The sequence below is a fragment of the Mauremys reevesii genome, linkage group 25, assembly GCF_016161935.1.
Source record: "Mauremys reevesii isolate NIE-2019 linkage group 25, ASM1616193v1, whole genome shotgun sequence".
Lineage (NCBI taxonomy): Eukaryota > Metazoa > Chordata > Testudines > Geoemydidae > Mauremys > Mauremys reevesii.
Window position 1 is genome coordinate 11,154,665 of NC_052647.1, and position 60,948 is coordinate 11,215,612.

The 60,948-nt window shown below is 50.6% G+C and overlaps 2 protein-coding genes across 3 annotated transcripts; both read left to right on the forward strand.

Annotated features, from left to right (window-relative positions):
* The first annotated feature begins 36,027 nt into the window (after positions 1 to 36,027).
* On the forward strand, positions 36,028 to 46,771 carry LOC120390842 (surfeit locus protein 4-like). The gene is made up of 6 exons (XM_039513761.1): positions 36,028 to 36,178; positions 40,460 to 40,646; positions 43,129 to 43,205; positions 44,700 to 44,743; positions 45,269 to 45,455; positions 46,265 to 46,771. Exons 1-6 carry the CDS (start codon positions 36,128 to 36,130, stop codon positions 46,529 to 46,531), a joined length of 813 nt encoding a protein of 270 aa, XP_039369695.1. The 5' UTR covers positions 36,028 to 36,127; the 3' UTR covers positions 46,532 to 46,771.
* Positions 46,772 to 52,636: 5,865 nt separating this feature from the next.
* Positions 52,637 to 60,355, forward strand: CCDC130 (coiled-coil domain containing 130). 2 transcript variants are annotated; one of them, XM_039513670.1, is made up of 10 exons: positions 52,637 to 52,740; positions 53,731 to 53,773; positions 54,122 to 54,175; positions 54,781 to 54,863; positions 55,361 to 55,416; positions 56,595 to 56,655; positions 57,555 to 57,697; positions 57,790 to 57,962; positions 58,515 to 58,653; positions 59,177 to 60,355. In XM_039513670.1, exons 2-10 carry the CDS (start codon positions 53,771 to 53,773, stop codon positions 59,605 to 59,607), a joined length of 1,143 nt encoding a protein of 380 aa, XP_039369604.1. In that variant the 5' UTR covers positions 52,637 to 52,740; positions 53,731 to 53,770; the 3' UTR covers positions 59,608 to 60,355. The 2 variants fall into 2 exon arrangements, with proteins under 2 accessions (XP_039369604.1, XP_039369605.1); XM_039513671.1 differs by lacking the exon at positions 52,637 to 52,740 and adding an exon at positions 52,881 to 52,993.
* Positions 60,356 to 60,948: the final 593 nt, after the last annotated feature.

Genomic DNA, 60,948 nt, shown 5'->3' on the forward strand with positions numbered 1-60,948 from the left:
TTCAGCGGCGGGGGGCCCTTCAGTCGCTCCGTGTCTTTGGCAGCACTGAAGGGCCCCCCCACTGCCGAAATGCCGCCGAAGACCTGGACCGCCACCGGGCCAGGGCTCGCGGGGCCCCTGCGGGGCCCGGGGCCTGGGGCAAATTTCCTCACTCCTTCCCTGACCTCTCGTGCCTCAGATTACCCCTCCCTAAAATTCGGTCTGAGATTTTCAAAGGAGTCTGATCTGAGGGAGTCAAATTTCAGTGGGATTTGGGCACCTTTGAAAATCACAGCTTTAGTCTGTAAGCTCTTCCTAGCAGGGACGGTCTCCCACAGTATTCTTGCCAGCAAGTTAAAAAGTCTGGATTGGATGAATGGACTATATGGTGGATAGAAAGCTGGCTAGATTTTCGAGTTCAACGGGTAGTGATCAACGGCTCAATGTCTACTTGGCAGCTTGTATCAAGCAGAGTAACCCAGGGGTCGGTCCAAAAAATGCTGGTTTTGTTCAACATTTTTATTAATGATCTGGATGATGGGATGGATTGCACCCTCAGCAAGTTCACAGAAGACACTAAGCTGGTGGGGAGAGGTAGATACGCTGGAGGGCAGGGATAGGGTCCAGAGTGACCTAGACAAATTGCAGGATTGGGCCAAAAGAAATCTGATGAGGTTCAACAAGGACAAGTGCAGAGTCCTGCACTTAGGACAGAAGAATCCCATGCACTGCTCCAGGCTGGGGACCGAGTGGCCAAGCAGCAGTTCTGCAGAAAAGGACCTGGGGGTTACAGTGGATAAGAAGCTGGATAGGAGTCAGCAGTGGGCCCTTGTTGCCAAGAAGGCTAACGACATATTGGGCTGCATTAGTAGGAGCATTGCCAGCAGATCGAGGGATGTGATCATTCCCCTCTATTCAGCACTGGTGAGGCCACATCTGGAGTATTGTGCTCAGTTTTGGGCCCCCCACTACAGAAAGGATGTTGACAAATTGGAGCGAGTCCAGCGGAGGACAACAAAAATGATTAGGGGGCTGGGGCACATGACTTATGAGGAGAGGCTGAGGGAACTGGGCTTGTTTAGTTTGCAGAAGGGAAGAATGAGGGGGGATTTGATAGCAGCCTTCAACTACCTGACAGGAAGTTCCAAAGAGGATGGAGTTCGGCTGGTCTCAGTGGTGGCAGATGACAGAACAAGGAGCAATGGTCTCAAGTTGCTGTGCGGGAGGTCTAGGTTGGATATTAGAAACACTATTTCACTAGGAGGGTGGTGAAGCACTGGAATGGGTTACCTGGGGAGGTGGTGGAATCTCCATCCTTAGAAGATTTTAAGGCCCAGCTTGACAAAGCCCTGGCTAGGATGATTTAGTTCAGGGGTGGGCAAACTTTTTGGCCCGAGGGCCACATCTGGGTATGGAAATTGTATGGTGGGCCATGAATGCTCATGAAATCAAGGGTTGGGGTGTGGGAGGGGGTGAGGGCTCCAGCTGGGGGTGCGGGCTCTGGGGTAGGGCCAAAAATGAGGAGTTCAGGGTATAGGAGGGGGTTATGAGCAGGGGCAGGGGGTTGGGGTGCAGGGAGGGGGTTCTGACTGGGGGTGCGGGCTCTGGGGTGGGGCTGGGGATGAGGGGTTGGGGGTTCAGGAGGGTGCTCTGGGCTGGGACCGAGGGGTTCGGAGGGCGGGAGGGGGATCAGGGCTGGGGCAGGGGGTAGGGGCACATGAGAGGGTCAGGGGTGCAGGCTCCAGGTGCTTCCCTCAAGCAGCTCCCAGAAGCAGCGGCATATTCCCCTCCAGTTCCTATGCAGAGGGGCAGCCAGGCAGCTCTGTGTGCAGCCCTGTCTGCAGGCGCCACCCCTGCAGCTCCCATTGGATGCAGTTCCAGGCCTAAGGGAGCTGCAGGGGTGGAACTTGGGGTTGGGGCAGCGTGCAGAGCCCTCTGGCTGCCCCTAAGCATAGGAGCCGGGGGATGCACATGCCGCTGCTTCCAGGAGCCGTGCGGCATCACGGCATGTGCAGTGCGGGGCAAGCCCCCGACCCTGTTCACCGGCAGGAGCTCGAGGGCCGGATTAAAATGTTTGAAGGGCTGGATGTGGCCCCTAGGCCGTAGCTTGCCCATCCCTGATTTAGCTGATGTGGTCCTGCTTTGAGCAGGGGGTTGGACTAGATCCCTCCTGAGGTCTCTTCCAACCCTGATATTCTATGATTCCTCGATGTCTGTACAGCGCCATGCACAGCAGTGGAGCTGCAAATATAAAGGGCTGGGCAAACAGCTGATTTTTTGGGTTGGTGGCAGTTCCAAAAAATTAGCTCAGGTTGAAGTGAAATTTTTTAAATTTTTTAATTTTCAGTGAATCAAGCAAGTCCATGTTGGGCCTTTTTCTAGAGTGGGGATTCCAGCCTGAGTTGCTTATGTCCCAGGTGACGGCCTGAGCCACTGAGAAAAGGGCTGGGGGGGGGAAGAAGGGGGGTTACAGCAGCACTACCTCCCCACTTTCCCTTCCTCCCCTCCTCTGCCCGTTTTGTGAATGGCCAAAACTCCTTGTGTCAAATTCTCCAACCATTTCAGGGTGACCGATATGGCATTTTTCATCGACTAAACTATTCATCTGAAAATGTTCACTCAGCTCTAATCCTAATACAATGGGGCTCATACCTATCTCCCGGGGGGGAGGTTGTTAGGTTTAGTTGCTTGGGCAGAAAGGGTTAAGTAGAACGACCTACGGGTTCCGCAGCCTTAGCCTATAGGATAGCAGCAGCAAAGCATTAGCCACCCCGCCCCTGCTCCTCTCACCCTGCTGCTGTTTCCAAGGCTTTGCGATCACTGCCCAGGACCCCTGGCGAGAATGGAATAGCCGTGGGCACAGCTGGGTGAGCAATTCCCATCGCTCATTAACAATTTTCTGCTGCAATGGGCCAGTGACTTCCTACTGAAGCCATTAGGTTAATGTCTCCATGATTAAAACACGCGCAGGCGCACAGCGAATGCCTGCGGAGACTCAGCAAAGGGGATGGGTGGGCTGCTGTGCGTGGTACCGTAACCACCACATACGGTGCTCTCATGCTGACATTTCATTCTCTGATGACCCGAATCTTGGTAGCCAACCTGAGTCTCCTCGTATGCAGTGAACAAGGTGAAGGGAAATAAAGACTGCATTCTTAACCCATTCAAATTTGCCCAGCTCTGCTGGGTACATAAGGGCATAAATATCCCCTTCAGATGCCTGGTCCCATGTACCTAGCCAGCATGTGGGGGCCCAAATCCCACCCCACATTGGCTGTGTCATCACTGAGGATTTGAGGGAGCTGCTAGCACTGGAGGAGCTCCGTTATCATAGAGCAGCCACTGGCACATGTCACGTGGACCACGCTAGGCGAAGGGTTCCCTAAAGTTCACAGTGCAAACAAGCCAGCCCCTTTGCCCTGGCTGCTTCTGCTGGCACGTCAAACCACTACCACTGAACATGCCGAATGACGAACCAGCAGGAAAAGAGTTAAAGTGCGTCACCCTCTCCTGGCTTAAAGCTGTCTAGCGCCTTTCATCCCAAAGTGCTTTACGGAGTACAGGATCTGTGCAGAGGTCATTTCACCCACCAGGGGTCACACCAGCTGTTTAACAGTGAACAGCAATGCTGCACAACAGTTTGAGACAGGAAGTGAAAGATAATGCCATTTCCAATTGAAACCACTGGGCGATTTAGGGATGAAGAATAAAATTAACTCAACTGGGATTTGCTCAAGACGTCAGCGCTAATCTCCCAATTCTTGGGCAAACTACCAGGGGACCTTTAAGGAGCACAAATGGCCAGGCCCCAGGTCTGTGTGTGACTTTTCTTGCATTTCAGTGCCTGCTAGCACCAACCTGGTTTAGTACTGTCTTAAGTGGAAGGATGCCCCCTAATAATGAATCATCAACCCCACTTCCCACTCCACCTGGATCTTCCTTAGCTGACCAGCCAGGGGCTGATCCAGCCTGACCCAGTTTAGCATCAGAAACGGAACTAGGAGTGTTGCAGGGATTCAGCCAAAAGCAGCCACATGCCAACAGCAGTGATTGTTACTGTTTCTCCTGACACAGGCTCCCATCTTGAAAGAGTTACTACTTGCAGGGTAACTGCCAGGAGTCCTGATTCCCTTAATAGATGGATTTTCTATAGTGCCAAGCAATATAGTACATCCCAGTTCTAACCGCTAGACCTAGGCAGTCTCAAATCCTAATTCTGCTGCTTTAATCACACTCACTCTCCCAGAAACAGAACCCAGGAGTCATGAGCCCCCATCACCTGCTCTGACCACTTCACAATAATTCCTGCCAAAGCTAGGAAGAGAACCCAGGCCTCTCAGATACTGTCTCACACCCACAGCTCATACTCAGGGCTGAGTCTGAGAGGCTGCTTTTAACCATTAAGCTACATTGTCTGCCCTGATTCAGGCTGGATAACAAGAAGTGGCAGAGATTTCACACCTGGAGGATTTTATTCTCACTGCCCACCCGTCTATCACCCAGATCCATCTCTCTGCCGGAAACAGAATGTTTTTGCATCTCTACAGATGGATCTGCCATGCGAGCATCTCACAGCAGCTACAGCACAAGCTGCTTCCCTATGCAGCACACTTCCTGGTGGGGTTTTCCCCAAGTCATGTGCTCCCTAAATACCTATCAATAATCTTAATAATAATGACCAAATGATAGTTGTAATTATTAGCAGCAGTGCTTTACGCAGCTGGAGCACTTGTCACAAGAGGATCTCAAAGCACCTGGTGGACTCTACACTGCGCAGCACCACTGAGGTAAGTATTAGTAGTAGTCAGATAAAGGGACTGTTGTACGAAATACATTATTATTATTTATTAGGTGTATTACGGTAGTGCCTAGGAGCCCCAATCATGGCCTAGGACCTCATTGTGCTAGGTGCTGTACGTTTATTAGGTGTCTTACAGTAGCGCCTAGGAACCGCAGCCATGGCCCAGGACCTCATTGTGCTGTGTACAGACACAGAACAAAACATCATCTCTGCCCCCAAAGGGCTTGTCATCTCAGTAGTATTAAACTTCACAGATGGAGAAATGGAGGCACAGGACAGTGAAATCGACCTTCCCATGCATAGCACAGACAGCAGGCTGTGATGGGAGTGAGGTGTGGAGGGGAGAGAAGGTCATTCTACGATCATTAGAAACTCGCACTGAATGGTTCCCAGTTAATCTCCAGACCAATGGAATCTGAAGACTCTTATCAAGTGCTGGCTTGACAGACCCAGAAACTGAATCCTCCATAAAGGTACAGTCAGGGCAGCACGCTCCACCCCTTCCCACACACCCTAGTATGCCTCACCTTGCCATGGAGGGGCCTCTTGTAGGGATGAGAGAAGGGTCTCCTGGCCCGCTCTGTCCTTGGCCTGTCTGCGGAGACAGCCAACAAGGGGCTCATTGTCACAGCGACTTTGCAAAGCTGAACCCTTGACTGCACTGAGAATCCACCGGCTTCTTTCACACAGGGGCCTCCAAACAGCTGTCACGTGTCTAAAAGGAGACCAGGCGTGGTGGTGCCTTTGTGATGGGGCCTGGTCCTCCCAGAAGCTGGGCTGAGCCCCGTCTGACTCATTCCATGCTTAAGCCATTACACAGCTGTCAGATGGGGACAACTTTTGGCCACAGCTGACCCAAGCTGATTGTGGCCTGCAAGAAAACTGCTCCAGTGCTCATTGAACTGAATCACCCAGCCCGTCCCTACAAAGTCCCTCTGCATCTCCAGCAATGTCTGATCTTAGTCCAGCTCAAGACACTTCCAGCTGCAGCCTCCCAAAGGCTGGACAGCAGACATCAACTCATCTCCAAGCCACACAGGCTGAGCAATGGCTGAGAAGTGCTAAGCTGGAGGCTCTGAGCTGACCCTTTTGACCCTTCTGAGCTGACAGCTCCCTCACCCTGAGCTCTGCTCTGGAGATCTCAATAGCTCCGCTCTTGCTAGCCAGGGTAGTGCTTGAAAAACAGAAAGGGACTGAAAGAGGCAGTTTGAGACTGTACACTTCATGCCTGCCGGAAGCATCTGTTCTGTGGAGCAGACGAGGAGGAGGAGACAAAAATAATACTGTTGTCTCCAGAATCACTCTCTCCCTCTCTCTCGTTCAGTCTTTTTAGGGTTTATACAGAGAAGGACAAAAGCAGTTAGGGAACAATCCTGGTAGATTTTGGGCAGAGAAGATGGGAAAACTCCGAATTACTTTTTAACTATGGGGAGAAAGGCCAAGGGAAGGAAATGTGGGGGGGAGGGGAAAGAGGTGAAAATATGAAATATAATGGAGAGGGAAGGGTTTGCAGAGTTCTTATCACCTCAGCAACTCCAGCTCCCATCTGCCTCTCTTTCAGTAACAGCATACTCTCACTCCCCCCTCCCCACCTCCAGGTAGAGCAAAGGCACAGGGGATCAAAACCAGTGCTCCTGAAAACCAGAGATGAGAGGGATGTCCCATGGACCCAGAGCTTGGGTGCTACAGCTCAGGCCCCTAGAAATATCCTGGGCAGATAGAGTCTAGCTCTGGATCAGACTCTCCGAACTCTGAATTGGGAGCTCTTACAAAGCTCATGGGAAGGAGTTGAAAGGAGGGTGAGAGGAAATATAATCAAATAGACACTGACTTCAATGTGGAAGGAGGGCACGGGGGTCTGGTTAAGACCACCAAACAGAGGAGTTGAAATTGACTAGATCACATCTTGCTGCTCCTTCCTTTCAATCACTTATACTCTAGGATGAGCGTGAACCAGCACCCTGAGAACTTTGGGGGTGGTGCTTGAAATTTGAGCCCCGGTGCTGAATTTTCACAAGTGGCCCCTGCCTTTATAAAGGGCTGAATTAAACCCCCAATGCCAAACAGCTGTGAATGCCACCAGCCTTGAGGGAGTCTGGTGTCTGGATCCAAATTTTGTGGCTTCATTGCCCCGTCTCATATTTGTATCTGTGACAGTGGGTTTGGCAGCATGCAAAGGGGACACAAATCCAAGAGAGAGATGGCTCTTGTCATCCCCAGAGACTCCTCTCCTCCCACCCTGATATCTGGCATGTGCTACTCACCTGTATCTCATCGGATTCTCAGGAAAGAACAAGAGCTGCCCACTTCCAGGAAAGGGTTAATGCAGCCAGCTGTGCCCGGCCTCCCATCTCTTCATCTGAAGAAAAATAATTCATCTCCCAGAACGCTTGCAGCCAGAGGATGTGGGATGAGGTGGGGGAAAAGAGGGAGGGTAGATGGGTGAAGTACGGATCCCAGCCAAGCTCAGGGCATGGTGCTTTCCCCCCGGAAAAGCTTGGAAGAGAACCAGTGCCAGCTGACAGTCCCAGCCGCTGGGAGAAGGGGGGGGGTAGATTTCCCTGATGATGAGGGGAGAGTAAGAGGGAGGGGAATCAGAGATAGGGAGGAGAAATCAATCAGCTTGCTTTGCTTTGTCATCAGTTCTGTACTAACAAGAAGGGGTGGGTGGAAAGCACTGCTTTAAATTGGTGGGGAAGGAGCCTGTACCCAGCTCCTGCCCAGTCACTTTGCATGTGGCCAGAGAGCCCTCTCTGTCTTGGACTTGACTCCACACAAGGATGTAGTTCTCTGGGCGATCAGTCTGCTAAACCATCTCTCTGTTCTGCCTCTCTCAGGTAAGTCCCATCTTTATTACACCTCTCAATAAAAAGATTGACACCATCTATTCTTTTTTCTCCGGGGAAGAAGGGCAGAGGAGGGAATATGATATTTTTCTTTTCCAGCGTGTTGTCTGCACAGTATGTGATTTCCTCCCTGGTTCCACTCTATTGAGTTGTTGTTTGGCTTCCCCTCCTTGCTTGGCCGTGTGGTTATTAAGTACATAAAACAATTCATGACAGGAACCCAATTTAAATTATTTATGCTAACCGAAAAAAATGGTAATTAAACTACAGCTGCTTAAACCCCTCAGGCTGCTTCTGGTTACACAGAATGAGTTTACTCTGGCAGCCTTTTCCTGCCTTTTTTTAAGTCATCAGTGAGAGGGATTGTGCTGAACAAAACAAACCACCACACAGAAGGGTTTTGCTCCTGGGTAGTGAACAAGCAGTGTTGCACCTGGGGAAACCCCCCTGCTTTAGGATTCAGAGCATCAGGAGCTGTTTCTTTTCAGCTCCAGCAGAGTCTGGCTGATACCAAGATCAGAGGCCCAAGAGGTGGCATGGGGGAAGCCTCTGTCTGTGATTACAATTGCTAACGGGGTCACAGAACACACTCAAAGAGAGACTAGAGCTCCAGTCTGCCTCCTTGCATGACCTTGGCTAGGTCACTGCCCCATCTGTAAAAGGGAGATGATGACACTGACCGACCTCTCGGGAGGATTGATGTGGGTTTGTATAATGCTTTGCAAAAGAAAGTCCCTGCTAAACTATGAATATCATTCATATTGCAGTAGTGCCTAGTGGCCATAACCAGGGAGCTGTGCTGGGTGCTGCACACACATTTAACAACAGAACCATCCCTGGCCCAAAGAGATTACATGCTGCATGTTAAGGGGCATGCTAGTCTTGCCATAAGGCTGTGATCTGCTCCTGCTATATGTTCATTGTAATTGCCTCACCATTAGCTTGGCCTCTGGGTTTCTGTTTGTTTTACCCACCTGTTCTCTCCTATCTTATACTTGGATTGGAAGCTCTTTGGGGCAAGGACCATCGTTTCATTATATGTATGTACAGCGCCGAGCACAACGAGGCCTTCAGCTAGCACCCTAAAAATAGAGAGTAGCTGTGGCAGCACAAGCGCTGGGTGGGGCCAGCCTCCCTGAGCACATACACATCAGGGGCCAGAGGCCCATACCTGGGAGAGCTACTCCCTCCATCTGCAAGCACCGCCGCAGCACTGCTCTATTTTAACTGGAGCAGAGTGAGTGCAAGTTAGTCTCCTGGAGCAAGGAATCACACACCCCACTCAAAGTGTAGACATACCCTTAGATTTTAAGACCAGGAGAGACATTAGACATTAGTCTGATCTGTATTTCACAGGGAACAGAATTTCACCCACTTACTCTTGCATTGAGCCCAATAACATATGTCACTTGTGGGGCTTTTGAAACCCTCATCCCTATAGGGGCCTGCTCTTCAGAGCTGCTGACCACTCACCATTCCTGCTGCAGCTGCTCTGAACACAAAAAAATCAGGCCCAAGGCATCCAAAAAATGGGAGCGTCCCAAATCAGTGGCCACTTTTCAATAATCTGGTCATGGTGCTTTGTTGTATGTGTCTCACGACATCTATTTGGAATGGCCTGGGCTCAAAGCCGGTAGGGGGAGTCCTAATTTTGACGAGATCTCTTACAGAGCGCTAGTTGCTTTGGGGGTGATTTGGGCTGTGCCGTTTTAAAACATGTTAACCTTTCATTTAACACACTTTAGATACTACGGAGATCAGGGCCCCTTTGTGCAAGGTGCTGCACACTACGTAGTGAGAGACAGTAGCTCTACTGAAGAGTTTACAGACTAAATTGGCAAGACAGACCAAGGAGGGAAGTGACTTGCACAGGATCATGCAGCAGGTGAGTGGGAGAGTCAGTTGAGGCCACATCCAGTACTTTACCCACTAGCCCATGCACAAGTGTTTGACTGAAATGGAAATTAACAAAAATAGAATAATAATAAAAATCACTTCTCTCTCAACATGTTTCACGTCCTTAGGACCTTTGAGCTCATTACCCTAGTAGCTCTCCAGTTAACCATAGGACTCGGGGTAGAAAAGACCCAAGGTTTTGAGATATAAAACAGGCAGGAAGAAGAAATGAGAAAAAAAATCAGGCCTTTTAAACACACTATAAAGAAACAAAAAAGAGCATTTAAAAAAATCTTTTGCAGGTCACCTTTTATCCCATATTTAAATTTCCAATAATTAGAAGATCAGATTTATTTAAAGAGAAATACTCACTAAGGCATATGAGTACTGCTGTTGATTTCAATGGCTGCATAAAGTTACTCAGATGCTTAAATGTTTGCAGGAACAGGACCTGAAATTCTCACTCAGTCCAGACTCCCTACTACTTTTGCACAGTCTTCTCCCCCTCTCATCTTAGAAATAACAGATTCGTGAATTCATAGCCAGGTTTACAGATTATATAAGTGTCTGCACCCTAGAACATCCCACAGAAATAATCACTGCAAAAGTAGGTAAGAAATTACATCCGGATGTATGCTGCATCATTATACTGCCAGCAATCTGCCTCCCAGACTTGTGGGGAAGGAGCCAGAGACAGCTGCAAAAAATAGGAAAGCGACTATAACCATGAGAGACAAGGTGGGTGAGGGAATATCGTTTATTGGACTGATTTCTGTTGGTGAGAGAGACAAGAAGAGCTCTGTGTAGCTCGAAAGCGTCTCTCTCTCACCAACAGAAGTTGATCCAATAAATGATATTAACTCACCCACCTTGTCTCTCTAATGTCCTGGGACCAACACAACTACAACAATACTGCATATAATAACCCCAAGTCGGAATTTGTCTGGGAGACCCTCAAGGTACACTTGAGTGCTGCAAAAAGCAGTGTGACCCTGGTGTTATTCTGTTCTAGATAGGTTCTTATGCTACACTTCTCACCATAATATCTGAGCGCCAATGCTCCAGTGTGGTATCACAGCACAGGTGCTGCAGGGAGAGGTGTGAGTGACTCTCCCAGCTGAGTCAGTGCTGACCCAATACTCCAGTGTGGTACTAGGAGGCGCTGTGCTGCCATGAGTGATGTGAGGGGCTCTGCCGTTTCCTCCAACACCCTCCCAGGCTTTTCAGATCATGGAAATCCAGGTAACTTTGTAGTTTATAATTCCAGTAGCTGACATCTCTTCATCCATTCTCTTGTTGTTTCCCCCTTCATCTGTCTCTCTTCCCCTCTTTGCATCCACTTCTACCTTCTCTACTGTCTGCATTTAAAATCCTCCTGCTGCCTCCATTTTGAGTCCAATTTGACCTAATTCTATTAGAAGCAGTAAACATCCAATCTGGAGCCTTTCTGAGGGAGAGAAAGGGATTCTATCTTCCAGTGGGTCTGTTTACCATGTGGATTTGACTCTTCTTTGTAGGGGGAAAGTGTCTGGATCTCACTACTGCAGATGAATTGGCTCAGGTGAGTGGGAATGGCATGGCCTTTCACTGCTTTGCATTTATTTGTAGCACCGTGGTCCCCAGAGTGCAGATCGGGGCCACGGCGCCATACAAACACATCCTGAGCATGGTCGTTGTTCCCATTGATGGTATGTAATGAATTTGGTGGGTCTCAGCCAGGCCCTAGAGGGTCATGTGTCTTCATCATATAAGCCATTGCCACAACTGGCCCCCTTGTTTGGCCAGCTCCAGACCAGGCCCTTGAGCCCTTAAACTGGGGGCGCTGGAGTGGTGGAAAGAAACTAATCCGAGAGAGAGAGAGGAGAGACTATGAAATGCACTAGGAGGCATTTTCCACCCTGATCTGCCTGTTCCAAATGCATTCAGCTGGGAGGGAGATCCTGTCCCTCGGGACAGTAGCCTGCGGAAAGGCATCACTGGGGTGGGGTGGGGTGGAAAGATGACCTACAGCTCCATCTGTTGTTCAGAAATGGATCCCAGCTGCTCGGATCTGGGTCCAGCGGGTATTGGCTGCCACCGGGTAAGGGTTCGAAGCCAAAAGAATCCTGGATTGACCCCAAATCGCTCTGTCCTTAATATGAATCAATGGTGGCTCACTGCAGGGCTGGGCCTTAGAGTCCAATTTCTTTTCATTGTCTTTACAATTAATGCATAAATCTGGTTCAGCATCTCCAGTGCTCAGTCTAGATAAGCACGAATATCTCCATAAGGACCAGGTGCAGAAGTCGCCGTGTTTAGGAGTGTAAAAGGACTCCGGAACTGATTTACATATAAAACATTTGGGTGATACTTTATTACATTTAAAAAAAAAACCCTACAAGAAAAGAACATGAAGTTTGCAAATTCAAGCACACTCAAGAGTTAGGGAATTCCAGAATTAAAGTTGATTCGCCCTGGAAATGGGGGCTCTGCCCCCTAAAGGGTTGGGGGTCCTGGAGCCACCCAGCTCTGTTTGAGGGAAAAGCTCCCCTAATGGAGATCTGCTGGTGCCTATGGCAGGCTGTAGTGCAAGGGGGAGAAAGATGCAAGGGAAAAGCCCCTGCAGGAGACACTGGGTCAGGGCTGGGAAAGGCCAGGTGGAATTTATGCTGAACTTCTTTATCGTGTTTGAAGAACAAACTCTGCCCTGAAGAAAGGACTTGAAAAGACTTTGGGCATGGTGTTAGTCCTTTCTGGGCTGGGTGGACAGGTCAGAAACCCAATGAGACCCCTTGTGCATGTGCATTATGATAGTCTTTACATGATCATGAACAATAACCTTTAATTCTGGCATTTACTAGCTTCTGAGTTGGCTTTTAATGTAGGTTGTTTTGGGTTTTTTTTGATGCAATAAAGTATAACCCAGATGTTTACTCTAGGAGTCCATTCTCCAGTCAAATCATAAATACAGGGGAATGATCATGTGGGCAAGGCTCTGGAGTGGGCCTCAGGAGATCAGGCTTCAATTCCTAGCCATGTGTGATCTTCGGCAAATCACTTAGGACCAGATCCTCAAAGAAATTTAGGCTCCTAATTTCCACTGATTTCAATGGAAGTTAGGAACCTAAATACCTTTGAGGAGCTGGGCCTTAATTTCTGTGTTTCAGTTTCCCCATCAGTAAAATAGGGGTAATACTTTCCTACCTCACTGGGTTGTTGCAAGGATAAACTCATGAGTGTCGCGTCGGTAAGGTGCCTGGACAGCATAGTGATGAACGACAGCTAAGTACTTAGTCAGACTTTAGATGCACTGTGATGATGCTCTTTGAGTCACTTCCACTCATTCATAGAATGGGAAGGTTAACTGCATCTCTGAATGACTTATTATTCTCACCCCTGGTGATTCATACTGGATAAAAGCAGGCAGGAGGAGCACCGGGAGAAGGGTGGATAGGAAATCTAGGGGGATAGAAGAGGGGCTGGAGAGGGCTAGAGAAAAGGAGGGGAGATGGGGCTGGATCCACATCTTACACAAAAAGTGATCTATACACAAGCAGTGTAAAAAAGCCAGCCTGTTACATCTGTACACATGCTGTGTCCCCCTCTAACGGCTGCTCCACCTAGACACGAACAATCTAGTACTGCTATCACTGAATGGAGTTACTCAAGTGGCGGCAATCCTGGGTTCAAATCCCAGTGTTCTACAAATAACAAGAGTGAGCGGTAAGGTACAAAGTGCCTCTGGAATGACCAGAATCTGTCTGCAAATAGACTGATAACTGCTCTTAAAAAAAAAAAAAAAAAGTTAAATTAAATGTTAGGGTTGGGATGTGTCAGGCTTGTCACTAGTTAGCCAGCTAGTGGAGCTAGCCAGCCAGAGCAGGAATGCCAGCACCTGCATGTATCATAGCTCAGATTAGTTTAGGGGAGTTCTTTAGTCAATATGTTTAGACTGGGAAGGAGCAGATCTATTTAACGTTGTTGAGGTCTGAAGAAAACAAACTGGCTGCTCCCGTGTAGCCTGGGCCAGGAAGATGCACTGGGGCTGATGGATATGCCTGAGATGGAGACTTTCGGGAACACTGATTGCACAGCTACAGCTAGGATGAAGGTGGCAGCTTCAGGATAAGGGTGGGGAACTGGCAGTTGCTGGATAACGTGGTGTAAGAACCAAGAGGAGAGGATTCACTTCTAGTTCAACTGAACCCCAAAACTCTGCTGAAACCACCATAAATTGACCCAGGATTGTGCAAGAGTTTGCACACTAGTGTGTGAACCCCACAAACAGGATACAAAGCTCCTCAGCATTCAGTGGGTGTTTAGGCCTGGGGAGTGGGGATATACCTGTGATAGCAGCTGCAGAGGGAAAGCTTAGAATTGGATCTTGAGGCCTCCCTCCCTCCCCGTCAGCTGTCTGGGGCTGATTGAATTTCGGGCTTTCCTTTGCTCCCATCTCTGCTGTGACTCTTCCCTCCACTCCCCGTAAGTATCAGGGAGTTCATTGGGCAGAGAAGGAGCTGCACAAAACAATGGAATTAATCACAACCGACCTGTTGCCCTTTTGTCAGTGCTGGCCAATAGGCCCCTATCAGGCGCTGTGTCAATGGGGCAGGGAGCACGGTGGTGCCTCAGCACTGTGGAGGGGATGGGGAGGCAGTGAGCCGCTGCTGTGGTGCCCCAAACCAGCCAGTTTCTAGAGGTTGCCTTCTGGAGCAGGCCTAGCTCCTTGCCACATGAGACATGAATAATAATTACCCAGAGCCTTCCATCCAAGGAGTTCAAAGCACTTTACAGACATTAGTTATGTTTCACAAGTTCCCTGGGAGGTGGGTCAGAACCATTATCTCCATTTTACAGATTGGGAAACTGAGGCACACAGAGGGGACATGATTTACCCCGGGCCAAAGAATGAATTGGTGAAGAGCCTGTATTGGAACCCAGGAGTCCTGACCCCCAATACCCTGCTGTGGCCAGTGGACCTCATTCTGTCCCACAGAACCTAACTTTCTGTCCCTGCACAAACCACTTGCCCATGCGCCATCCGATTTGATAGGATAAGAAGAGGAAGGAATGGATGGCACAGAGGTTAGTGCACTAGCCAGGAGTTGGGTAACCTCCCGCTGAGTCACTACTTCCAGCAGCGTGCCTGGGCTTGCTTAGAGATTTCACCACCCAAGTACCGGCCTGGCTTAGCTTGAGAGGACCCACAGGGTGCAAAGCCCTCACAGCAGGGCTGATAACATGCCCAGCTCTGGGTGAGCTGGATTTCTCAATGTTCCCAGCATGCCAGAGTCACAGCTGCTTACACTCTGCATCCTGAATGTGACATGTCTGAGACTAATAAAGGGAGAAAATTAAACAGACTAGAAAATAATTAATTACTTTAATTAAATCACCCAGTGAGCATCCCCTAAACAAAGTTACGCTGAAAGATAAGGAGGAGGAGATCCCTGTGCTGGTGGCTTTGGTCCAGCTGCATCTACATGAACCATAAAGGCAGAGTTAAAGCATGCTCCCAGTCAGGGGCCCGTGTCTCCTGCCATAGCTCTGTCTAGACCCCTTGGTGCAGCGGCAGGCACTGTGTGAGCTTTCCTGCGCTGCTCAGCCAAGGCACCTCCATCCCATTCATCAGCACCCAGAGCAACTTCTATTCCTAGGGCCCTGCACCTCAAAAGCAACTACAGCTAGCCCTGCTCTCACACACTGCAGCAATCCCACCTCCTGGCCTCCAGCAGCTCCTTCCCTCTGTCATTCCAGCACTGGGCTCCCCACACGCAGAGCTCAGCTGATGCCTCTCCCATTCCTCATCCACAGCCCCTTGCTATGCCAGCCACGGGCTTCGCACTCAGACAGCTCCACCCCTTAATCCTGCCCTATTCCACTCCGGAGTCTAGTTTCAAGCTGATCTCAGTGTATCATATTCAAAACTTGCATTTTCTCACAGCTCCTCTGTGAAGGCCAAAACTGTGGATTTGATTCAATTGCTTTGAGTTTGGGGTCTGTTTACACATGGCACTGAAGGATTCAGATTACTGAGTTTCATACCTGTCTGCTCATCACTTATACCAGGAAGTTAACCATGCTCTCAGCAGAGACTGATAAGCATGTTAGGAAGGAAAACGCCACCAGACAATGAATGGTACTGCTGAGGATTCAGCCAAGTTATTTAAACTCATTTTTGTACTGGCTGGGTCAAAACTGAGCAAGGGAACTGGCAATTTCCACCTCAAAACCAGCTCGGGGAAGGGAAGTGACAACTCCTTCCAGTGACTCCAACACGGTTGCATTTTGATGGGGTCTCCATTGCCAGTTCTGCTCTGCCTGTTTCTTTATGAATAGCTGTGGCACTTTCTGCTCATGCATCTCCTCCAATCTGTAACCCCACAAAGGCAAAAGGCCTGGACTGGGAACTGTCTCAGCTCCCCAAATAACCGAGTGGAACAAAAGTTCTGGCTGCAGAAGTCAGGAGCCAATGATTACGCCAGAAAGAGTTAGAAGACTTTCCCATCCATACATTTCCCTGTGATTGTAGCTATGTGACATGTTTATATGTGCTACACCTTAAAGTTTCTGCCATGTTGTGAGGGGGAGCTGACGGAGGATGCTCCAGAGAGGAGACCCACACACTGGACTCTCTCCCTCACAGAGACTTTATTTCGGTTCCATTGTTTTACCATTTTCCTTAATCTACAATAAAAGATGCCTGGACTGGAATTCTATGGCTGCATGAACAGCACAGACATATATGTAAAGGGCTTAGCAATCCTTGGACAGGAGCTTCCAGAGAGGAGTGTTATTACCTCCAGAGGATTTCATTTGTGATATTTATGAGGCAAAAGGCTGTGAGTGATGTGGGAGAATTTCTGGGAGGATGGACAGTGCCTCTGCTCTAAGGCAGAACTGCAGCCACTGGTGGAAAAAGGATTAGAGAGGGGATTACCTGATGCGGAGCTGATACAGCTGACAGTCAGCTAAGGACTCCTGGCCACAGAGTGAACATTTGAGGTGCTGCGTGATTTCTCCGGGATTAGCAACCACCTGAGAGGTGGGAGGCGGTGATGGTAGTACCCAAATCACAGGCTGTTATCCACTAGTGGGGCCAAGACAGCATGGGGTGGGATCGCCTTCAGGAGTCAAAACGGGGCCACTCTGCACAGCTGCCACTAACGGCCTCCTCATTGGCCTCCTCCAGCCCTGGGCATGTCTCTGGCTGGCTGTGTTCCCTGAAGAGCACAGAATGGTCTGGGAGGGGCCCTCACAAGGTCCAGTCAACACGTTTCTTGCATCCAGCCCAGGAATGGGGAGGTGGATTGGTTGAGGCTGGCTAGAAAGGGGTCCCTCCAGGACTGGTCACAGGCACTTTGGGAAGGTGATGGACAGACAGCACGGATGCATTTTGGATTGTCTGGAAGCTTGCCCTGCCTGGGTGAGACCTGCTGTGGGATACATGCTCCAGCTGTCTATATCCAGCACCTGGAACCCGCACTAAAGAAAAGAGCAGCATGCTCCGCTAGCTGGTGGAAGGCATCTTACTGAAGCGTTTGTCCCTTTAATTTTGTTTTCTGTCTCCCGCTTGCTGTGATTCACTCTCTCCTTTCTTCCGTTTTATTTCAAAGCCTTGTCTCAGGAGACCTCTGCTTTTAGCACCCGGCATCCAAGAGCGCTTTGAAGGCTGCACTCCCCCACTATCTTCTTCACGCAGCACAGGCACCAGCAGAAACAGCAAGTGGAGCCCTAGCATGCACCCGGCCTTCTCCTTCCGTTTTCCATCCCTCACCCCCACCTCCTCCGAGTTTTGTGTCTCACCGTTCATTCCATTTGCCCTTCTGTCCAAGGACTTTGGGTGGGCTCCCAAAGTCTGAGCCGAACAGCTTAGTGGGACAGACATTCAGTTCACACCCTGGTAGCCTGGAGGGTTAAATTGATCCACTTTTTAAACCTGCAGCGAATTGGCATGAGAATCACTGGATAACAAGTCCTGATTACAGGTGCAGCATGAGCCAATGCAGGGCTAGCTTCCCATCATCACTGATACTTAGGTCAAGTGCTCCAGGTATGCCGCTCCAGGTACGCCGCTATAGAACTGTTGTTTGGACACTTGCTCTAGCATGGAAGGGGTTTTTCCATCACTGTCGTAAATCAACATCCTCGAGAAGTGGCAGCTAACTCCGAATTTTTCTGTTGACCTCGCAGTGTCTGTACAGGGCTTCGGTTGGCTTTACTATGTCTCGCAGGGGTGTCAGTTTTTCACACCACTGGAGGATGCAGCTAGGTCAACCTACATTTTAGCTGAAGCTCAAGCCTGTGTCTACACTACAGGTGCTAGCACGGCAGAGCTACTGTGCTGAAGTGTCGTAGTGTAGACGCTTCCTACAGTGACGGAAGAGTTTTTTCCATCTCCGTAGTTCATCCACCTCTCCAAGAGGCAGTAGCTAGATTGCCGGAAGAATTCCTTTGACCAACTCATATCGACATCGGGGATGGCTCAGTTACATCACTCAGGGGGTGAATTTTTCACACTCTGGGCGAGACACCTAGGTTGATCTAAATTTTACGTGTAGATGAGGCCCTATCAGCAGAGGCACATTGATCAGGGGTGTGATTTTTCGCACCCCTGACCAACATAGCTGTGCAAACAAACCCCCCAGCTTAGACGCAGCTATGTCAACGGAGGTAGTTAACTTTGGCCTGATCTAAACTAGGAAATTAGGTCAGTACAACTATGTTGCGCAGGGGTGTGAAAAATCCACATCCCTAAGCAATGCAGTTAAACCACCCCATGTAGACAGCACTCGATCAATGGAAGAATTCTCCCATCAACCTAGCTACTGCCTCTCAGGGAGGTGAGTACCTACGCCGATGGGAGAAGCCTGCCCGTCAGCATCAGTAGTGTCTTCACTGAAGCACTGCAGCATTGCCTCTCGACAAGCCCTTTGTTTGGGAGGGATGGGATAGCTCAGTGGTTTGAGCATTTACCTGCTAAATCCATAGTTGTGGGCTCAATCCTTGAAGGGACCACTGAGGGAACTGAGGTTTTTAAAAACAAAAAAAAAAAACCCCACCTGTCTGGGGATTGGTCCTGCTTTGAGCAGCAGGTTGGACTAGGTGACCTCCTGAGGTCCCTTCCAACCCTGATATTCTATCCGTACAACGGAGCTCTGCTGGCCTGGCACAGTGTCTGCAGTGTAGACCTACCCTCAGTTCTGTGCTCAAGGGAGGTGGAGTTCAGTCCTCAGGCTGCAACATTCTTGACCTCTTCACCATGACTCGCAGCAAGACAGGGCAATCAGTGACTATTGCAATGGTCCCTCTAGGAACTGGACTGAGAAACACCAAATATGTTTCCTGTTGGGGGAATGAATGGGTGAACTGATCCATTTCTAAATGCCTGCAAGAGGTGCACTCCCTGATCTGGTTACTCCAGCATGAGTTTGGGCTGGCAGGTTGTTTAGTATCTGGTAGAGCATATAAGACAGAGTTTTCAAAAGCACCTAAGCGAATCCTATCAAAAGTCAATGGGACTTGTGCTCCTGATTCACAAATGTGCTTTGGTAAATCCCACGCTAACGTGGGACTGTCATGGAGAAGGACAGCAATGCTGAAATTAATTGGCCAGTTGTGTGCAATGCTGGGATGAATTGAGTTGGGCAGCGTGTACACACACATGCACATAGGGCAATGCTAGTTTGAACTGATCCATGTGTGGTGCCTTCCCCTGGATGGAATCAGAACTGCTTCACCATATGTCATAAGCCCTATATTACTCACAGAGATTCCTGCTTAGCTCAAGTGACATAGTCTGTGCTTTTTTGCAGCAGGAGTATCTGAGTTCTATTGCTGCCGTTGCTGCGAACAGCTGTGCTGTGAGTGAGTGACAACTGTGGAGTGCCACTGTTTTGTCACCATGCATTCTGGATTTGAGATTCAAATTAAAAATTGAGCCACTTTCTCTAAAGGGGAAATCAAACCAAAAGGAATATGGTTAAAATTTTGTATTGTTCTCCTTTTCTTGCATGGCTCTTGGACATAGGGACAGAGGAGAGTTAAAGAAAGAGACACCTACGCCCCCCAGGAGATCTGTTTGTCTCATGCATGATATACAAGCAGGTCTCCCAGATCTATTGACTTTATAACACATTAAGAGTAATAAATACCCCAGAGACAGACTGCAAGGAGAACACACACACACCAGCATCTGTCTTCTAAGGCAGATGGGCGGCATGTTTTTTCAGCCACAGAGTGTTCCCAGGAACTGTCGCAATGTTGGATACGGAAGGATCGCAGAGGGTGGGTGGGTGGCAAGGCAGACATATGGCTTATAAATATCTCCCCCTTGGGAGCGTCTTGAGGAGGGTCAACTACCCACAGTGAACGAGAGCAGTGGCAACTGCACCATGCAATTATAAGGCCATGCAGAGGATCTTGATGTGTTTTACCTGCATCCTCAGAGCCTACCACCCCTCATTAATTAAGCTTCAATTCCTCTATGAGATAGATAATATAGTATCTCTGTTTTACAGATGGGGAAAACAAGCACCCAGATGGGAAGAGCCTTGACTAATGTCACACAGCATGCCACTGGCAGAGCCAGGAATAGACACCAGGAGTCCTGACTCCCAGTTCTCTGTTCTAACCATTAGGCAACAGTCCCTCCCAGAGACAGGAATAGAACCTAGGCGCCCTGACACCCAGTTCTCACCACTAGGCAACATTTCCCTCCTGGAGCCAGGACTAGAACCTGGAAGCCCAAGCTCCGAGTGAGAGGGGCAATGGAAAGAAGCAATGGAGACTGGTAAGATCAGAACATAGGTAGGTGAAATTGACTCACAGAAGTGCCATTGAGAGCCATTCAGGAACATATGATAGGACTGAAGGGATTTCTGGGTCACCAGATCCAGTCCCCTCCTTTCTCAGGCCACCCTGCCATATCATCCCATTCAGAAACTTATCAGGCTCCATCATCACACTAGTTAGGTTATTTGGTCTGACTGGGAAGCTGTTCCAGAACATCCTCTGATGCTTAGAAACCACCTTCTAATTTCCAGCCTATACCTATTAATGACTAGTTTAACCTAATTTGTTCTTTTGCCAACATTGTTCTTTAGCTTCAATAGCTCTTCTCCGTCCCTGGTGTGTTCCCCCCACCCGTGGTGTATTTATAGAGAACAGCAGTAGGTTAAGCTCTTCATGTATCTGATTCCAAATAGGGCAGACACTGGTCCTCCTTCTCCCCAAGGTGCTGCCACTGCAGAGAGAGGGAGAACGTGGCTTTGTGCTTGTTCCTTATTGTGGTAGTCGCATTAGAAGGACAGCGCCTACGGACACTGCAGAGATTCCCACCTTGGGAGCACTGGACTGGAGTCGCCTGCACTGTGACTAACAGGCTTGTGCATTATTGCTCCATGGGACAGGAACCCCCAAGGAGGGGGAACATACACAGCGTGTGGGCTGCTGCTCACACAGCTTCTCTCTGGATGTAGGGGGGGCATTACAGATAGGGTGACCAGACAGTAAATGTGAAAAATCGGGATGGGGGTGGGGGGTAATAGGAGCCTATATAAGAAAAAGACCCAAAAATCGGGACTGTCCCTATAAAATCGGGACATCTGGTCACCCTAGTTACAGAGGCAATTGAGACATACTCTACAGATCTAGGAAGATGTTGTACAAGGAAAGAGACTCACCCAGTCGGCAGCGCCTCCTTGAGGAGAGGCATGATCCTCTCAGCTGTGCCAGATGGTCTCCTCCATCCGACAACTCCTCAGCAACCTGTATGGAGCGAGTCGGGGAGCAACAAGCCAATTTCCAGGTGCGTGCCTATCATAAAACAAGGCCCTGTGAGTTTTGCAGGGTAATCTCTCCCTGATGGAGCCAGCTGCCCCTGGATCTTAGACAGAGGGAGCCCTCCTTCTCATCCAACACAACCCTGTAGCAGTGAATGCCGCTCGCCTGAGTGTTACTGAACCAAGCAGCCCCAGTTGATACAAGCTCAGACTTTGCTAACAAGCACAGTTTACCTGGTACAGGCTCAGGGAAATCATGAATGGGCATTCCCCATGGTAGGAGTTACCAGGCAGATGCACATAGCGAGGAGAGCTGGCTATCCACCTGCATACACTCAAAGCTGTGCTCCAACAACGCCATCTCATGAAACTTGTGTCATCTTCACCGTCTCTCGGCAACTAACAGCCAAGTGTCTATTGTGATCAGGTAATTAAACAGGCTCCGGGGATGTCACTTTGGCCAGGTGTGCCATGGATTCATATTCCAGCCCTGTAACAAAAGGAACTGCCTGCCAGTAGGGAGAAGGCCAAGGGCTGGGTAAACAATCCCAGGGATTTTAATGACAAGGAAGTGACAGTGGCTTGTCAGTTTCCTCTTCAATGAGCAGTTTCACAGGTGCTAGAAATGGGTTCTGTAGCAAGGGCATAGAGCAGTTCTTCCTCAAGCTGTGTGTTTAGTCGCACTCCTAAGCTAAGCAGGGTCAGGGCAGTTCTGTAGGGAGACAGCCCAGAAAAGCCCAGCTGTAATGAGAAGTGTCCCTGACCAGTGTTAACCACAGTGCTCTAGAGTGGTGCTGTGCAGCAGAAAGTGATTCAGTGGGGGACACTTGTTTTTCTGAATCAACACTGATCCTGCAGCACTAGGGGATGATGAGATGTAGAAAACAAGGTCCCAGTCACTCAAGCTCTCAGATTATTCCTCCCAGCACCAGTCCACTAAGATTCTGGGTCCTGGCCAAATTCCTGCTTTGGCAAAAACATTCTGCCCCCTCCAAATCCTCACTGCAGCTGGGAAGTTTCAGAATCATTTCTGAATTTTTCCCAGCCTGCCAGATATTGCTTAGGACACGAACAAGGCTCCACCATCCTCTATCTATCTTGGGCTGCTCTTTGCATGTCCTCCATGTTCTGTCCCATACATTTCCCTTGCTAAATCCAGTTCAAGGAAGGAAACCATTTAAGATTGCAGGATTTTGAGGGAGTCTCAGCCCCACCTGCTAGGACCGCAGTGACAACAGGCCTGATTTTCAGAGGTGCTGGAACATGCAGCTGCAGGTTGAAATCAGTGGGAGTTGTGGATGCTCAACGCATCTGAAAATCAGGCCCAATGCATCTATCAGAACTGCAGCCTCACCTACAGGCAGGAAATTCAGTGCTTTAGTGGACCTTATCTCATAGAATTAGGAGTGTGGGTTGATATTTTTTTTGACACTCAAAAAGTGCCAGGGGGTCTTTAACAGCCATAAGAGATCAGAGCTTCTATTTTGTGTCTCATCTAAAAGACAGCACCTCCAGCACCGCTCTGGCACTGAATTCGGAGCTGACTAGGAGGGGGAGATTCTCCCACACCGCTCCCTGCAGCACAGTGGCCCCTATTAGTGCACTGGGGTAAGTACAGACTCAGAGGAAGTCCCATCTCCCACAGTGAGTCACTAACAATAATTCCCTCAGGACCAAGTGTTCCATAAAGGTCTCTCATCCGGGTAATGACCAAGATTGACCTTTCTTATCTTGCAAAATCTGATGAGACCCATTGGCCAAAATGTAACATCCACAGCAGGCATCAGTGGTGAGCTGCAAGGCTCTCCCTACAACATGGGTGAACTGAAGAGACCAAGTACGTCACTGCTTTGAATTCCTTGCGGCAAGGTCCGTCTTTTCGTTCTGTGTTTGTGCAACACCTAACACACTGGGGTCCTGGTCCCTGTGTTGCTACCGCAATTCACCTAATAAATAACGTACTGCACCCAGCACAATGAGGAGCTGATCCATGACTGGGCTTCCTACGCACGACCATAATACAATAAATAATAATAACACCATAGCCACAACCTGCGCAGGGCCTGGTTACTTCTGAGCCCGAGAGAGAAATCTAACCCAAAACAATCCCATAACGTTCCACGCTTGCTGCTTCCTACAGGTTCCTGGAACAGGAGGCTCTGACTGGAATACAGAACAGGGCTGCGCAGAAGGAACTGTGTGGTAAATGGATTGCGTAGGCAGCGCCAGCCCTTCAGCAGCGTACCTGAAAACAGAACATGTGGGCGGGAAGGCTGCCTCCCTGCCCTGCTGGATGGTAAATCTGATGTCTGGAAAACGCCAGCTCTGGGGTGATTCAGCTTCATTTTGATCCACATGGATTCTAAGTGGTGGTGGTGGCATGATGTGAGGGAGCTGAGTGTCTGCACTGTGGCCTCTGAACCCCCTGTTTACACACTCATGGCGTAATAGCTTCCCTTGTTGTCGCTTATTAGGGGAAACTGATATTGTGAGCCACGGCTCACATTCCTCACTACTGACAATCAGACCACTACTTAGCATTACACAGAGCTGTTCATTTTCAAAGTGTTTTATTAACTAACTAATCAGTTCTTAGCAAGTAGGTCACTTAGAGAAACTGAGGCACAGAAAGAGGAAGAGACGTATGTAAGGCCACAGAGTTATTGTTTAAGCTGGACTCAGTTCCTGGTTTCCAATCCTGTGCTCAAACCACACCTTTCACCCCTGTTTATGAATCTTATTGCTGCCATAATCTGAGGAGATTATGCTAAAGCACAGGACTAGGAATTGGGGCTCCTGGATTTGATTCCCAGATCTACTACCACCTTGTTGTGGGACCTGTCTCACTGCCTGTCCGTGCTTCCGTGTCCCCATCTGCAAAATAATAACAGCAACACCCAGCTCTTGTGCAGGAAGGTAGTGGGGCGAGAATGTGCAGGAATGATGTTCCCACACTTCTGACCTTCCATGCAGGGAAGGGATTAATTAACCTCTCTCTGGCCATCATGGCAACACTCACAATACTCTTTAGCCCCCGTCTCCGGTGAGGTGAGAACTGGGGGAACCTGTGGGAAACGAGTCATTCTCCAGCATTTTAACCTGCAAGCAGAAGCAGTGCGTGATCTGAGGAGAAGGTTGAGGAGAGGCAGGGAGAGAAGGTGAAGGGGGAGTGGGACTGGAAGATCCTAAAGGCATCTCCCATTTAATCGTTTAGCAGCCGCCTTATTTACTAGCAAAACCATTTATCGTCTCTGCTGGTGACTTGCCTCCCCAGAGGCTCCTTCTGAAAACTTCCAGTCTGCTCACACATCCCAGGTCTTGGCGTGCCATGGTTTCCAACACACTGCACTGTTTACACTGTTCTCCCTCTCCTTGGCAAGTGGCTGATCTGTCATGTCGCTGTCAAAACACATCCAGATCTGAAGAGTGGAGGGCACCCAGGTGAAACTCTCCTTTCTCTCTGTCTCAGTCAGTGCTGAGCCCAGTGGCCTTGCAGGTTACTAGGATGAGGGGAGGGAGGGGGATTGCTACAGGAGTGGTGCTGGTGATTCTGCAGAGGGGCTCTGAGTCAGTAATGAATCACTGCCTCAGCATAGTGCCAGCGGAGGTTATGAATGGGACTTAAATATCTTCTTCACGTGTTTCTGCCACATTGATTCAGTTTCCAGCCTTTTCCCAGAAAAAAGCAGGAGCCCGATGCTCAGTGGTGGCTCTAATTCAGAGCCCTTAAAGGAGCTGGGGCTTTGTCCCCTTTTCCTGCCCTGTAAGTGTCACTGCTCCTCCTTACTCAGTGAGCCTAAGGGACAATTTCCCTGACCACCCCGTGGTTTTCCCTCCCCAGCTTGGTCCCCACAAAGCCTGGCTCCTTCTGAAGCAGTGGCTCTCTCCTTTCCCTAGTCACTTCGGATGTGGCTAAATTAGAGTTCCGGCTGCAGCACTAAAGTAGCCGAAAGGGTCTAATGGAGAGGATCTGCTGGAGTAACACCCTGAACCTAGAGCCTAGGAAGGCAGGAGACTCTGTGAAAAGTCTGCCTTGCTCCTGGGAGCTGAAACCCTGGATTCTGGCTGCTATGTATGAAAGTGGCATTGCTGCCTCATCTGTTGGGTGGAATCAGAACTGCTTAGCTGTGTGTCACAAGCCCTATAGTGCTCACAGAGATTCTCCTTTCACCTTGAGGGCTGTAATCAAATACCCATTGCTGTCCTTCCCCAGCTGCTGCCATGTGGATCCTGACTCCTTAAGCCTCCCCACCACCCTCTTTTCAAGGCATTTCAGCTTCACAGCTTTGCTTTCCAAAGGCTCCTTATGTCATATATTACTGATACCCACTGCCCCCCCACAGCAGAGACAAGAGGAGCTGAGAGCTACTCTCCTGGGGGAGTGGTGCTGGTTCACTTGAAGTGGGCACAGCAGTCCTACATTGAATGGGAAGGCTGGCTGGCCAGGTGCTTGCAGGGATCGCAGTCCACCGTCTCTAATTAACTGAGTGCCAACCGCTGAGACACTGCAGCTTAACTTGATTTCCTGAGGGGAAGGAACATAGGCTGAAGATGTAAGACAAACTTTCCCCCTGCGGCTATTGCTGTAATGAGGAGGGAGGCAGGAGAGAAAGGAGACATGTGCTCAAGGCTCCATCAGGGGTAGAATGGCTGGAGTAAAGGGAGACATATAAATCCCTCTCTGGCTTTCATTCACTCCTAGTTTATCACCCTCCAGCGATGGATTGAATCCCAGGCAGTGTGAGGTAGTGGTCTCTTTGGCCTGAGTCCACACGCTGCGTAGCGTGGAACTTTCCATTATGGCTCAAGTTCACACGCAGTCGACCAAGGCTGAACTTACCTCTCCCACAAGCTGAGTGAAACAAACAGCATCAGCAGTGAAAAGGACGAGATTGTTGAAAGTGAAAGAACTTTTCAATCTCAGCTGCTGGGAGTAAAATAAGTTGAACATTTGAGTTAAAAAAGGTGTAATTTTTTTTCTAAATAACTGTGTCCCTTTTAAAAGTGTGGTCTCATTTGAATACAAGGTGTGGTCTTCTTTGCATAGCAGCTGGCCCTGCTTCTGATGGGGTCTCTATGGGCACCATGACCTTGTGTATGATCCCTGACTTTCTAGGACATATGTTGTTTTCTTCCCTCTTCTGTTCCACTGCCATGTCATTTCTTCTTTTCTACAGGGTGAGTGTCAGAGGTCACTGTGCTTTCCACACAGCAAGCCTCAGCAGAGGAAGGGACATACAAAAGCATCACAGAGGTCTAAGGTTTAGAGCAGTGAGCTGGGTAGTCAGGACTCCTCAGTTTGCTTTGCAGCTCTGGGAGGGAGTGTTGTCTAGTAGTCAGCGGAGAGCTGGGGTCAAAGATGCCTGCATTCAATTCTAAATGTTCCAATCGAGACTAAGCAGAGACCCTGGGAGGGGGCAGTTTGTCTTCCTCTGCAGCATGATGCATGGGTCACCTGCTGGTTTGAACTAGAGTGAATGGTGGATTCCCTGTAACGTGAAGTTTTTTAAAATCAAGATTTGAGGACTTCAGTAACAACCAGAGGTTATGGGTCTACTGCAGGAGTGGTGGGCGACGTTCTGTGGCCTGGGATGTGCAGGTCGGACTAGATGATCATGATGGTCCCTTCTGGCCTTAAAGTCTATGAGTGTGTCTGTAGCTCCTTGTGTTCAGTGATCTCAAAACGCAACAGGGGCAAGCCATTAAATATCACAAACTGTTTCCCTAGCCCCCCTTTACAGATACGTTAATTAAGGCAGAGAGACAGGAAGTGACTTGCCCAAAGTCACAAAGCAAGTTAGTGGCAGGGTTGAGAACAGCACCCAAGAGTCCTGTGTTTTCTCCTTTTGCACCTACCTCATTTGACTGACCTGATCTTCCCATTCTAAGATCGCCAAAAGAGAACAGGTGCCTCCGTTTTCCTTGCCTCGGGCTGGCAGTTGCAGGTCCTACTATCTGCCTCTCTGGTCCCTGCTTCCTTCCAATCCAGTCTGGGTTTGGCAAATATTCTAAGGTTTCAAAAATAAAGGAGAAAAATTTTTTATGATTTATTTGGGAGTTTATCTGAGCAAAGAAAACAGCCAAACTGGGGCTTTGCATCTTTCTCTGACAGTGAATTTCCTCCGAGCTAAATGAGTGCAGCTGAGCTGTGAAAAATCAGTGCAGTTTCTTGGGGATCCTTGAGAGCCAAACTGCCAGGGGCAGGGTCTTGCCAAGCCCAGCAAAATCTCCAGTCCTAGCCAAAGGAATTGAGGCTTGTCATGTTACTATTAACAGAGCTTCCTAGGGTAATGGGAGAGAGAAGAAATGCACTAGTAGGGAGTGATGCAAAGGGAGGCAGAGGATAACTAAAGGCTGTGGATGGCTTCAGACATAAGCAGGGAAGCAAAGGGGGGGTGATAAAGGGGGGAGGGAACAAATGAGGCTGGCCAGACCCTAGGGGATAGTAGGTAATGAGGGGGAATCAGAGGGAGGAAATGAGTAAAAGAGGGATCAGACGATGTGAAAGCAAATGAAGCCAGGGAGGAATCAGAGAAAGTGGCAGTGAGGGAAGAGTCAGAATGAGTGGCAGGTATATGGGCAAGTAAGGCAAGAGACGGGGGCCACAGAGGTAGGAAACCCCTCAGATTTTCCTGGTTTCCTGGATTTCTGCAGTCCATTTCTCACTGGGTAGAGGCTTTTGGCTCTGAGTGCAGCTGCAGGAAAGCCCCCCCACTCTGCCCAAAAGAGAGCAGCAGTGATGGCTAGTGCTGAGGCCTCACTCAACCAAGATGTTCATGCAGAGGCCTGGACTTCTCTGGCTTTGAGGTGCAGTGTGTTACTAAGGAGGAGGAGTCCCTGCTTTAAGGGGGATTCTCTGGCAATTCCCAGCCCCATTCTCCTCCACTCTAGTGTGTAACACCTCCACCCCACAGGATGACGGAGCTCTGTGTGTGTGTGTGTGTGTGTGTGTGGCACAGCCATTTCCTGTCGGTTCACACAAGGACAGCGTGGGAGTGTTGAGGAAAACAGAACGACACGTGGAAAAGAAGCCCTCTGGGATGAGAATAAAAGAGAGGGGATGTCTGCGTCTGAGAGAGGCAGTTTCTGAATGCATGTGTGAGATGCTGTGCCTGCAGCATGTCTGCGTGTGCACACGATGGTAATCATGAGGGCATCAGACAAAGTAAGTGTGTGTGCTTCGTGCAACAGGTGTGTGATATGACAGTGCATAGTCTGCAAGTGCACATAAGAAGGGCTAATTTCGGTGCATAGCTGTGGCAGCTGTTTGTGTGCAATGATCTTTATCTCACCCCCGTTGCTGTAGTATCTGAGGCCCTCAGAATCTTTAATGCATTCATCCTCATGCCCACCCCTGTGGCAGAGCCATACGATTATCCCTCCTGTTCTGATGGGGCACAAAGGGACAGAGAGACTCTGACTTGTCTAATGTCACAGGGAATCAGTTCTCCCATGTCCCAGGTGAGTGCCCTAACCACTGGGCTATGTCACCTGCCTGTGCTGTTAGTGTAAAGGGGGGGGATGAGAAAGTGTGTGTGTGTGTGCACACACATGAGAGTGAGTGGTTGTGTCTCTGACAGTGGGGGGTGGTGGTGTATGTGTGTGCAAGGAGGTGAGACAGCCTGCATGTGAGCGCTCTGCTGGGTTCACACTGTGTTTCTCTCCTCCTCTGTTGGATTACACAGAGTAGAGATAACTGGAGCAGCTCCAGCTAGCATTCTCGACACCCCTGGGAGTCACCCTTTGCACCCCATTCAGAATACCACCTGGGGCTAGCTCAGGATTTGGAGCGGCACAAAATCTGCATGTGTATTTAACCCTTAGGAATCTAGCTAATTCTTAGGGCTGGCACCAGCTAATCACTTGGAGGTGCTGTAGCGGGGAGCAGGGGAGGTTTCTGGGCACCGTTAGATGGGGATGGATAGGGAATTTAGGGCAGGAGCTCCAGGATACCCAGTTCCAGTGCCTCATAGCAGAAAGAGCTGTGGAAAATGGTACATAAGCACAGGCTGTGGATGTGACAGGAGCTTCCAGCTACTTCAGTCCGACTGTCCCAGCAGAAGGTGCTGTGGGGCATGTGCACTGAGTGCAAGGGGCAGACTCCCAGCTGCCCCAGTCCCAGACTGTCCTGGCAGGAGGTGCTACAGAGAAGTGTGCAGAAACTTTGGTTGAAGGATACTGGTCTCCAGTGTATCTGTTTCTCCAAGCCTCTGATCTGCTGGTGGAAAGAAGAGCTGACAGGCCAGCTGGCATTTAAGAGTTTGGGGATTTTTGCTAAATGCATGGGATCCTCTTGGGCTGGCTAAGCATAAAGGAAACACTCTCCATCAGGTGTTACACAGCCCTTCCCAGCAGTAGAGCTGGCACTGAGGGAACTCAAGGCTGTGGGCTCATCTTGCCTCTCACAAGACAGCGGCTTCTCACATTTCCCCTCTTGGTGATCGCTACGTGTCAACTCTGCTGTCAGAGACCCAAGGCCGTTGGCTTCTTGCTTCTCAAAGGACATTACCAGTGTCTTGTTGAAGGCAGAACTGTTGCAGCGAGAACCTGGGGGGGTGGCAGCTCAGGACAAGGCCCTCCAAGATCTCATGGCTGCAGCTGAAAAAGACGGGGACAGGGCAAGCTTCTACGGGCAACTTCCCTGGACAGCCAAATCCTTAAGATTTTGTTCTTTTGGGGGAAAATCCTCTGCTATAAAGGAGGCCACTGTGAACCCTGACCTCCCACAGAGGGGGCCTGTGCAGGCTGGTAACTGAAAAATTGGGTTGTTGACCCCTGTTGGATTGCTATGCTCTATGCATGGGGTGATTAAGACATGATGCTTGGAATCAGGTCCCATAGTCAGCAGGTTTTTGGATGGGGCAGAGGTACCACAACAGGCGATGATGCAAGAAAAAGCTGATTGCTGACCAATGGTCTCCTGCTAAGGTGGGCTGCCTTCCTGGGGAAGAAGATTAAGGACTCAGGTGGGGGAGGAAGACAGAAATCCATCTGGGGCACCTTGGAGGGAGACCAATTCTGATGGAGGGCTGGAATGGTTTGTTGTGGTGTGAGCGGTGCCGTTCCTGGGTCGCAGCCCGTTTAGTGAGAACATCCAGCTTCAAACTTTGCCCATAGGGGAATACTGTGGTCCTCAACCCCACAGGGTTATCACCATGATCCCTGACTGCCTGACCTCAGAGGGATTGCTGAGGTTGGCCCATAGGCTGTACTACAGTCTCCTTTGGGGTTCCAAACATTCTCAGGCTGGACCCGCTGCCCCAGGTCACCTCTGAGTAGGAAGCCTGGCACAAGGCAAAGTGTGTCTCAGCAGCTCCTGACATCTGCCCTGCCAGTGCCAGGGAGCTCCTGGAGTCACATCTGGTTATAAGAGGAGCAAACCCTGGTTGTCCCCATATTCTCCCCCTGTAGGCAGCCTCAGCCGATGGACCAAGGGCCATGGAGACCTGAACTCCTCCTCCCCCTTAGACGGAGTGTCTGCACCTAAGATGAAGTGGTCTGGGGCAGGGTGTTTGGGTGTGCAGGAAGCTTCCCTATGCTCTGCCTCCTTTGGTGAGACAGGACCTCCATCATCAGGCACTGCTGAGCTACCATCTCTCTGATCAAACCCTACAAAAATCAAACACCCAGAGTGTCAGAATTAACTTAGAACTAAATGTAAATGCAAAGGAGCTGGGAGAACAGCCAATGGAACGGTCCTCTGCATTTGATGCCCCTTGGGTTCTGTGGCCTGTGGCACCACCATGCGGCCAGCAATGAGACTGCGACTGGAAGGAGAGGCAAAGGAGTGCAATTTTATAGTATGGGCCAAATGCAGACCATGGATCTGGCTCCATTGAGGCTATATCATTGCTTACAGTGTGTTTGAGACAACGCCATTGCTATTTGAGGCAGGAAACCGTGTTCATGTCCTGTTCCGGTATGGCACCCCGCCATCACTGTTAGAGGCAGACCTATTATTTCCAGGTTTTGATGGGACTCTTACCATGCCAACACCAAATGTATTGTATAGCACAGGGGTCGGCAACCTTTCAGAAGTGATGTGCCGAGTCTTCATTGATTCACTCTAATTCAAGGTTCCACATGCCAGTAATACATTTTAACATTTTTACAAGGTCTCTTTCTATAAGAATATAATATACAACTAAACTATTGTTGTATGTAAAGTAAAGGTTTTTTAAATTAAGACACTGCATTTAAAATTAAATTAAAATGCAGAGCCCCCCGGACCGGTGGCCAGGACCTGGGCAGTGTGAGTGCCACTGAAAATCAGCTCGCGTGCTGCCTTTGGCACACATGCCATAGGTTGCCTACCCCTGGTATAGCAGATGCCGTCATTCATAAGAACATAAGAATGACCACAGTGGGTGAGACCAATGGCCCATCTAGCCCAGTATCCTGTCTTCCAACAGTGGCCAGAGCCAGATGCTTCAGACGGAATGAACAGAACAGGGCCATTTATCAAGTGATCTAGTCCCTGTCCAGTCCCTGCTTCTAGCAGTCAGAGTTTTAGGGACAGCCAGAGCATGGGATTGTGTTCCTGACCACCTTCACGAATAGCCATTGTTAGCTCTATCCTCCATGAACTTATCTCATTCTTTTCTGAACCCAGTTATACTTTTGGCCTTCACAACATCCCCTGGCAATGAGTTCCACAGGTTGATTGTGCTTTATGTGAAGAAGTACTTCTGTATGTTTGTCTTAAACCTGATGACTTAATTTCATTGAGTGACCTCTGGTTGTTGTGTTAGGTGAAGGGGTAAATAACACTTCCTTATTCACTTTCTTCACACCAGTCATGATTTTATAGACCTCTATCATATCCCCCTTTAGTCATCTCTTTTCTAAGATGAACAGTCCCAATCTTTTTAATTGATCGTCAGATGAAAGCTGTTCCATTCCCCTAATCATTTTTGTTGCCCTTCTCTGTACTTTTTCCAATTCCAATAGTTTTTTTAGATGGGTCAACTAGAACTGCACATAGTATTCAAGGTTTGGGCATTCCATGGATTTATACAGTAGCATTATGATAATTTCTGTCTTATCTGTCCGTTTCCTAATGGTTCCTAATATTCTGTTTGCTTTTTGACTGCTGCTGCACACTGAGCAGATGTTTTCAGAGAACTATCCACAATGACTCCAAGATCTCTTTCTTGCGTGGTAACAGCTAATTTCCACCCCACAATTTTGTATGTATAGTTGAGATTATATTTTCCAATGTGCATTACTTTGCATTTATCAACACTGAATTTCATCTGCCATTTTCTTGTTCAGTTATCCAGTTTTGTGAGATTCCTTTGTAACTCTTCAGAGTCAGCTTTAGACTTAACTATCTTGGGTAATTTTGTATCATCTGCAAACTTTGCCACCTCACTGTTTACCTCTTTCCAGATCATTTATGCATATGTTGAACAGCAGTGGTCCCAGTATAGATCTTTTGGAGACTCCACTATTTAACTCTCTCCATTCTGAAAACTAGCCATATATTCCTACCATTTGTTTCCTATCTTGTAACCAGTTACTGATCCATGAGAACCTTTCTTTTTATCTCATGACTGCTTACTTTGCTTAAGAGCCTTTGGCGAAGGACCTTGTCAAAGGCTTTCTGAAAGTCCAAGTACACTGTATTCATTGGATCACCCTTGACCACATTTGTTGACTCCCTCAGAGAATTCTAATAGATTGGTGAAGCATGATTTCTCTTTTCTCAACAAAAGCTGTATTGACTCTTCCCCACACATTGTGTTCATCTGTGTGTCTGATAATTCTATTCTTTACTATAGTTTCAACCAACTTGCCTGGTAAATTAGGCTCACCGGCCTGTAATTGCCAGGACTGCCTCTGGAGCCTTTCTCAAAAATCGGAGTTACATTAGCTATCCACCAGGCATCTGGTATAGAGGCTGATTTAAGCAATAAGTTACATATCAGAGTTAGTAGTTCTGCAATTTAATATTTCAGAACTCTTCAATGAATACCACTTGGTCTTGATGACTTTTCACTGTTTATCAATTTGTTCCAAAACCTTCTTTTATTGACACCTCAGTCTGGGACAGGTCCTCAGATTTGTCACCTAAAAAGAATGGCTCAGGTGTGGGAATCTCCCACACATCCTTTGTAGTGAAGACTGATGCAAATAATTAATTTAGCTTCTCCACAATAGCCTTGTCTTCGTTGAGTATTCCCAGTCAATATGGAAATAGTTGAAATCCCCCATTATTACTGGGATTTCTGTTTTTGTAGTCTCTGTAATCTCCCTAAGAATTTCACAATCGTCACCATCCTGATCAGGTGGTCTGTAGTATATTCCTAGTGCTATACTCTTATTATTCAAGCATTTAATTTCTACCCATAGAGATTCTGTGGTACTGTTTGATTTATTTAAGATTTTTACTATACTTGACTCTATGCTTTCTTTCACATATATTGCCACTTCCTCACAAGTGCAACCTATTCTGTCATTCCTATATATTCTGTACCCTGGCATTCCTGTATCCCATTGATTATCATCATTCCACCAAGTGTCTGTGATGCCTGTTATATCAATATCATAATTTATTACCAGGCCCTCAAGTTCAGCCATCTTAGTATTTAGACTTCTTGCATTTGTATACAAGCACTTATAACATTTGTCAGCATTTAGTTGTCTGCCTTCATGTGAGGTAACTTTAAAGGACTCTTTTTCATTTGACTGTTTCTCTTCAGTTCCTACCTGTACTTTATCAACATCAATCTGCTCCTCTTTAGCAGGATATAGAGGATCCCCTGTCACGGTTACACACGGCACCGTCATATCCGTCAGTTGAGTCATGTTGCCATGGCATTGTCTGAAGCATCGTTGCCCTGGCTGGGTGCGAGGCGCTGTCGCTGTGGCTGAGTGCAAGGTGCGAGCCCCATGGTGCCATTTGAAGAACTGATGCCTTGTCTGGATGTGAGGTGCCATTGCCATGCCTGGGCATGAGATGCCGTGTCTGGGTGTGAGATACTGTGGTCTGGTGTGAGGCACCCTGGCTGGGTGTGAGGTGATGTGGCTGTGGCCGGGCACGAGGCAGCATTGCCATGGCCAAGCATGAGGCCTTGGGCATGAGGTGCTATAGCTGGGCATGAGGAGCTGTCATTGTGGCTGGGCGTGGGGCACTGTGGCCATGGCTGGGAGTGAGGGGGTGTCACCGTGGCCAGGCATGAGGTGCTGTGGCTGGGTGTGGGGCACTGTGGCCATGGTTAGGTGTGAGGCGGTGTCGCCGTGGCCAGGCGTGAGGTGCTGTGGGGCACTGTGGCCGTGGCTAGGCATGAGGTGGTGTCGCTGTGGCCAGACGTGAGGTCCTGTGGCTGGGTGTGGGGCACTGTGGCCAGGGCTTGGTGTGAGGTGGTGTCGCCGTGGCCAGGCATGAGGTGCTGTGGCTGGGTGTGGGGCACTGTGGCTGTGGCTAGGCATGAGGTGGTGTTGCTGTGGCCAGGCGTGAGGTGCTATTGCTGCGTGTGGGGCACTGTGGCCATGGCTGGGTGTGGAGTGCTGTGCTGGTGACCAGGCATGAGGCGGCATCACTGTGGCCAGACATGAGGCCCCATGCATGTGGCGCCATGGCTGCTTGTGAGGCGATTTGGTCTTGATTGGGTGTGGGGCGCTGTGTGTGGGGTGCCTTGGCCAGGTGTGGGGCAACGTGGCTGGGTGTGAGGCGCCGTGGACACTATTGAGGTGATTTGGCCTTGGCTGGTGTAGGGTGCGCTGGCCAGCATGGGGCGCCGTGGCCAGCGTGGCATGCGCTTAGGGTGACCAGATGTCCCAATTTTATAGGGACAGTCCCGACCCCTGATATTTGGGACTTTTTCTTATATAAGCTCCTATTACCCCCCACCCCGTCCCAATTTTTCACACTTGCTGTCTGGTCACCCTAGGCGCCGTGGCCGCCGTGGGGCGCGCTGGCTGGTGTGGGGTGTGCTGGCCGGTGTGGGGTATCGTGGCTGGTGTGGGGTGTGCTGGCCGGTGTGGGGTATCGTGGCTGGTGTGGGGTGTGCTGGCCGGTGTGGGGCATCGTGGCTGGTGTGGGGCGCACTGGCCGGTGTGGAGGAGCTGTGGACGCTATTGAGGTGATTTGGCCATGGCCGGTGTGGGGTGTGCTGGCCGGTGTGGGGCGCCATGGCCGGTGTGGGGCGTGCTGGCCGGTGTGGGGCGCCATGGCCGGTGTGGGGTGTGCTGGCCGGTGTGGAGGTGCTGTGGACGCTATTGAGGTGATTTGGCCGTGGCCGGTGTGGGGTGTGCTGGCCGGTGTGGGGTGTGCTGGCCGGTGTGGGGCGCACTGGCCAGTGTGGAGGAGCTGTGGACGCTATTGAGGTGATTTGGCCGTGGCCGGTGTGGGGCGCCATGGCCGGTGTGGGGCATCGTGGCTGGTGTGGGGCGCACTGGCCGGTGTGGAGGCGCTGTGGACGCTATTGAGGTGATTTGGCCGTGGCCGCCGTGGGGCAGTGGCCCGGCTCCAGCTCTCCTAAGTCCCAGGCCGGGGCCACTCCCCCGCCCGCCGTGGTGAGCGGGCTCCCCCCTCCCGCACCGCAGCCCTCCGAGGGCGGGAAGGTGGCGATAGCCCGCGGCTCCTCCCCCGCCCCCAAGGGTGAAGGCTGGAACCGGCCGCCATGGCTATCGAGGCAATGCTGCTGAAACGAGCGGGTCTGCCTCGGTAGCCATGGCCGAGGGCGCCCACGTGATCCCCCAGAGGGGGTGGGGTAGGACGGGGAACCTCCCTGTGACTGGTTGCGCTCTGGCCACGCCCACTCCCGCCGTCGGCCACGCCCTCTCTGTTCCCCACTCTCGGCCCCTGAAGAGACAGCGAGGCCGGGCCGGAGCCGACTATGGCGCCCAGTGGAGACTTGATGGGGGCTGCTGAGGACCTGGCCGACCAGGTGAGGGGGAGAGGTGTCCGGGCTGGGGGCTGGGAGGAGCGGGAGCTGGGACTGGCCTGCCCCCTCCCGCCCCCGAATGGTTTGGTCCATCCCAGCGTGGGAGCCGTTGAGGGGGTGGGAGATACCATCTCCCTGAAGGATAGTGAGGGGTGGGACGTACCACCTGCTCCTCTCATAGTGAAGGGGGTGGGTATGGAGCAGGGAGGATCTACCATCTACCCCTGGGGAAGGGACTGTACCACCTACTGCCCCCCATAGAGAAGCAATGGGGGATGTACCATTATGGGGAGGGTATAAAATGGGGGGTGGGATATACCACCCGCTTTTCCTCCTCCTTCCCCCCGGGGGGGGACGGACCAATTGCTGCTTCTTTCTTCCCCCCCAAGCGTGGGGTCGTCTGTGGGGAAGGGATGGGGAGCCTGTAGGAAACGGGGGTATGTACCACCTGCTTCTCCTTGTGCTTGGGGGGAGGGATGTACCACCTGTGCCCCCCCACACGCAGTAGGAAGGGGGGCCAGGGAGAAGAGTGGGGGGAGGGGCTGTACCATGTGTGTCTCCCCTCCCCCTCCTACCCCCATGGGGGGGTGGTATTGAGAAGGAAGGGGACCCACATCTCTTGGTTGGAAGTGGGGTACAGTGTACAGGGCACCCAGCCTGGGGTTTGCAAGGCTGCCATTTGTAGTATTGGGGCAGGAAGGGAGCCCACCCATATCTAAACCCTCCCCGCCCCCAACTCAGGGGGAGGAACCGCTAAGCCCACTACACAATTGATTTCTGGGGACAAAAAATGAAAAAACAGGAGCAGGAGTGAGGTCAAAGTTTAAAAAAAAAAATCAAGAGTGTGGGGAGGAAGGGGACAAAGAGCACAGAACCCCTGACAGTGCCCTGCACTCCTCCCACATGTCTAGTAAGTGGGGCTGGTGCACCATGGGATGCTCCGTTGACTTGAATTGGTATTTTCTTTTTGTGCCTCGAACCATGAAGTAATGAATCTGATGGGATTAAAATGTCTGCTTTCCTGACTATTTCCAGTTGATATCAATTCCCTCAAAATAAACAAACCCAAGGCCAGAACAGGGGAATTTATTCTCCTGAGCACCGTGTGCAAGGGGTCAGTTATACTGGGAGAGGGAATCTTCAGGTCACTGGTTCAGTCCCATTCCGCACCAGTAGTAATCCAGCATTACCTTGTGATAATCACACTTCACTAACAGATTAGTGAATCGAACCTCACAGCCCATGAATGGTAGGCGTTATCCTCATGTTGCAAATGGGGGAACTGTAACACAGAGAGGGGAAATGTCTTACCTGTGGTCATACAGTGAATCAGTGGCAGAGCTGGGAGTGGAACCTGAGAGTTCTGACTTCGTTTTAGCAGATTGCTAAAATTGCAGAATATCTTCATAGTGCTCACGAGTCTCAACTAAATTCCTACTAGGACTTGCACAATTGCTGTCAGTATTGCAATTGGCTCTTGCCAGAGGTCAAAAAAGATGTAAAACAGATGCTAACAAAGATGGCTTTGAAAGGTCTAGGGTAGGCAACGCAAGCTGCCTTTAACACGTGCTAAAGTGGTCAAATTACAATCTTGGCTAGGTTATGTTAGACCAGGGGTCAGCAACCTCTGGCACATGGCTCGTCAGGGTAAGCAGATGGATGTGGATCCAAATTTTATATCTCTCACCCTGCAAATCTGCGGATATCCACTTTATATCCATTCACCATGTTTGCAGATGCAGAGCGGATGCGGATACAAATTTTATATTCGCGCAGAGCTCTACTGATAAACAGGGTTTTGGTATGAGCACACTTAACATAACTGATGGACTTTAGAGGATGTAACCTGGTTTCAGACAACAGGGATTTGGGGATTAAACTGATTTCTGCTCAACTGATTGCTCAAATCTGACAGAGATGGGGGCCATAAAGCTACGTAGCCAGCTAGTGCTTTGGGATCCTTCAGGATAGGAAGGCATTATAGAAATGTAAGTAATGGTTAAAGGATTTGAGATAGGCCCATAGATTCTAAGGTCAGAGGGGACCATTAGAGCATCTAGTCTGACCTTCTGTATATCACAGAGCATAGAATTTAACTCAGTTACCCCTATACTGAGCCCAATAACTTGGCTTTTTTGCCACCCTGCTATTCTGCTTTTTCCTCAGCAGTGTGTTCTGGCACGTAGATCTAGTGAGTTTTCTTTGGCACTGTCCCCTCTCACACTAGAAATACATCTAGATTAAAGTTAAATCGAGCTCCTTAGAAAGCACATGTGGTATCCTGTGTTATACACACAGGCACTTTTAAATCCTGCTTATGCTATGAAAAGAGCAATGTTTTAAACATGATTGGAGCCAATCCATGTTAGAATATGGTTTAATCTAGCTGGTATGAATGGAAGACAGCTGTGTTTTAACGATGCTTGAGAATACTGTTCATATCCTTGTAGGTTCCTGTGCTTTCACAACCATGGTTATTTTTGTAGTGTAGACAGGGCCTTAACGTTCGATAAACTTTCAATTTGATTTGATTGTTTTGACTTATTCACAGACTCTACCAGTAATTCAGTGCCACCTTGGAAAGGCACCTATTTGATAACAGAGAGCCTTTTGCAGACTAAATTATTACATTGGTTAAAGGACTGTTCCTGCATCTGAAGCAGGAATGGTGATAGAGGTGTGTATGTTATGTGTGTGTTACTTAGGGGTGTGGGGAACGGACTACACTATCACTGCCACAGAACAAGTATTTTGGCCTCCAGGCCAGCCAGTTTGCCATCTCTCAGGATCAAAGAGCTCATTTAAAATACTGAGGTGCTTGGAGATGAAGGTTAAGTGTATGGGTAGATAGAATCAGAGATTTTCTCCTTAAAACTTCTGAATCAGGGTGTAGAGGAGGTTAGATGTGGTCTTGCCTTCCCTCTCCCCCCTTCTCTTCTTTCATCGTTGTCCTCCCCCCCCAAAAACCCATGGTATTTAATAAACTTAGTAATAAGAATATCTGTATCCCTCGAAGTTTGTTAGAGGATGTGTTAATGAACATTGGCTGCTGTTGAGTATCATACTTTACATGTATCCAGCCTTTTTCATTCTGAAAGAAACAAAGGACTTTTTGAAAGAGTTGGGGACATTTGAAACATTCAGGTATTTGGATAACTGGGAGCTCCGTTTCTGTGAAGCTGTGGGATGTAATACTTTGATTTAACTTTTGGTTGTTGGGCTTAGTGTGTAGGTGCTGGGTGGTGTGGGTGGCCTGTGATCTACAGGACGTCAGAGTAGGTGATCTGGTGGTTCCCCCGGCCTTGAACTGTCTAACTTTCTGACTTAGAGATTCGTTAGGGCAAGGATCATCTTTTTGCACTGTGTGTGCGCTGCGGGTAGCACAGTGGGGTCCGTGACTGGGACGCAGAGGCACCGCTGCAGTACACCTACTACATTTCGCTTTATTTCCCCTGGGAGTCAGACTGTGTCCACAGCACAGCCACCAGCTAATATTGTAACCTTGGACAAGATCCATCATCCCCTGCTGTGCCTCGTCTTCCAAGGGGTTAAGGACTGAATGGAGATGTGAGGTGTAGCCCGGAAATGTATACTGAAAACAGTAGGGGGTGGTTGGTGTACTGGGATGTGAGACAGTTCCAAGGAATTGGCTTACCTGGCTTGGACCCCTCTTGAATGGTGGAAGATGCTTCTAGACTAATAGCTACTAGGCAGCCTCCTCCCCTGCTTCTACTGTGTGGAGCTACAGAACGCACGCACAGCGTAGAGCTGTGCGAACCACCTGCTCTTCAAAGCAGCATCCTACAGCAGTCCTACTGCTTCAAAGATGTCCTTGTATGTTTTTCCAGAGAATTTAAACTGGGAGTTGGGACTCTTGGGACCTACTCCCAGTTTTGAAAGGAGAGTGTATTCTAGTGAGTAGAGCAGGGGACTGGGAGTCTGGACTCGTGGGGTCTATTCCTGGCTCTGGGAAGGCATGTGGAGTGGTCGGAGCAGGGGCTGGGAGCCGCTGACTCGTACAACCTTAGAAGAGTCAAGTTGCGGCTCTCACCTCAGTTTCCCCATCTCTAATATGGGGCTAATACCTGCCTCCCAGAGGCGAAGTGAAGGTTTATTAATGGAAGAGTGCAGGGTGCCCTCAGATTCTCCTCTGACCAAAGTCCTATCGCTTTTGGAGCTGGGTAACCTAGCAACTTGTTGCTTCAGCTGCTGTGGGCCATTGTTTTCTGACTCTCTAATGCTGCCTTTTGTTCTTCCTCCTCTGGCCATATCTTCCCCCTCCAGTTCTTGCGGGTGACGAAGCGCTACCTACCTCACCTGGCTCACCTCTGTCTGATCAGCACCTTCCTTGAGGATGGGATACGGATGTGGTTTCAATGGAACGAGCAGCGGGATTACATCAATATGTCGTGGGGGAGCGGCATCATCTTGGCCACACTATTCGTATTAATCAACATGTCTGGACAGCTGGGTAAGAGCCCTCCCACCGCAGTGAAGCTTCTGGGCTGCTGTTTGGGAGGGAGCCTGGGTACAGAGTCATAGAAAGGACCTTGAGAGTTCATCTAGTCCAGAAACCCTCCATGCTGAGGCAGGGCCAAGTAACCAAGACCACCCCAGTGATGGATTCCACAACCTACCTCGCTCAGTTGCTCCAGTACTTAACTATCCTTAGAGTTAGAAAGTTTTTCCTAATATCTTACCCTAATCTCCCTTGCTGCAAATTAACCTGATGGAAAACAATTAATCACCATCCTCTTTGGCAACCTTTTACATATTTGCAGACTGTTATCAGCTGCCCCCCCAGCCTTCCCTTCTCTGGTCTAACCTTGCCCAGTTTTTTTAACCTTTCTTAGTAGGTCATGTTTGCTAAACCTTTTCCCATTTCTGTTACTCTCCTCTGGACTCTCACATTTGTCCACATCTTTCTTAAAGTGTGGTGCCCCAAAATGGACAGAGTACTCTAGCTGAGGCCTCATCAGTGCCAAATCGAATGGAATAATTACCTCCCATTAGGGCTGTCAAGCAATTAAAAAAATTAATCTCGATCAATCATGATGATAAACAATAATAGAATACTATTTATCTAACTATTTTTTGCACTGTAAAAATAAAAAAAAAATTTTCAATTCACTTGATACAAGTACTGTAGTGCAATCTCTTTATCATGGAAGTTGAACTTACAAATGTAGAATTATGCACAAAAAATAACTGGTTCCCGATCTTCCTGGAAAGGTATAACAAGTGGGGTTCTGCAGGGGTCTGTTTTGGGACTGACTCTGTTCAAAAGCTTCATCAACAACTTAGATATTTGCATAGAAAGTACGCTTATTAAATTTGCAGATGATGCCATACTGGGAGGGATAGCAACTCCTTTGGAGGACAGGTAATTGAAAATGATCTGGACAAATTGGAGAAATGGTCTGAGGTCAACAGGATGAAGTTTAACAAAGACAAATGCAAAGTGCTCCCCTTAGGAAGGAACAATCAGTTTCACACATACAGAATGGGAAGAGACTGTCTAGGAAGGAGTACGGCAGAAAGGGATCTAGGGATTATAGTGGACCACAAGCTAAACATGAGTCAACAGTGTGATGCTGTTGCAAAAAAAGCAAACATGATTCTGGGATGCATTAACAGGTGTGTTGTGAGCAAGACACGAGAAGTCATTCTTCCGCTCTGCGCTGGTCAGGCCTCAGCTGGAGTAGTGTGTCCAGTTCTGGGCACCGCATTTCAAGAAAGATGTGGAGAAATTGGAGAGGGTCCAGAGAAGAGCAACAAGAATGATTAAAGGTCTTGAGAACATGACCTATGAAGGAAGGCTGAAAGAATTGGGTTTTAGTTTGGAAAAGAGAAGACTGAGAGGGGACATGATAGCAGTTTTCAGGAATCTAAAAGGGTATCATAAGGAGGAGGGAGAAAACTTGTTCACCTTAGCCTCTAAGGATAGAACAAGAAGCAATGGGCTTAAACTGCAGCAAGGGAGGTTTAGGTTGGACATTAGGAAAAAGTTCCTAACTGTCAGGGTAGTTAAACACTGGAATAAATTGCCTAGGGAGGTTGCGGAATCTCCATCTCTGGAGATATTTAAGAGTAGGTTAGATAAATGTCTATCCGGGAGGGTCTAGACAGTATTTGGTCCCGCCATGAGGGCAGGGGGCTGGACTTGAAGACCTCTCGAGGTCCCTTCTAGTCCTTGAATCTATGAATAAACATGTGATGTTTCCTAACATATCCCAGAATATTTGCCTTTTTCACAACAAAATCACACAGTTGACCCGTATTCAATTTGTGATCCTCTGTAACCCCCAGATCTTCTTCTGCAGTACTGCTGCCTAGCCAGTTATTCCCCATTTTGTGCTTGTGCATTTGGTTTGTACATAGGTGACTTTCCTGCCCCTCCCCAGCCTCTCCCCCAGCTCTGCAAATGCTGAGCGTCGCACAGAGGCAGTATTTCACTGCAGAAGCTGGAATCCTTGAAATAGCAACACTCTGCCTGTCTCTGGTACCTTCCACATTGAGATCTCATAGCGTTAAACTTCATGTGCCCTAGGGTGGTATGTCCCTCTTCTGCAGATGGGGGAACTGAGGCACAGAACAGGGAAATGACTTTTCCATGGTCACACAGTGAGTCAAGGGCAGAGTCTGGAGTAGAACGTTGATCTCCTGTGATCTTCCACCATCCCTCTGGAAAAAGACCTCTAAAGTGATCTAGTCAGGTGTCCCCCTGAGGCTGTTCTGTGGAGAAGCTCCTCTTCTAATTCTGATCAGACTCATGTGGGTGTCTTCTCTCATTGGCTTTGACAATCTCACCCTGAATGTACTACGCTGGTGGTTCAATGCCCCAAACTCCCTCATAGAGAAGAGTGAATATTGAAAGGGTCATCTGTGTTTTGTTAACTTGCATTGGCTCTGATGCTGACTTTTTTTTTTTATTCTCTGTGTCTCTGTTGCAGTTGGGTGCATTCTAGTCCTAGCCAGGAAGTTTGTTCCTTACGCCTGTTTTGGCCTGTTTGGGATTATCTTCATGCAGGTGAGTGGGAGACGGGCTAGCTTCATGACGCTGCTCCAGACAGAAGTACTGGATGCCATGGCTAGCAAAGATTCCCCTGGCTGCTTGGTGGATTGATAGTAGTGGGCACTGATGGCCAGTGGCTGTGGAATGATGTGAGCTGTAGAACCATAAAAGCTAGAGAATGGAAAAGACCAATGAGCTATTATTAGGGTTTGTCTACATGGGGACTTAATCAGGAGTAGCTATTCAAGAGTTCGGGTGAATTCTCAGTTCTAAAGTGGATTACGCTAATTCAGAATAAAGCACTTTTATTCTGAGACAAAAGCATCTACACATGGAGTTAATCAAGAAAAGTGAATCTGCTTTAAATTCACACCCTCCCTTACTGGGGATTAATGTTCATATGTTGACAATCCCTTAGTCTGTGTCTTCCCTGGGGCAGGATTGTGCCCTTCGCTCTATTCTCTAAAGGTTTCTCCAGTTGAATGTGTAAATGTCACATGCACCCGGGGTTTCCATCCCTTCCCTGGGGGAGCCTGCTAGTACAGGTCACTATCTGGAAATGTCCTGCTATTCACCCTACATTTTCCCCTTTCTTACTTTCGTTCCTCCTTATCACCCCCCATTCTGTTAAACTAAATTTCTCACCTGTCGTGGTGTCCTGCCCCCCTTCAACTCTCTTTGTAGATCGTTATGTCTGCCGACATCTTAATGATTGCTAAGCCACGGTTAGCTCTTTTAAAGATGGCGCGGTGGATAGAGCACTAGCATGAGACTTGGGAGAGACTCCAGTTCAATTCCCTGCTGTACCATAGACTCCCTGTGTGTTCCTGGGCATAAGCGCTGACTCCGTGGGTGCTCCAGGGCTGGAGCACCCATGAAAAAAATTAGTGGGTGCTCAGTGCCCACTGGTGGCCCTGCCAGTCAGTTCCTCCCCCTCGCCCCCAGTACCTCCTGCCTGCCAGCAGGCCCTGCCAATCAGCTGCTCTCCGCTCCCCTCCAGCACCTGCTGCTGATCAGCTGTTTAGCCCTGTGCAGGAGGCCCTGGGGGTGAGGAGGTGGAGTGTGTGGGGGGTGGAGTAAGGGCAGGGCATTCTTGGGGGAGGGGACGGGGATAGGAAGAGGCGGGGTGGGGGCCTGGGGCGGAGTGGAGGTTGAGCACCCCTGGTGAAATTAGGAAGTCGGCACCTGTGCTCTTGGGAACTGAAGCCCGGAGAGAGACGTAGATGACTTGCCATCTGCACAGTGGAGATAGTAGCCCTGGCCTGCCTCACAGGATAAATACGCTGAAGACTCTGAGGTGCTCACCATTGACTTCCTGCGGGGCCGTGCGCAAGGGGCCTCGCTGCAGGGCCTCTCTGTGCTTCAGTTCCCCCCTCTGTGACGTGAAATTGAAACTGACTCATCTTCCATGGGGCTTAACTTTTGAACAACTCCTTGAGATCATCTGCCGCAAGCAGCTGAACCTGTTACCTGGCCACAGGGTTTAAACTGGTGGTTTCTGTTTTGCAGACAGTCGCTTACAGTATTTTATGGGATCTCAAATTCCTGATGAGGTGAGTTACAACCGATGAACGGAATTGGTGCTACTTAGCCACAAAGAAATGAGGGCAAGGCCTGGCTCCTAAAGGCAATCCCTGACTCCAGCGATTAGAACAGGAAAAATGGAGGAGAGGACTCCTGGGTGCTTAACCGCGCTCTGTCACTGACTTCCTATCTGACCTTAGTCAAGTCACTGCAACTCTGTGCCTCAGTTTCCCCACCTGTTAGTCCCTCCTGGTAGGGTTCAGGTTTCACTAATGAACCCAAGTGCAATTTGATTCCAGGATGGTAAGGGCTGGAGGCGAGCAGTGTGGCTTGGTGGGGGCTTGTGTAACCCGCTGGTGAGTGTGTGCTACAGGTCCCCTTCTGTGCCCAACCCACAGAGGATACGAGTCTGTTACAGCCCCAGCTAGGGAGACTGGGCTCTTGCTTTTAAGCTGGAGGTGCCCGGTTCGGTCCCTGGCATGGTAGCCATCACACTGACGTTAGAAGACAGTAGCTCCATGATCCATTGATCTTTTCGCTTCCCCCTGCTGCAGGAACCTTGCCCTAGGAGGTGGGCTGCTGCTGCTGCTGGCAGAGTCCCGCTCTGAAGGGAAGTCCATGTTCGCCGGCGTCCCCACCGTGGATGACATTTCACCGCGACAGTACATGCAGCTGGGGGGGAGGCTCCTGCTTGTGCTCATGTTCATGACACTGCTGCACTTTGAACTCAGCGCTTTCACCGTAAGTGGCCTCTGATACCCCGTCACCTTGTCCTGGGGTCTCTCTCTGCTGCAGGCAGCCCATCCAGCAATGGGGCTGGATCCTGCACTTAGCCCTGAAGCAAAGGTGTTGCCACGTCCCTCCGTGGTTATGCCTGTGATGTCCTCCCCTTTCGCTTCAGGGACTCTTAGTGCCATTGGATTCTCCCCTGTAACCCATGCACAGCAGCAGTGTAGGCAGGCGAGTTGGCTGCTCTGTGTTGCAGGTTCCACGCCTTGTTTGGAATGTGTGTGGGGAAGGAGAGCGGGGAGGTTACTCCACTGCTGGTTAGTTGCGAGGAGAGTGAGCAGAGGCCTCAGACCTCCCGACCCACCTGACCCTGCCTTGAGCTAGTGCAGTGGGCAGGATAACGTAGTCTTGCATCTCTGCTGCTTCCGCATTCCAGTCCGAACCTCTGCCTTCGCTTTCCAAGCCCTCCATGTGCAGCCAGCTCCTCTGCCCTGAAGTGTCTAACAAGCAAGACCCAAAAAATGGGGAGACTAGGCCAGGTATGGGAGGCTGCGGAGAAACGGGGGAGGTGACCAATGTAGGAAGAATCCCTAGTCGGAACTGGGTTTGAAGGAAGATGGAACTGAGTTGTTGATCTTGGGGTTTATTCTCAGTTCTGGGGAAAAGTATTGCTCTAGCTGTGAGCAGGGAACTGAGAGCCAGAACACCCGAGTTCCATTGCTGGCTCTGCCGCTGACTTGCCGTTTGTGAAGTGCTTTCAGTTCCTGGCATAAAAGAGCTGTGCAGGTACTCATGTCTCCTGATATTTCCCCCCATCCCAGATCTTCCAGGACATCTTTGGCATGGCGTTGATCATCTTGGTGGCCATTGGTTTCAAGACCAAGCTGGCCGCCCTGACCCTGGTCATCTGGCTCTTCGTAATCAATCTGGTACAGAACGCGTTCTGGAACATCCCCACCTACAGGCCTCTCCACGACTTCCTAAAGTATGACTTTTTCCAGACCATGTCGGTAATAGGAGGCCTGCTGCTGGTGGTGGCACTGGGCCCGGGAGGAGTGTCAATGGACGAGCACAAAAAGAAGTGGTGAAGACAGGAGGAGAATGAAGAACGGGGAGGAGGCTTGGGGCAGACGGGGGGGTGGGAATCTTTTTCCTTACAACTTTTTTAAACTTAGTCCCATTTGTATATTATTTTTTCCTCCCCTATTCTGTTCTCTGGAGGTTTATCATTGTTCACTGTTGCCTTATCAGGATAGAAGAGTCTTTTTCTTCCTATCCGGTTGGACACATGTGTAAATTAAAATATATATTCTATTCTACAGCCCTTGAGCCTTGTGTGCTGGTCCGTCCCTCAAGGCCTGGCTTCGTAATGAGCCCCTCTGCTATCCTAAGCTTGGATCGTTATAAAGGGCCCCTTTTGGGATGTAGAAAGAAAGCCCGAAAGGTTTACTGTCCTCTGACCTCCAGTCTCCTTATTGGTGGGTCAGCAGAGCCTTGCGGAAACCCGGAATAATGACATGGCTGTGAGCACAATGTAACAGAACAGAACAACTGAAAGAGGGTACAGAAGCAGCTACCTTCCTGCTGCTGGTACAATCAGCTTCCTTCTCTCCCTGAGCCAGGAGGCACACACGTTTCAGAGTTACTTCCTGAGATAGGTGCATCCTGTAGGGGCTGTCTGTCTGTGCCAGACACATGCACCCAGCCAGCTCAGTAATTCTGTCACAGTGTTACACCGTAAATATTGAAAACGTCAAGGCTTTCCTTCCCTGGCTTTGCTGGAGGACTCCCTGAAGGTCTGAAAGGCAGAGGGTGAGCTTTTGCAAACCTCGACTGAAGGCTGCTGCAGTGTTGACTCTTTAACGTTGAGATCTTTTCTCCCAAATATACGTGGGTGTTTGAGTTAAATAGGTATTCAACATCCCCCAAAAGACAGCGTTTTAAACGACTGATCAGCTATTTATACTTCAGTATCTGCAGTGTTATTCTGCCAGTTCTCCATAAAGCCCCCTGAGGCAGATGTGGCCTGACTTTTTGATGTAAAAAGCAGAAATATCCCCCGTCTTATCTGTCTTCCAAATCCCACTTCCTGGCTTTCTTTACGTGGAAGCACAAGTCTCAATTTTTGTTTCCCTGGGAGTGGGGGGAGGGAAGGTCCCGTTAATAACATTGCAAAGGGTGTCACTTTAACAATACACAACGTCAGTGGCCCTTTGCCACAAACCCTGCAGCCTCCTCAGTGGCCGTTTGGCTTAAGGCTTGGCTCGTGTGACTTTCTTGGGGGCTGTCTGTTTTGAAGGAAGGCAGTGGCTCCTGGAATGAGCATCGTGCCCAAGGGAGTCTCTGTGCCTTATTTCCAGTTATGTTACCGGGGGGAAAGCTGCTACTTTGGGAGCCAGATCCCGACTGCAAATCTGCTGGGGTGGGCAGGCTGTTTTGAGTGGCAGCTTGGTCTCCAGGTTATGCGGCATCGGCACTAGACTGTAATAAGCGAATGCCAGCAAAGGTAAAAGTGAGCTGGGATGGGGCGGTCAGGCGCTCTGGCTGTGTGATCCTGAGGGTAGAAGTAGGAGATGCATGTAAGTAGTTTCCTGTCTCTGTACACCAGGTGGGACGGCTCAAAGCTCTTACTGCTGCTATCCAAGGTGTGTGTGCATGTATCTGCTAGGAGAATCCTAGAAATACAGGACTGGAAGGTACCTCGAGAGGTCATCTAGTCTAGCTCCCTGAGACAGGACCAAGTAAACCTCTAGACCAGTGGTCCCCAACGTGGGCGGGGCATCTATGTGCGCCCGCCTACTGACGAGGGAGCGCCCCGTCGCCGAGGAGCGCGGCCGCCAGACAAGCAGCCGCCGAAATGCCGCCGAGAAGCAGCAATGTCAAGAAGCGTCGCTGCTGAAATGCTGCTGCTCCTCACCGGCATTTCGGCGGCTACTCGTCAGGCGCCCGCCACACTGAGAGGTTGGGGACCACTGCTCTAGACCATCCCTGACAGGTGTTTGTTTAACCTGGTCTTAAAACCCTCCAGTGATGGCGATTCCTCAACCTCCCTCGGAAGCCTGTTCCAGTGCTTAAATGTCCTCACAAAGTTTTTCCTAACATCTAACCTAAATCTCCTTTGCTGCAGATTAAGCTGATTACTTTCTGCCCTACCTTCCGTGGACACAGAGAACAATCTCTCACTGTCCTCTTTATAACCATCCTTACATCTTTGAAGACTGTTACCAGGTCCCCCCTCAGGCTTCTTTTCTCTAGGCTAAACATGCCCAGTTTTTCTAACCTTTCCTCAGAGGTCAGGTGTTCTAGACCTTTCATTATTTTGGGAACTGCCCAATCCCGAAGATCTAGAATCTCGCCTGCCACACAGGGACAGAGCTCTTGTCAGTCTGATACTTTGCCTTTCACTGTTGCCAGTGTCTGGTGCTTCAAAGGAAGGGACGGAGGCCTGTGAGGCAGCTTGTCTGCTCTGTGTGGCTGTTACATGGCAGGTGGACAGTCTGGGCAAGGGAACCACGTTCAGGGGTAGCCTTCAGCTGCTCTTGATAGGCTGCTAGGACTCTGTTTGGGGGGGATACAGCTAGCAATGGAGCTGCCTGCTCTGAACTTGCCCCCACACCTTTGTTTACTGCTCGGTTCTGGTTTCTAGTGTAGATGGGATTTGCAAACAGTACAGGCCTTGGGCAGGCCAAGCCTTTGACGTATACTCACTGGTCCCTGTCTAGGCTGTTATCGGAGAATTGGAGCATTCTGCTTAGGGGCCTTGATCTTGAGCAAGTTCCTTAACTGGCTTTTCCATACAGAAGATGATTAAACAAATCCGGCATTTTATTTCCCCTCTCCTCCAGCAAGACCCTGCCTAGAGAAAAGATTTGACACATCGTAGTGAGATCAGGGCCCCTGGCCAGTACAGCTGTTCTGCTCTGGGCCTCTTGTGGATGTGGGGTAAATGCAGAGCTCCTGCTCTGGAGCACTGGGCCAGGCTGGCTCTTCCGCCCAACCTATCCAGCACATCTACTGCAGCTTGCTCTCTGCAATAAAGCAGTCTTGGAACCGCTGGCAGAGATTAAGAGCTTTGCAAGTGTTTTCCATGGCTACGACTTGCGCTGCAGGTTATAAAATCTGATAGGAGCCTGGTCGAATCCTTGGCAGCTTTGATAATATATCACATTTCCTATAGAGCGCTTTGTGCAAGGGTTTGAGAGCACTTTGGAAACACACGTCCCATTATCCCTAACTTTCAGATTGGGAGACTGTGGCACACTGACAGGGGCCATGAGCTGGCTGAGCCGTCGCAGGCTGGGGCCAAGAGAAATTAAATGCCTGCTTTATAATCTTGTGAGTTGCTCAGATACCAGGGGGAGTAACAAGAACCTAGAGAAGGACAGAGCTGGGAATAGCATCCAGCAGTCCTGGCCCAAGCCCTGTGCACTAGCCAACAGAGCGTGTTGCCTCCAGTTGTAAATTAGCTGGTCTAGGGATCGCCCGTTAAGAATAATCTACTAGCCTGCCCTGTTAGTTCTGAGCTAATTCTCTGGTCTCCCAAGACTTTTTCTAGTCAAGGATGTGAACTCCATTGCTCGTCGTGGTCTCTTGCAATCCCAGCCCAGCTGGCAAAGAGGTCCTTCATGCTGCTGCTTTCTCTATTCCAGAGACAGCTCTTGGCAATCTCTTCTCTTCTCCCCCCCCCCCCCTCACCCCCTTCTATTTCAGAAGCTGTCAAACTGGTTTAATGCTCTGACGTGTCTCACAGAAAAGGTTGTGACGCCCTGTCCTTGAGTCAAGCTCCCTGGGCTCTGAGGCCAGAGCAAAGCCGGAGGGAGTGGATGGGCAGTGCCAAAGAGGGAGGTCTCTTCTACTGTCATTGACTCAAAATCCACCTGGGTAAAAAATGTCACGTTTTATAGCAAACTCACTCTGATTTTGTCCCCGCACCAACCATGAGACTGGCTTAAAATGTCCAAGAAGTTGGGTTCTGTCCATGTGCCGGCTGGTTTCAGAACCTTTTCAGAGAGGCATGTTTCCAGGAGTTTCCCTGCAGCTGTAAGGTCTAGAATATTTTTTGATAGGACCTAGGAGGGATATTCAACGATTTCTTACTTAATCTTGTGACTCCAGGAACTGGGGCTTTAAGGGAAATGTGGCATCCCCATCCCATGCTGCTCTGTAACCCCGCCCCCTGGGACTCACTAACCCTGCCCCCCCCCCTGCCTTCTAACCCTGCCCTCACTTCTACTGCCAATGGGTTGCAATGATCTTTTGAAAGTGAGCAGAATCTTATGATTGGCCAGCAGATGTCCTGACAATAAGACAGAGGTTCTCAAACTGGGGGTTGGGACCCCTGAGGGGTCACAAGGTTATTACATGGGGGGTCATGAACTGTCAACCTTCACCCCAAACCCCGCTTTGCCTCCAGCATTTATAATGGTATTAAATATATAAAAAGGTGTTTTTAATTTATAAGGGGGTCGCACTCAGAGGCTTGCTATGTGAAAGGAGTCATCAGTAAAAAAGTTTGAGTCACTGCAAGAAGAAGTGGCATTAGCGTTAATGAGACATTGGTTTGTTGGGCTTGTTCCATTGTTTCAAAACACAATGGCTTTTTATTCTCTCTGGGGCAGAGCAGCTTGTTAAAATGGCATTTTTAAAGTCACGATTAGATGTTTTTCTAAAAGATTTGCTCTAGTTCACACGGGAATTAATTCAGGGAAGTCCTATGGCCTGGGTTGTACAGTAGGTCAGGTGTGATCTACACTAGAAAATTAGGTCGGTTTAATGACATCGTCAGGGGTGGTGTGAAAAATCCAACCTAACCTAAATCCCCATGTAGTCGGTGCTGGGTTGATGGAAGAATTCCGTCATCGTGTCGACATAGCTACTGCCTCTGGGGGAGGTGGATTAGCTATGCCAAAGGGAGAACCCCTCCTGTGGGTGTAGGTAGTGTCTACATTGACACAGTGCTGCTATGGCACTGTAAGTATAGACAAGCCCTCAGATGAGATGGTCAAAGTGGCCCCTTCTGGCCTTTACAATCTGTGAATACGTATAACTCCTGGAGTGCTCTCTTGGTTCAAAGCCCTGTTTATTAAGAGAGGCAGTATGGTCCAAGGGCTAGGGTGGGTTTAGGATCATACTCCTGGGAGTCCATTGCCATCTCTCCCATGATGCACTATGTCAGCTCAGGCAAGACACCATATTCTTTGTATGTCAGCAGTACCTAAAAACTCCAATCAACTTTGGGTTCAGGTCCATTGCGCCAGTCTCTTTTCCTGCTATCTGCCTGTTTTCCCCCTTGATAATGGTATATAATACCTGCCTACTGTGTGTGTGTGGGGGGGAGCATGCCTCATCCCCTGTGTTAAGAATTACCTAATGAATATGTACCCGTATTGTTACCCCTGGTTTACCTGATGAGGAAACTGAGGCATAGAAAGGGGATGTGATGTGCCCACAATTATGGACTGATTCATTGGAGGAGGGATAGAACCCAGGAGTCCTGCTACCCAACTACCAGCTGTGGCTACTGGACTCCACTCCCAGCCCAGATCTGGTGTCCAAACCCAGGAGTCAGCTCCTCTAGCCCTTAGATCTCACCAGTGGGAAAAGAAACCAGGCATCCTGCCTCTCAACCAGCGGTCTGGCCACGTGCTAAGGCTGGGAGGCAAGGCCAGGACTCCCAAGTCCCAACGTGCAGGGGGAGCCCTGGCAAAGGCTCAGGCGCCTGGGAGGCCATTTCTCCACCCCTACGATTGTGCAAATCACCCCTTGATCCCAAAGCAGGTTTCAACGCCTCTGTCTGCCGAGAGGGGCTGGGAGTTTATTTCCCAGTCCTGCAGGGCCGGGGGCATGAGCCTGAAGCAGTCACTGCCTCTCTGTCCCCCTTGGACCCATTCCCCCAGCGCTAAGACATGGGTCTTCTCCCCCATGGGGGGTTGCAGACCCTCCAGGATTGTCCAGCGGTCTCCAAGAATTACAGATTAATCTTTAATTAGAGATTATGCCATGTGATGCAAGCTCCAGCAATTCCTCCAACCACAGTTGGCAACCCTATGCCTTGTTATTTAGGACGAAGGGAGGGAGTCTCCTCCCCCGGGGCAGAGGGGTTGCTGGGGCTTGCGGGCTCCCCATTGCAAGCCCAGCTCCCGCCCCATGCGGCACCCAGCCCAGCCAGAGCCCGCCACGTGGGTCCTGCCGCAGCTGGGGGGGCGGGGCCAGGGGCGGGGTCACACGGGCGAGGGGGGGCCGAGCTAAGGCGGCTGTTGATGACAGGGAGGAAGAGGAGGAGGCAGAGGCGGAAGAGGTTAGTGATCGCTCTTGCGTTGGGGGAGGGAGACCCTAGCCCCCCCTCCCAGATATTGGAGGAGGGGATTTGCTGTCTGTCCCCCCCCCCATCCCCACACACTGTTCCCATACACTGGGGGGGCCTCTCTGCCCCCTATATTGGGGGGCTCCCTCTCTGCCCCCCCCACGGGGGGAGGCCTCACTCGGCCCCCCAGGTCCGCGCACGCACTGGGGAGGGGCCCCTCTCTGTGTGTCCCTCCCTCCGTTATCTGGTGTGTGCGGGTTGAGGGTTCCCTTGAGTGGCCCCCGACTCCCAGAAAGGCCCCTTATTGCCCCCCCCCTGTGTAAGCAGAGGGGGAAGTCACAGCCCCCCCCCCAACACACCCTGGTGTCGGTTACTGGGGGGGGGGGTGTTTCTGGTGATGCCAACCCCACCCTTGGGCTTGTGGCCTTTGCCTCTGCTTGGGTGGGGGGTCGGGGGGGGGCTGCAGCAGCACCCCTTCTCCCTGCCCCACCATAGCTCTGTCTGGTAGCCTCTGAGGCTAGCGTGCTGCTTGGGGACATGCTTAGCCCGCAGATGGGGCCTGTTTACACTGCTAAGCCAAAACTTGTTCTGAGTATGTTGGGGGGAGGCAGTGGGGTCAACCGGGCTATAACCAGCCTGTCTCCCCCCCGCCCCCCCACTCCCCCCAGGACAATAGGAACTGGGAGCTGAGCCAGCCAGCAGGAGAGGCTTCCGGTCACCCTTGTGAGATCAGTTTAACAGGCAGCGAGAGAGCTAGAGAAGCAGTGTGGCTGAGTGGACTGGGACTTAGGATAGATGCCCCTGGATGATCTTGGGCAAGTCCCTTCCTGCTGCGTGCCTCAGTTTCCCCATCTGTAATAGGGGGATAATGATGCTGGCTTTCTCTTTTAAAGTGCATTGAGATCTATGGATGAAAAGTGCTTCATAAAAGCAAGTTGTTATTTCTAGCCCCGGAAATGACCCTCTCTCCTTATCTTTTCCCAGAGACTGTGTTCCAGGTGCTTGGAGCTAGAGACTTTTCACAATGGTGAGTGGAGCTGATCCCAATGTTGCCATCCTGGGATATTCAAAATTCACAAGTCAGGCCTCAAAAAATCATGAGATTGTTTTTAAAATCGTGAGATTTCATGAGTTCCTTTTTTTAGCCTTCTGTGCTGTTCAGGTCACTCAGCTCAAGTTTCTAAGCTTTTCTTCATGAATTTCAGGGGCAGGAAACTGCCTTTGTTGTTTTTAATGAAAGCTGCGATTTGTATGAAATCGCTGAGACAGATGGATAAAAAGAATTGAATCTCACCCGAGATGAGTAATCGGCTGCTTGAATCTTGCATCCTGACGTAGGAGTTTGATTATTATGTTTTTACTTGTTTCCTTATAGGGTGAAAGAAAAGGTGTGAATAAGTATTACCCTCCTGACTTCGATCCAGCAAAGGTAAGAGCAGGGATTGGACAGCAAGGCCTGGTCATAGACACATCAGCTGATGCTTGGTGTCCGGGTTTGCTTTTGCCAGCTTGAACGCTGTATCAAGCATGGACATAGTTCTGAGCCTGCTGATGTAGCTGGGAATGAAACCAATAACTGGGAATTAAGTGAGTCAGGCCTCACTTTGTCCCGTTTCCTATGAGGGCAGCTGATTAAATTCAAAGGCAACAGATTTTAAGTGGATAACGGATAACTTACTTTATAAGGAACTGTGGAACTCCCTGCTACAGGATTTTAGTATATTTCAAAGCAGGATTAGGTCTGATATTGGTAAGAACGAAGTACACAATGGCTAAGATCACAAGGGCTGTGTAGGTCCGCATTCTTCCTTGTATGAGCTGCCTTCCAGCTGGGGGTGAGGATGAAATTTCCTCCATGGAATATTGTGGTGGGTTTACACCTCCCTCTGAACCAACCAGCAGTGGCTGCTGCCATGGATGGAAACTGGGCTGGAGGGACTGTCAGTCTGATCCAGTGCTCCAGTTCTAGGAACCAAACTGATGCTGGCCTGTTGTTATGGGTTAACGGCTGCCTTTCTATTCTTTCTTGCACAGCATGTCTCCCTTAATAAATACCGGAACAGCCACCCACTGCGAGAGAGAGCCCGCAAGCTCTCCCAGGGCATCCTTATCATCAGGTAAGAGCTTGTGCTCCTTTACCATCCCTCAGGACCCCTGAATGCACCTCGAGGGGACCCGTGGGTTGCTGCCTTGTAGGTAGAGTGGGGGATTGGGAAGCCAGGACTCCTGGGTTCTATTCCCAGCTCTGGATTAAGAGTGGGGTCTAGTGCTTTGAGCAGGGGGCTCCTGGGGCCAGGACTATTCTCACAACTACACTGAGCGGTGCTTTAGGGAGGACACTGGGGTTAGCCCCCAGCTGAGGTCAGTGCAGTTGCCTCCCCTAGAAGTAACGGGCACAAACTCTCTGTGTTGGGGATGCTTGACTGCCGGTGGTTAAAGGAGCCAGGTCCCCTCTGCTCCCCGCATTCAGCCTGTGGCAGAATTCAGGTTGTTTGTGGACTCTTGACTCAGCTGCTGCTGTCTGTGCTTTGCTCCAGCTCAGCGGTTGTTGGCTGGGAGGCCGTGGGGTTCTAGCACCGGGGTGACTGGCACCATCTTGGCTGCTCTCTCCTAGGTTCGAGATGCCCTACAACATCTGGTGCGATGGCTGCAAGAATCACATTGGAATGGGTAAGCTCCCGCTCTGCCAGGGATCTGCCCAGCGCTCACCTAGCACCCTGGGTGTGGCCCAGCCCGACTGGAGCTCTGGCCTCCATCCTCCGGATGCTCGGCACACAGGGCCAGGCTCAGGCAGTTGTGCTCCTGGCAGTGGTGGGGGCTGAGCCATGGCAGGATTGAGAAGGTGGAGAGGGGATGTCCCAGGGTGTGTGTGTGTGTGTGGGGGGGGGTGCCTTAGGGGGTTGGCTCCTTGACTTTAGGGGAGGGACCAAACCCAGCTTTAATTTACTCTCTCTGATGGTTGCTATTGTGCTGTCCTCTCTGCTGCCTCTGGGCCCTGGCTGAATAAACCCCCCACACACATACCCTTTCCCCCAGGGAGATATTCTGCCCGCCCCACCATGTCCTGTGCACTACCTGGGGCTTTGGCTCGGCCAGCAGCAGCTGTGGGGAAGGCGGTCTGGTGGGAAGGGCACGGGACTCAGACTTGAGAGACCGGGGTTCAGTTCCCAGCTCAGACACAGGCTTCCTGTGAGACCTTGGGCAGGTCACTTAATCTACCCAATGCCTCCGTTTCCCATCTGTGAAATGGGGGTGATGCTACGTCCCCCCGTCTCAGGGTGCTGAAAGGGTGGAACCTGTGATGAGGCGGGAAAGCGAGACGGGGGAGAGAAGGTTTGTCGTACGAGAGAACAGCCGCTTGTTGCGAGTTAGTACGGTCTAGTGGTCAGCACCGGGGGGCTAGGAGGAGAGGATGCCTGGGTCCTATTCCCAGTTCTGAGTGGGGTCCAAGCAAGGGACTGAGGGGCAGGACTCTTCAGGGTTCTGGTCCCAGCTCTGGGACGGGAGAGTGATAGTGATTAGAACAGGGGTGGGTCAGGACTCCTGGGTTCTCTTGCCAGCTGTGGAAGGACACCGGGGGGCGGGTTTGGGAGCCAGGACTCCTGGGTTCTCTTGCCAGCTCATACCTCAACTCGCTGTGTGACCTGGACTTGTCCCAAAGTCTGTAGTCTTGCTACTGACAATGTGGCGCGTCTATGAACCCTGGGATTGAGAGCCAGGACTCCTGGGTCCTATTCCCAGCATAGCTTGAGAGCCCAGGTAGACGTGACATCCTTGCCAGTGCTGGAGGGAAATGCGGGCGGTGGGTGGAGTTGGCACTTCAGGCTCTTCAGCTGTGTCTGTCGCAGGTGTCCGGTACAACGCGGAGAAGAAGAAAGTTGGGAATTACTACACTACCCCCATCTACAGGTGGGTGCGGGAAGCGCACGCTCCTCCCTGTCTCACCTCCCAGGCGCTGAACCTGGGCAGAGTGGTGACCTGGGTGAGCTGAGTCTGGGGGGAGCCACTGGGCCACATCGCAGAATCCCACCATTGTCGCTGGCCCCAAACGGCCTCCCCCAGCAAAGCAGTCAGGGTTAGAAGGGGCCCCAGAGCCCCCGCCTGCCTCTTGCCCAGAAGGGGAGGGAACAGCCCCCGTGGCATGACAGAGATGATAAAGCTGCTGCTGAGCTGAGCTGGATTTAAAGCAACGTCCTCTGGGCTCTGTGTGCCGCCCCCTGAGCCACCTGTTCCCCTAGGGATGCACCTGTGGTTAGAGCACAGGGCTGGGAGCCAGGACTCCTGGGATCTCTTCCCAGCTCTGGGAGGGGGATGGGGTCTAGTGGTTAGAGTGGGGGAGATGATTCCCAGCTTTGCCACTCAACTGGATTAGTCCTTACTCTCTCTCCCCCTCCCATGCTCGATTTCCCACCCTACACACACACACCTACTGGGTGGATAATACTGAGAGGCGAAGTAAGAGTCTGTGGAGCGCGTGGCTGGGATGAGCTGGCTCCACTAGTGCATGGCATATTGTGGTAGAGGCAGAAGCTGCCCCCCGCCCCCAGCCTCCCCATGGCTAAAGGGAAGGTGAATAAAACTAGCAGCTCCTGGGATTTCTTATGCCCCATGCAGCCACAGCGGCTCAGACTGGGGTCTGGCTAGCACAGTGTCCTGTCTCTGGCGGGATCACGTGCCAGAGACTTCAGGAGCCGGCGTAAGATCCCTCTAGCAGGGGACAGGCGCAAAGGCTGGAGAGCTGGAGTCTGGCTGGGGCTTCAAGGAGGTGGCCAGGAGATAACCCCCCCGCCTGTCCCCTTGGGTGCCAGGTTTCGGATGAAGTGCCACCTGTGCGTCAATTACATCGAGATGCAGACGGACCCGGCCAACTGTGACTACGTCATCGTGAGCGGGGCCCAGCGCAAGGAGGAGCGCTGGGACATGCAGGACAACGAGCAGATCCTGACCACAGGTGAGCCCAGGGAGCAGCAGGCCCTGCTCCTTCCAGCGGCTGGGCAGACAGACCCCACCGGTGAGTCCGTGTGTCTGTCCCTCTGCCTCCAGAACACGAGGAGAAGAAGAAGCTGGAGACAGATGCCATGTACCGGCTCGAGCACGGCACCGTAGACCAGAGCAAGCTGCAGAGAGCCATCCCCACCTTGTCCAACATCCAGGAGGCCCAGAGTGCCTGGAAGGACGACTTCGCCATCAACAGCATGCTGCGCAGGAAGTTCAGGGTGAGCAGGGACTGAGAGCCCTGTGATTGCGCATTGCTCCTAGCTGGGACCCTCCTGGCCCTTTGGGAGGCAGCGTGACCTCATGGATGGAGCACAGGACTGGGACTTGGGAGACCTGGGCTCTGCTGGGTGATGTTGGACAGGTCCCCTCCCCTCCCCATTCCTCAGTTTCCTCATCTGTAAAATGGGGATGATGATATTGGCCTCCTTTATAGAGTGCTTGACGCTCTGTGGCTGGAAGGTGCTAGAGGGGAGAGCCGGGTGGTGGTGCTGGGCTGGAGGAAGGACTAGCTAAGACTGCCCTTTGCACTAGACGTTGTGGCAGTTCAGTGATGTGTCTCCGTGATTCTCTGTCCTGGACAGTCCTTGCAGCATCAGTCTCGTGGCCACTAGATCAGGGGCCAAGTCTAACCCTGGCGTAAGCAGGCACAGCTCTGCTGAAGCCAGTGGGATCTACCCCCTGTCCTTAAACCAGGGCTGAGCTTCAGTGGCTTCCTGTAGATGCTGCTGGCTGGGCACTTTCTCTCACCATCCTGTCCCTCCCCTGTTCAGGAGGAGAAGAAGATTCTCCAGGAGGAAGAGGAGAAGGACCTGGCTCTGCAGACCAAGGCCAACCTGAGCATCCCTCTGGTGCAGGAGACGGAGGAGGACCGGCGCCTGGCAGCCCTGCTCAAGTACCACAGCCTGGACTGTACGTGCTGCCTGCTGGGGCTGGGGCTGTGGGTGGGGGCTGCCTCGGGTCTGCTGGGGGGCCCGGTGCACAGAGGGATTCAGGGCCCTGAGGAATGTGGGCAGTGTAGGGTTACGGTCACCACTGATACGGTCAGTTGGATGTGATTTACATTGGGGATGAACAAATCGGGGGGAGCCAGGACTCCTGGGTTCTAGTCCTAGTGTTGGGGGAGGGAGTGGGAGCCCGGACTCCTGGGTTCTAGTCCTAGTGTTGGGGGAGGGAGTGGGAGCCCAGGACTCCTGGGTTCTAGCCCTGGCTTTGCCGCTTACTGATGTGTGATTTGGGGGTGGGCTCTGAGGGGAGCGGCGTTCAGGTCTGGGGGTCTCTGAGCCCCGTAGATCAGTGTGTGCTGTTCAGCACAGGAGCATCGTGCTGGTCCCAGGGCAGGAGCCCTGAGCCAATGCTCCCAATGACACTGAAGCTTTCAGGTGCCCTCTGTGGATGCCTGTCACTACCCTGCTGCCCCTCCCTCTCCTTCCAGCTTATGAGGACAAACAGAAGCTGAAGCGAACAGAGATCTCTGGCCGCTCCTGGTTCCCCCCTGCTCAGGCTCCAGCTGGCAAAGCCACCGACACGCTTAAGAAGCTGGGGCTCGCCGGGAAAGCCGTGCCCCCGAAGGCGCTCGCTGGCGGCTCACACGTCGCAATCGGCCACTTGGGCATCGTGCGCCGCAAATCCAGGGAGGGACCCGAGAGCCTGCGCAGCGCGGGGGAGAGCATGGAGCACGGGGCACGAACTGGCGGGCAGAGCCGCGACAGCGCAGCCCGTGGGATGCCCCAGCAGAGCTCCCCCGTGGCCGACAGCGACGTCCTCCCCGCAGAGGGCACTGCCAGCACCTCCTGCTCCGCCAGCCTCAGCTCCTCTCTCGTGGCAGACTATTCGAACTCCAGCTCTGATTCGGAAGTGGACTGACACCCCCCCCCCGGTTAGGGCTGGACTTAGGGGGCCGCATTGTTTCAATGACTCTAAGCCATAGACCCAGCAAGAACTCTGGCTCCTCCAAGCCACAGCAGGGATCCTGCCTTCTCCACAGAGCTCCCAGCCAGCCAGACCTTCAAACACCCTGTATCAGCGCTGTCGATTCCCTTCCTGGCGTAACTCTGGAAAGGCAGAGCCTGTACCCCGTGTATATGAGATTCCTCCCCCAGGATCGCAGGCAGCCTCCTCTAGTGGGGATTCACATCTGCCCCTCTGATATTTATACAGTGTCCCACCCCTCGTCCCCTGTACCTGCTCCATTAGTCCTCTGTACATCATAAAGGAAGGGACAGACTAAAATAAGCCTCCATTAAACGCTGGCCCCAACTGATTAACCATGTGGTTCGCTGACAGCACACACCCGGCTGGTTGTGATGAACCTTCGGGTCTCTCCTGCCTCATAGCAACAAGCCTGAAGAACGGCAGGAGAGGAAACCAGGTAGCTGGGACTTTGCAGGGAAGCGAATAGCTGCAACGGAAACGCTCGCAAGCTGCTGCTCTCTTAAACCTGCTAAATGCAGGGCTGCCAAGGGACTTGTCTGCAGGTGACGTCTTCAAACACGGGAGAACCTATGTCCCGTTTTCAGAAATGACCTAGACCCTCAGGTCTGGTTTATGTACAGAGCGTGTGCTGCCAGGACGGCCACTTCTCTCCTGAAATCATTAAAACTCTAGAACTCGCCCTGTTCATGGTCAGTGAGACTAAGGCCTTGTCCAAACACACACAGATTGTACCACTTTTTAACTACCCTGGCCTAGTTAAAACTGGTACACCGCCCCCTCCCCCGGGGTTGACCGGGTTATTCCAGTATGAAGGTGCAGTGTCATTATTCCTAGCTGGGAAGGGGAATACACTGTAGAAGGCACCTTTTATAACAGCGGGGGCGGGGGATGTTGATAGAAAAGGTCTGCAGAATCGTGACAGGGGTGGAGAAAGTGACTAAGGAAGTATTATTTACCTCTTCACCTAACTCAAGAATGGGGGGTCACCCAGTGAAATCCATAGGCAACAAGTTTAAAACAAACCAAGGCTGTGCTTTTGTCACCCAGTGCACAGTCAACCTGTGGAACTCCTTGCCCTGTGATATGTGAAGGCCAAAAGTATAACTGGGTTCAAAGAAGAACTAGATAAGTTCATGGAGGGTAGGGCCCTCAGTGGCTATTGGCCAAGATGGGCAGAGACACAGCTCCATGCTCTGTGTGTTCTGGTTGTCAGAAGCTGGGACTGGACGACAGGCTGGATCACTCAATGATTACCCTGTTCCATTCATTCCA

Excerpts from the sequence above, each read along its gene's own strand:
- CCDC130 (XM_039513670.1), top strand. Across the intron at positions 54,864-55,360 it reads CAGGGCATCCTTATCATCAG|GTTCGAGATGCCCTACAACA; the intron begins GTAAGAGCTTGT and ends GCTCTCTCCTAG. Across the intron at positions 55,417-56,594 it reads CAAGAATCACATTGGAATGG|GTGTCCGGTACAACGCGGAG; the intron begins GTAAGCTCCCGC and ends TGTCTGTCGCAG.
- LOC120390842 (XM_039513761.1), top strand. The coding sequence starts at position 36,128 with ATGGCGCCCAGTGGAGACTTGATGGGGGCTGCTGAGGACCTGGCCGAC. Across the intron at positions 36,179-40,459 it reads CTGAGGACCTGGCCGACCAG|TTCTTGCGGGTGACGAAGCG; the intron begins GTGAGGGGGAGA and ends TTCCCCCTCCAG. Across the intron at positions 43,206-44,699 it reads TTGGGATTATCTTCATGCAG|ACAGTCGCTTACAGTATTTT; the intron begins GTGAGTGGGAGA and ends TCTGTTTTGCAG.